This window comes from Nicotiana tomentosiformis, chromosome 2 (assembly GCF_000390325.3).
Source record: "Nicotiana tomentosiformis chromosome 2, ASM39032v3, whole genome shotgun sequence".
In the NCBI taxonomy this organism is placed as follows: Eukaryota; Viridiplantae; Streptophyta; class Magnoliopsida; order Solanales; family Solanaceae; genus Nicotiana; species Nicotiana tomentosiformis.
Genome location: NC_090813.1, coordinates 114630934 through 114703022, shown reverse-complemented (window position 1 = coordinate 114703022; position 72089 = coordinate 114630934). Strand labels below are relative to the sequence as shown.

The window sequence follows — 72089 nt, the reverse complement described above, 5'->3', positions numbered from 1 at the left end:
AAAATTATTTAAGCATTGAGTTTGACAACGGATATTCTTTTGGCAATGACTAAGTTTTTAAAGTTTGCAACATCTAATTTTTTGACTTATTCAATAAATTTAAAAATTAAACGAAAATTAGGAAACTAAGTAAAGAATTATAAAATATTAAAACAAAAGACTTGTAATAAAATATTCTAGCAATTATAAATATATAATAGAGTTATAATTTATTTAATATAATTTCGAGTGTAAGAGAATTCATAAAACAAATTCAACGCTTAGAGCCTTTTATTTTATTAATAGAACTTTCAAATCTCACATACAAATATAATTCTTTTGAATAGCACCTAATCTATGCAGCCACCTTCTAGGAAAGGTTCTGTTTGAACTTTGAACTAGGCCTCTTAATAGCCAATAAAAAATTATCATACTAATATTTGTAAGCTCCTATATAATTTCGTTGTAACTTATCTATAATTTCTCTCGGATATTATTCTGGAATTGGCAATGTTGATTGATGTTCCATGCCGTCATCGCTCCCAGTGCTAAGTATATCATTGTATTCTTCTTCTTCCCTAGTGGTTAATTTTTCAAAACCAAGATTTCTTCTTTCTAAATTAATCCAATCTCTAAATAATACGGAAATCTCTAGGTTGTCCTCCGCTAATGAATGTCTATGATCTCCGATTTGAAATCTTGTCGCGCTAAAAGCACTCTCCGATGCTACTGATGATGCTTGAATAGCAAGGATATCTCGGGTCATTATGGAAAGTATTGGGTCATTATGGAAAGTATTGGAAAAGCCTTGCCACGCTCCCTCCACCATGCCAAAAGTTGTTCGTTGCCTTCTTCGTCTTTAATACTTTCCAATCCTTGATTAAGATAAGAATCAAGTTCATCATCAATAGAGGAATCAAAACCTGTTATATCATCCATATCTTCCCATAGAACTTCTACTCTAGACTTAGAAGTAGAAGGAGCAGTTTCACCACCTGTTGTTTCTATAAATTTATATTTATCAAACATTGATCTAACATAATAATATATGTTTGCTTAGCATTCTTCGAGAGATGGTTGTTCATTTTCTTGAATTGCTAAATTCTCATAAATTTTACGAATAAATCCTTTTGCACCTCTTAATTTTAAAGATGGGTTAAGTATAGTAGAAATAAAATAAACTTGGGGAATAGGAAAAAAATACTTTTTAAATTTTGTAATCATTTCATTAATGGCAGGTGCATAAGTTGGATTAGTTTTATACTTACCAAATACAACAGAAATTCCACAAATATACCATAATATTTGTGTAATAGTAGGATAATATATACCAGAAAATTGTTTTGTAGTATAATAAAAATTTTCTAAAAATTTAGTAAGCTCTTTGATCTGATCCCAATCAGAATCAACAATTTGATCAGCGGGAATACCATTATGCATATTAAATACCTTTTGTATAGGCACCCGATAATCATAAGCAACTTTCAGCATTTCATAAGTAGAATTCCACCTGGTACAAACATCTTTTGGAACTTTTCTATATGGAAGGTTAGCACTAGCACATTATTGAGCAAATTCATGAATTCTACTCGCTTTATTAGCCCGAAAAATATAGCCGCAAACATGTTGTACTTTACTACAAGTATCAGAAAATAAATTAATACCATCTTTTACAACCAAGTTAAAAATATGACATACACATCTAACATGAAAAATTGCCGGATTAATTGGACAAAATCTAGTTCTTAAACTAGTTGCTGCAATTGTGTTAGCAGAAGCATTATCTAAGGTGATAGTTAAAACTTTATCAATGAGTCTATAAAAATCAAGTATTTATAGAACAATAGTTGCAATATATGCTCCAGTGTGTTTTGAATCAACAAATTTATAACCAATAATACGTTTTTGCATGTTCAAGTGATGATCAACCCAATGACATGTAACAGTTAAATAATCACAACCATTAGGACTACGACCTATATCAGATGTGATGGACACTTTACAATCTAAGTGAAAAAATACACAACGAATATACTGAAGATATTCGGTTTGAAATTTAAAAATATCATTTCTAACTGTAGTCTTAGGAAAACCTTGAAAAGAAGGATTATAAGTTTCTTGTATATAATGAACAAAAGCAAGGTGAGAAGTAAAGGTAAAAGGTAAGCCACATATAGCTACCATTTTTGCTAAGTTCTCACGATCTCTATCTTTGTTATATGGGCGTAAAATCATACCAGAAGCAGGGTCAAGCTGTTGTTGTAAAAAATTAGAACCCCCGCCAGATATACTAGGAGTGCTAGTACCAGTGCTAGGATCCGATATTTGTCCGGCTTCTATTTTAGCTTGTATCCATAAAGCTTTGTGGTCCCTACCTAAGTGCCTAGATAAGCCCCCCGTCCCACCACTTTTGGTGTGCATAAATCGTTGCTTACATATTTCACATGTAGCACGTTGATTGACTTTATCATGTTTAAAAAATTTCCATACAAGTGATGTTTTGGGACGTTCACCCTTAGGCTTACCCCTTACAGGAGGTACAGGGGGTAAAGCTCCAGATCGAGATTGACTCTGAGTTGGAGCTTGTGTTACGGGACTAGTGGGTGTTTCATCTAATTCTTCTTCCTCATTTTTTTTATCCTCATTTTCTTCGTCCTCAATAAAAATATCCTTGACAAATTGTCTTTGTAAAGTTTCATGATCTAGTTGTTCTCCGAAATTAATATTATAACATGCGGGGGGGTGGGAAAATGAAGTTTCATCAACATGAGTCATTTCATCTATATGTTTTCTAATTATAGGAGAAGGGCTAGGATTAGGACTAGGATTAGGATTACTACTACTTTCACATTTACTACTTTTTTTACTAGTTTTTTTAAATACGCCAAATACATTTTTAGGTGCCATAATTTAAATACGAAATTAAATTTAAAAAGTTAACACAAAAATTAAAAACACAAATGAAATACGAAAATAGAACACGTAAAGTAAACACAAAAATTAAGCACTAAAATAATGCGCAAAAAATATATATTAAAATTAGGAGATGGAACGAGTGCACCGTGATTAAATATTGAAACTTGAAGAAATTGCCCAAACTATTGCTCCAAATACTTGATAAATTAATTTGAATCTTGAAAGTTGCTTCAAATATTTGTCCAAGTATTTGAAACTTATCACTTGATTGCGAGAAAATTGAGAGAATGATATAGATAGAATGAAAGGGATTTGAGAGAGAATAATTTATTTTTATGGGAAGAAATGAAGAAGGATTGGGGTATTCATAGTAGAAAATAGGGCCAAAGTGTAATTTAATAAATTTAGGGATTATATTAAAAGTTTGGGGGTAGGGGGGTGTTTTGGTGGGAGTTGGGGCCAAATATGACCGTTTTGGCCGTTGGGAACGACTATTTTTGCAATTATAGCCGTTGCCCAACGGCTATAATTTAAAAAAAAGGGACGCGGTACGGGACGGGACAGGCGGGACGGGACGGGACAGACGGGACAGGCGGGACGGGACAAACGGGACGGGACGAAACGGGACGGGATAAACGGGACGAAATGGTCATCCCGTCCCATCCCGTGTCCCGTTTAATATGGGGTCATCCCGTTAAAAATTAAGTGGGACGGGACGGGACGGGACGCGGGACGGGACCGAGACGGGACGGGACGCGGGACGGGACCGAGACGGGACGGGACGCCCGTCCCGTTGGACAGCCATAATATTTACCAATAATTCTGTTAGTTCCTATTCTATTGCTTTTAGTTTGTTGCATTCCTCAAGTTACATAAATGTAGATAATTATATACTTCTTATAAATTGGGTAATATATTTTTATTATACCTGGATCATTTCAGAAAAATAAAGAGACAAAGCAACTAAAGTTCATCATTTTAATAAATATATTAATTCCTTCTACGCTTTTTTCTTATCTAATGAATTCTCATTTTTTAATTTATTTTTCACATCTTATAAGTGTTTTGTTGAATTTATGCTTATATTATCTAAGTCCAATGTAGTTAATTGGGGGAGACGAAGGAGAGTTCCTTGTCATGATAAACTTTATGTGAAGAAAGTATTATCGCCATTTGAGGAAGACATCAAGCTCTAAGAATTTACTAAAATATAAAATGTAAATAATTTTGAATAGTACATGGGATATATGGATTTTTTCCCCTTAACTCTATCTTATGATTACCTAATTTTCATAACTAGACAAAAAATACTCACAATGCAATTCAATCTTTCATATTCACTTATGAGATTTGGACTCTAACACTTAGATGTATAATTAAATATTGCTTATAGGAGTGTATGATGAAGTTAAAAATTTTGTGCATGACATGTACATTAAAATAGAAAAGGCAAGACTCGATTATTCCAGGAAAGAACAGTCAATCTTGAAAAGGTAATTATGCCAAAGCGTAATTGATAATTCAATGTGGTTGAAGAATATAGAGAAGATAAAGTTGAACAAAGAATGCTACTTCCGATATTGTCTATTCGAGCAATCAAATTTTAAAAGGGAGATATATGAAAATTTAATTAATAGCGTGATGGCTAGAAAATGGAGTGAGTTTGTCGGAGAGTATGCCTTTTGACTTGTTCATAAAAGATCTAAAGATTAAGCGATAATGCTAGCTGGTCTATTTAAATTTAAAACATATAACTAAATAAATATTTTTCGAACATGCACTTATAATTTTTAGTAAGAAATAATTGTGAAATATAGGTGCGTTGCACGTGCAAAGAGACTTAATTAAAATATATAAAACAATTTACTTTCTATATGATTATCGGATAAGAGTAAGAACAAAAAACATAGGAGTACAATAGTACAAGTGGTACAGTATAGTTATTTAACATTCATCAACATCATATCGCATGGCTATTACAGACAAACTAATCGCAATTCTTATCCTTGATACATCTACATCCGAGACTTTTTGCTGGCTAAGACGGAAAATACTCACTCAAAACTATTGTGGCCACAAATATATTGGACATTTTCGTTGCTGTTGATGGTTTTGTTCAGACTTGTTGCTACTTTTGCTATGACACAATTGTTTTCACTAAGAACGTTTTTATAAAATTTTTATTTTTATTTTCTTGAAGCGGGAGAGACCCGTGATAGGAGAATGGTCCAGTTGTGTTAGTTGCATTAGTTGAATTGGAAATTAAGAGCATGTTTGAGATGATTGGATAACATGAAAGTCATTTTTTAAATAAATGTGATAATCCAAAATGTTATCTTTAAATTTAATAAGTAATTATGTGTTCTAAGACCTCGAAAAGCATCATTTATCAATCCTCGACTTACGTGCGCAGTCAGTAAAATATTTCGAAAAGTTTTCATGTGAAAAATAGATTAAAATATGAAATAGGGCCTTAAAACTCAACTGAGTTGACTTTGGTCAACCTTTTGAGGAAACGGACCCGGATCAGTATTTTGATAGTTTCGGTAGCTCCGTATCGTGATTTGGGACTTGGGCGTATGCCCGAAATTTAATTTGGAGGTCCCTAACTCAAGTTATGACCATAAAAGTGAGCCTTCGATTCTAGATGCGCCCGGGCGTGGCTGGGCAAAAGTACGCAGATGCGGCAACTTGCACGCGCCCGCGCGTCCGCAGAAGCGGACTAAAGAATCGCAGAAGCAAAGGCAACGCATGTGCGCATTTTTCCTCCGCAGGTGTGAGGACTCACCTAGCAGCCCCATTTCACAGGTGCGAGATTTTTCTCGCAGATGGGAGCTCGCATGTGCGAGCCCAGACATCGCAGATGCGAAAATGACTGGGCAGTGTATATATCGAAGAGTCCGATATTATTTTTATATTTTGGTCATTTTGAGCTCGGTTAAGGCGAAATTTGGGGCGATTTTCACAGGAAACACTGGGGTAAGTGTTCCTTATCCTAAATTGATTATATTTCATAATTCCATACTCGTTTATATCATGAATCCGTGAATTTATGGAAGAAAAATTAGATTTTTCTAAAATCTTTCAAAAGCAAGAAATTTAGATTTGAAGGTCCATTTGATATTGGAATTGGATAATTTTTGTATGGTTGAACTCGTAGCGGAACGGGTGTTCGGATTTTATGAATTTTTTCCGTGATTTGAGACGTGGGTTCCACTTTCGAATATTTTAATAAATTTTAGATTTTTATCCGAAAAATTTGTAAATTCATATGTAATTAATTCTTATGATTAGTATTGAATATATCGAATTATTTGTGAATAGATTTGAACCTTTCGGAGTCAAATTTAAAAGGAAAAGTTGTGGTTAAATAATTGATTGGAATTTGCAAAGCGAGGTAAGTGTCATGGTTAACCTTGACTTGAGGGAATAGAACCCTTAAGTTAATTGTTATATGAATTACATGTGACCGACGTATAGGCGAGGTGACGAGTGTCTATACGTCGTCAAATTAATTGTTTGTCTGTTTACTTGAAAAATTATAAATTATTTTAAATCATGAATTAATTATTATAATAACTATTTCTCTCCTATTCTTTGTCAAATATTAATTCTTGATTTTCTGCATTAATTGTGACATGCTATTTGAATTATGTGCCTTAATTGTTATTTGACATTTAGCATATTAAATATTAAACTGCATATTTTCTCTCTAATTTCCATAATAATTTGCTATTTTCCCTTGTTTGCTTCATAATTAAATCATAATTATTGTATTCTTGTTATCTTATAATTTTATATTAATTGTTGCATTTATTGGGAAAATTTCTTCTAACAGAATTGATTATAATGAATATATTGGAGGATCGGGTTACACGCCGCAACAGACTTATTAAAAAGTCCATATTGGAGGATCGGGTTGCACTCCGTAACAAACTTATTAAAAAGTCCATACTGGAGTATCGAGTTGCACGCCCCAACAGACTTATTAAAAATCCATTTTATAAGATCGGGTTGCATGCCGCAACAGACTTGTTTAAAGGTCTATATATATATATATATATATATATATATATATATATATATATATATATATTTGGGGGATCGGGTTGCACGCCGCAATAGACTGGATTAAAATGAATATATTGTGAGAGCGGGTTGCACGCTGCAACAGAACCGAATGTGAATATATTGTGAGAGCGGGTCGCACACTACAACAAAACTGAATGTGAATATATTGTGAGAGCGGGTTGCACGCTGCAACATAATTGATGGAAATGATAATTGGTTATGACTGTTGAGTTGGCTTCAATTATTATGAACGAGTTACCTGGTTTATTTCTATTATTGTTGTTGTTACTAATATTGCATACAGGTAATGTAAGTGACCCGTCTTAGCCTCGTCACTACTTAATTGAGGTTAGGATCAACACTTACCAATACATGGGGTCGGTTGTACTGATACTATACTCTGCACTTCTTGTGCAGATTTTGGAGTTGGTCCCAGTGGCTTACCATGAACTTGCTCGGATTTTAGCTACTCAGAGTAAACTTGAGGTATAACTGCACGGCGTTCGCAGTTCTGAAGTCCCCATCTACTTTACTTTAGCAGTATGTTTGTTTCGAGACAACTTTATTTTATTCAGACCTTTATTTGTATTTATTCTAGAAGCTCGTGCACTTGTAACACAAATTCTGGGATGGTATTTAGACACTGTTATTTTTATGGATTAATCACTATATTTTAGACCTTACTTCCGCGTTTATTTCTTTGTTATTAATAAATCTAAAGATTGTTTAATATCATTTTAACGTTGGCTTACGTGGCAAGTAAAATATTAGGCGTCATCACGGTCCGAAGGTGGAAATTTCGGGTCGTGAAAGTAAAACTTTTAATAGAGCGCAAAATAATTAATTCCGCAAAATTTATGGGTCTATGTGAACCTTTTCCCTTGTTTTTCCTTGTTGAAATATTTGGTTTGCTCTACCCGCCTACTACCAACGATAAGGAAATTATTTCCCAAAAGCCAGATGGAAAATCAATTCTTAAAAAATTAAAAAAAATCTGCCACAACCCAAACTGCTATTTCTCCTCGTTCCCACAACATTAGCTAGCTAGGCTCTTTTCGCTCGTCCTCCTACAGTACTTTACTTGCTTTCCTGTATGTAATTTAATTGAAAATCACAATAATATATTAGCAGAATACATAAACCACATGAACTTGTACCCCAAATTCACACACCTTTTCATCACGGGAATATTTTTATATACTCAAACCTTTCAGATGTGTCCACTTTTATGACGTGGCATGCACGTGCCTTTCACACAACATAGGCGAGTGAATTTTGAATTCTGATTCTCTTTTCTATTCTTTAATATTTTATTTTCTTTGTCAAGCACAAGCAAAAGACTCTCCACCAACAATAGAGAAACGAAAATCCGTTTTTTTTAATCCAAAATCCCACAAGAAAAAATTGCATCCTCTCCCTTTTCTTCTATATTTTCTCCTATATTTCCTTCCATTCTTTCTTCTCAAAAACCTCTCTAAACAAATCTGAAAAAAATTAGAGATCTTGGTCCCAAAATGTATCAGACCTTCACCATCTTTTTGTTGTTTATTCTGACTACTTGAGGCAGTTCCTTTAACTTTGTTCTAGCATTAATGTGATGATGGTGAAGTAGGGACTGCGAACGAAAATACAAATTTAAATGGAGGAAGTGGAAGGATAAGTAATGAAGAATGGTTGTCGGTGGGGGAATTGTGTGCTTAGTAGTATAGTTGACGGCGAAATGTGCCAATTTGGGAATATGTTCTTCAGAGGAGTATATATGGTGGTGCCGAGCGACGACTATGGAAGAAGGATGGCAGATCATTGGTTGAGTCATGGTTTGATGGTGGTGGAGAGTTCATTGGGTGGTGAGAGGAATTTTCTTCCTGTTTTGATGCAGATGGAGAATGAAGTATGTTCTTGGGAAGAAGAAGAACATGAGTATTTTTAACTATTTTCTTTATTTTTAAATATTTTTGTATACGATCAAAATCGAGCTCACCTACGACATGATAGGTAAGGCCCGAAATGTGGCGATAAAGGGCTAAAGATCGATCCCAAGTCATATCGGGCTAGAGCCCAGGGGCAGGACGTCTGCCTTCGAGAATATCGAGATCGTGATCCCGGAATCGGTCCTAGCCTCGAAAGAGCTCGAAGAAACATTGTTAGCGTAGCCAACAGAAGACAAAATATTTGTGGCCAGTCGGATATTACGGCGGGAATCTCGACACGTATCAATAAGGAACCAGTAATCAGCAAATCAAGAGATTTATTTACCTTTTATAGAATTGTACCTAAAGTTGGACTCCTCTACTATATAAAGGGGGTCTAATAATTCATTTAGCACATTGTAACACGCATTCTAAAGCAAAACATTACCATTTTTCTCTTTAAGCTCTTATTCCTATATATCTTAACACCGATCGAAGTACATAAGGTTCGAGGGTAATTAACCTTCCAAGACTAAAATGGTTCAATTTGTGTGGTTTGAATTTACTTTATCATTGTTTATTTCAATTGCAACTTAATTTATCACTTTGTGTCAAGTTTATCCTCATATCCTTAAAATCACTTATAAATTCAATTGTTATCCGATTTTGAGGGTAAATAGTTTGGCTTCTACCGTGGGGCTAAGGATAATAGTGGTTATTTATTATAAATTTTTCATAACACACACTACTTTACACTTGTTCTTTAAAGTGTCTCTAATTTCAGGTTAGAGCTCAAAATGTCAAACTCTCAATCAACACCCCTACATGTTGACAATGAGTCTGTCCATCACTATGTAAATAACAACACAGTGCCCAATGATGAGGTACCGCCCATTGATCCCATCGAAATTCTCATCGCGGACCCAATTGACTCCAACTCGCATGTGACTATCAACACAAATCTGCCTACTGACCGTGAGAATAGCATCCGGGGTGGAGCCCGATAGGCAACCCAAAATATATAAAACATTGGAGGAGACGGGATCAATTTACGGATGATCTTCGAAATATTGCAGGCTCAACAGGAAGCCATAACTCAGTTAGAGAACCAAACCCGCGTATCAAGCAGAATTAAACCCGATCCGTCCCACGATGTCACTCGCAGGGTTGAACCGGTCGCAGAAAGATCGAATGAAAATGAATCGGGGACTAATCCCGAGATCATAAAAATGCTCGTGGAACTGACAAAATGGGTAGAATCAGGGGAGAAGAAAATCGAAGTTAATGACAAAAAGGTGGAAACCTACAATTCCATGATCGACCAAATCCCAGGAACACCGCCGATATTGAAAGGCCAAGATTCCAAGAAGTTCGTTCAAAAGCCTTTTCTTCCGAGAGCGGATCCGAAGTTGATCCCTAAGAAGTTCCGCATGCCTGAGATTCCTAAGTACAATGGAACGGCCGACCCAAATGAGCATGTGACCTCCTACACATGTGCCATCAAAGGAACGACTTAGAGGATGATGAGATTGAATATGTCTTGTTGAAAATGTTCGGGGAGACCCTTTCAGAGGGAGCTATGATATAGTATCACAACTTACCTCCTAATTCTACTAACTCATTTTCTATGCTTGCGAATTCATTCATGAAAGTACACACCGAGGCTATCAAGGTCGAGACCAGGAAGTCAGACCTTTTCAAAGTAAAACAGAAAGATAATGAGATGTTGAGAGAGTTCATGTCCTGGTTTCAAATGGAACGAATGGACTTGCCACTGGTCGTTGATGATTGGGCCGTTCGGGCTTTCACCCAAGGACTCAACATTCGGAGCACGTTGGCTTCACATAAGTCAAAACAAAACTTGGTAGAATATCCGGCTGTCACATGGGCCGATGTCCATAATCGGTATCAATAGAAAATCAAGGTCTAAAATGATCGGCTTAGGGGCACTTTTCGGGTCCGTGTATCCCGTCAGAACCATCGATAGAGTCAAGAGAGACATCAAACGTAAATGGAGATCGAACAGGGATTAGTATCAGCTGTACAATGGGGACTGAAGAAGCAGTGGGTCCGGACAGAACCCTATAAGAAATGAAAGGAGAAACGACCGGCTAGAGAAACCGGGGACTCATGGGCAAAATTAGTTTTGACAGGCCCGTCGGGCCTAAAGAAGCACCGAGATTATCGGAGTGCAACTTCAACATCGATGTCGCTGCTATTGTATCCGCCATACGACGCATCCAAGATACCAAATGGCCTAGCCCTTTACAGTCCGATCCATCCCAAAGGGATCCCAACCTAATGTGCAAATACCACGGCACTCATGGCCACAAAACAGAATACTGCCGATAATTAAGAGAAGAATTGGCCCGGCTGTTCAACAATGGGCATCTCCGAGAGTTCCTGAGTGATCGGGCCAAGAACTATTTCAGGAATCGGGATTTGAATAAGCAGATCGAAAATGAGGAACCTCAGCACGTCATTAACATGATCATCAGTGGGATCGACATTCCCTAGGGGTCGATGCTGAAGCGCACAAAATTATCCATCACAAAGGAAAAACGGACTCGGGATTACGTACCGGAAAGAACTTTGTCTTTTAACGACAAAGATGTCAAGCGGATCGTGCAACCCCACAACGACGGACTAGTAATATCGGTACACGTAAATACATATCGGATTAAGCGTGTATTAATTGATCCAGGTAGCTCAACCAACATCATCATATCAAGGGGCGTGGAACAACTCAGCCTAAAATACCAGATCGTACCTGCGGTCCGAGTCGTGAACGGGTTCAACATGGCATGCGATACCACTAAAAGGTTAATAAAATTACCGGTGAACGTCACCAGAACCGTGCAGGAAGCCAAGTTATATGTAATTGAAGGGGATATGAGATACAACATTTTATTCGGGAGGCCATGGATTTACAACATAAGAGCAGTACCCTCGACACTACATTAGGTGCTGAGATTACGACCACCCGCCGGAGTCAAAACATTTTAGGGGGAACAACCGGCCGCCAAGGAGATGTTCGCAGTCGATGAGGTGATCCCGACATCCACACTCTCGACATTGGAGGATCCGAATCAAATGGTCAGATACAAGGCTAAATAGCAATTACCGATACCAGCCTCGACAAGATCGGAGGAACGAAGGGTAGACGATGACGACTACGGAGTTCCCAGATCTTTCATAGCCCCGGATGATTCTGACGCTACCAAATTAACGATCGAGGAACTGGAGAAAGTCACGATAACCAAACACTCGCCCGATCAAAAGGTATACCTAGGCACGAGGTTAAACCTCGAGCTCATGAAAAACTCATTCAATTTCTTATAGCTAACAAAGATTGTTTCGCTTGGTCCTACCTTGATATGACAGGGTTCCCGCCAGAAATAACCACTCACAAGCAAAGTCTGAACCCAAAGTTTCACCCGGTCAAGAAGAAAATGAGACCCAGTTCGAGGTCAAACATGTTTTCATCAAGTACGAAGTATCTAAACTCTTTAAAATATGGTCCATTTGGAAGGCTAAATACCCGTATTGGTTAGCAAACATGGTGGTAGTCCCTAAAGGGGGAATAAATTAAGAATGTGTGTAGACTATAAGGATCTGAATAGGGCATTTCCCAAGGACTCCTTCCATTTGCCCAACATCGATCGCATGATCGATGCCATGGCCGGCAATGAGATCGTCAGTTTTCTCGACGCCTACTCCGGGTACAACCAAATACGGATGAACCCGGTCGATCAGGAAAAAATCTCCTTCATCACTAAGTACGGCACGCACGACTATAACGTGATGTCATTCAGATTTTAAAATGTTGGTGCCACTTACCAATGCCTAGTAAACCGGATGTTCGAGGAACAAAGAGGAAAATCAATTAAGGTTTACATTGACGATATGTTGGTCAAGTCCCTACGAGCAGAGGACCATTTGAAACATTTGCAGGAAACTTTCAGCATATTGAAGAAATACAATATGAAGTTGAAATCGGAGAAATGTGCATTTGGAGTTGGATCAGGTAAATTCCTCGGGTTCATGGTATCCAACGGGGGAATCGAGATCAACCCCGAGAAGATCAAAGCCATCGAAGATATCATAGTTGTGGACAACGTGAAGGTCATGCGAAAATTAACCGGACGCATAGCCGCCCTGGGCGATTCCTCTCGAGGTCCTTCTACAAGAGCCATGGATTCTTCTCACTATTGAAGAAGAAGAATATTTCTCATGGACCACGAAGTGCCAACATACCTTGGAGGAACTCAAGCAATATCTATCGAGCACACCGCTACTTCACACGCCGATGACAGACGAAAAATTGTACCTGTACTTGGTAGTATCGGAGATAGCAGTAAGCGGAGTCCTGGTCCAAGAAGAGAAAGGTACGCAATTTCCAATCTACTATTATAGTAAGACCATTGGCGAGGCAAAAACTAGGTACCCTCACCTAGAAAGGTTGGCACTCTCTTTGCTAAGCGCCTCTACAAAACTAAAACCATACTTCCAATGTCACCCCATATGTGTTGTGACTACTTACCCATTGAGGAATGTAATGCATAAGCCCGAGATCTCGGGATGGTTGGCCAAATGGGTCGTGGAAATCAGTGGGTACGATATTGAATATCGGCCTTGAACCACCATTAAATCTCAAATTTTGGCAGACTTTGTGGCCGACTTTACACTGCCCTAATATCCAAGGTCGAAAGAGAGTTGTTGTTGAACTAGGGGACTTCTTCAGGGATCTGGACCCTCTTTATGGATGGCGTCTCGAATGCAAAAGGGTCCGGACCTTGCATCATATATTGAAGCCACCAACATGCAATGTAGTTAGACAATCTATTAGGACTGTAAAATTGACTAACAACGAGGCCAAATATGAGGCCATGATTGCAGGTCTCAAACTAGCCAAATGCTTGGGGGTGAAGGTAATCGAAGCTAAGTATGACTCCCTCCTTGTGGTGAACCAAGTTAAAGGGACGTTCGAGGTCAGAGAGGAACGAATGAAAAGGTACCTGGATAAGTTGCATGTAACATTACATCGATTCAAGGAGTGGATTCTACAACACGTACCTCGGGATCAAAACAATGAGGCTGATGCCCTTGCTAACCTGGGGTTGGCAGCCGAGGACGATGAGTTCAACTCGGGGGCGGTCGTACAACTCATGAGATCGGTAATGGAAGAAGGTCACGCCGAGATAAACTCAATGAGTCTGAATTGGGATTAGAGAGATAAATATATAGAATATCTGAAGATCGAAAAATTGCCCTCAGATCCAAAAGAATCGAGGGCCCTACGTACGAAGGTAGACCGGTTTAGCTTGTCCGAAGATGGAACCCTGTTTAGAAGAACATTCGATGGCCCACTCGCAATATGTCTGGGACCAGGAGATACCGAGTATGTTTTGAGGGAAATTCACGAAGGCACCTGCGGAAATCATTCAGGCGCCGAATCATTGGTTCGGAAGGTAATCAGAGTTGGCTACTACTGGATCGACATGGAAAAGGACGCGAATGAGTTAGTACAAAAATGCGATGAATGTCAAAGACATGCTCTGATGATTCATCAACCCGTGGAGCTGCTGCATTCAGTTTTGTCACCATGTATGTTCATGAACTGGGGAATGGACATCGGTGGCCCCCTTCCATAGGCACCCGTTAAGGCTTAATTTATATTGTTTATGACTGGCTATTTTTCTAAGTGGGTAGAAACCCAGGTATACGAGAAGATCAGGGAGAAGAAAGTCATTGATTTCATTTGGGACCACATCATATACTGGTACAGAATGCCCGCCTAGATCGTATGGGACAATGGGAAATAGTTCACCAGCAGCAAAGTAAGCAAGTTTCTCGAATACCATAAGATAAAAAGTATCCTATCAACACCCTACCACCCTAGTGGGAACGGACAAGCAGAATTGACCAACAAAACCGTGCTCCAAAACGTCAAAGAGAGTTTAACCGATGCCAAAGGAAAATGGAAGGAAATCCTGCCCGAAGTCCTATAGGCATACCGTACGACCTCGAAGTCCAGTACTGGGGCCACCCCGTTCTTGTTAGTTTACGGCACTGATGCTCTAATACCGGTAGAAGTCATAGAACAAAGTCTCAGGTTCCGATATGCAACCAAGGAATCAAACGATGAGGCCATGAACACGAACCTGGAGCTATTAGATGAAAGGTTTAAAGCCGCTCTTATACGATTATCCGCCCAAAAATAGTGGATCGAGAGGTATTATAATCAAAGGGCCAACCTTCAAAATTCAATGTCGGGGACTTAGTGTTAAGGAAGGTCACACTAAGCACCCGTAACTAGAACAAAGGGAAGCTGGGGCCGAACTGGGAAGGGCCATATCAAATTATCGATAACACCAAAAAATGATCATACAAGCTCAAAGAAATGAACGGTGAACGACTACCGAACAACTGGAACATAACTCGCTTGAAGTGATACTACTGCTAAGGTATGGCCCCATTCATTCCTTTTACTTATTTTCATTTCGAACTAACACTTGCAGGCAACCATCAAAGAACAATACAATTTTTAGGCCTGAAAGTATGCGTTGCACTCTTATTCCCTTGAACCGGTTTTGTCCCAAATGGGTTTTCCGATAAGGATTTTAACGAGGCAACAGTAAATCGTGCTAACTTAGAATTGAAGGCCAGTTACGAACCGTTATCGAAGATCACAATAATATCATTCGAGGCCTCTCTACGATCATCCTCGAACAATGGGGGCATCACCCTCAGACAATGACTTTAGCAAGGAAAGAAACTTTGTGACCGAATAGTCTTGGCTCGATCGATAGGATTTACTGACATAAAACTTGTATGCATGTGTAATCATATATATTACGCACAAAAATAAAAGGAAGTCTCTACCTTGCAGATAAATATCTTCTCCCTTAAAAAACATTTTCTTAAGGAATTTCCTATATTCGATCCCCCTAAAGATATCGATCCCAAGGGACGTCTTTATCTAGGTTCAAAGGACCGATCTCACTCGGGAACTGTCATCCAAAGACAAACTCGGACTACTCAAGCCATTGAAGCCCGGGGGCGTAAGACCTATTAGGTAGCGCCCGAACCTGAAAAGGGTACGACCATCCCCACTCGGGGACTGTTATCTTAGGCAAGCCGGGATAACTCGGGGTAACAAGCCCACCGATAAACACCTGAACTAAAAAGGCTATGGCCATATTAAAACGGCTCGGAGACATCCGTGACCCGTAACAATAAAGGAGCCTTCAAAATTTCTTAACCGGTTCTAAAGGCTATCATCCACAAACTATAATCTAAAATACGACAAGTACTTTGGGGAAAGGTTTCCGGTCATACTGAACCCCCACGATACCTTAAACAAAATAATATCGAAGGCAAGGCATGTTCGAACCTCCGAACATGACCTAACTATTTCATGCTAATTAAGACTGCCAAACGACCTTGACAAAAGTACAAAAGTACAAAAAGCAAAAAAGAAAAGAAAATGTACAAGGCACTTAAACAACCTGATCTTTACCAGAGCCCGCCTCGTCGCCAGGGTCTTTGGAGTCTCCTCCACCCTCGGATCCGTTCGAACCCTCTGAGTCTTATTCATCATCGTAATAAGCCAACTTCTTATCCTCGGCTTCGAGCCCCTTAGCACTCTTAATTTTGGACGACAAGTCGAAACCCTAGGCATGAATATCTTTAAGGGCCTCCTTTTGGGATTGCCACTTCTTGTGCTTGACGATATCCTTCGTTAGATCATGGGCCGCCTCGGCATCGGCCTTATATTTGGCCACCATCTCGTCGGCATCAACTTTAACCACCAGAACCACCGACTTGACTGTTTCAAGCTCCTTGGCAATAGTTTCTCGGTTAGAGACGGTCGAACTCAGCTGAGACTGGAGCACCTCAACCTTTTTGGCCTACACCTCGGCCTTTTCCTTTGCCGCTCTAAGCTGGACCTCAGCCAAAGTTAGTTGCGCCCGCGCCATCTCCTTTTCTGAGGCCAAGCAATCCATTATGCCTCTTCATTCTTCGTTCTCAGCCTTAATTGTATTCATTTCAGCTCGGAACTGGTCGATCCGATCGATCTTCTGTTGGACATGCGGATTCCGACCATTAGTCACCGATTCTATCTCATCGTCCAGGTCGGCATGTCCTTTCCAAGACACCTCCAGCTCAGCTCGGAGGCTCTTAGCCTCCTCTTCACGCTGCTGATTGAGAAGTTTGTATAAATGAGCCCTGGGACCTCAACCTCAAGATGGATCAGCTTGACCCGATATCAGAGAAAAGTCTCGTGATGAAGCACCGAGGCCTATAGACACAAAGAAAAATGTTAGGATTATCTATAAAGTAGTTTAAGTACAAATCAAAAGTCATCAAGAGGTATCTGAAGTTACCCGGTTTAGCGCCTGTTGTGCTTCGTTGAACAGACAAGGAGTGTCCAGATCGTTCATCTTGGCTTGGTCTTCCTCGGTCACCAGACACCGATGGTAACTGGCCACCCCTACGGGGTATAGAGGACCCGGGCATACTCCGGAATGGAGATGACGATCGATCGCTTCTGGTGAGGATCCACACTCGGATCTGGGAACCGGTTGATTAGTTTTAGGCTTGAGGAAGGCCCGCTTGTTCCTGAAGATGGACTCTTCTTTGGCAAATCTAAGTCACCCAATCCGGTGACGCCCTCCGTGGCGGTTCAATCCACACCATCAAAAACGTCCCGTAAGGGGTTTCCCTCTCCGTGGGCCCCCTCGTTGGGACGTTCTTTTATCGTATAAGCCTCATTATACATGGACTCAGTGAACGAAGGTAACTCGGTGATGTCTATCACACTGAGTACTTCCTTCGGGGTATTGCCTGTATCTCGGGAAGCCTCAGCCTCCTCGTCGGCCTCCTTAACTTGAGGCGGATCAGCCTCGTCTCTCTCCGGTTCGCAGGCCCTTTTCCCTTCGAGTTTCGACAACACGCAGACCATTAGATCGAAGGCTTCTTCTTCTTTTTTGGACTCGTCCCTTAGCCGATAGAGTGAGTCCGAGGATGTTGCTCGAATGTTGGTACTTTATTTAGACTTGCGCACCAGCCTTCTTCTTGTTTTTTTCTTCTCCGAGCTCGGAGAACCTGGAGCCCTTTTTCTTTTATTCTCTTCGGCCGGTTTCGGGACAGGGGATTCGGTAGGTAAGTCCTCCTTACCGGCTGGAGGCCTTCCTTGGATAAACCTGCGAAGAGAAGTAAAGGGAGTAAGGACTTGATGATAAAAGAGGCATCTAAACGTTACCTATTCAGGTAATGAGTCTCACCATGGGAATGGGTCTCCTAACGGCCCTTCGAGAGCTTGCACTATGAGCGCTCAGATTAGGACATTTGTGTTACGATGCCCGCGACCCACACCTTGAGTCGAGGGACAATATTCGGTACCCGGGCGACAACTGCACCATCACAGAGCACCAATAAGATAGACGGAAAAAAGTATAAAATTGACTTTTGAAAACGAAGTTATACTTACAAAATGTGTTCCACTTCTCGAGGAACGACATGCGCTCAGCTGGGATCATGTCCTAAGTCCTCACTCGGACAAAGCAACCTTGCTAGCCCCGATCCCGGTCTTCATCACTACTCAAGAACGGAGACTCGCTGGCCTGGCGCACGAGCTTTATCATCCCTCTAGAAGATTCGGGGACTGTATAAGCGTAGAAGATGGTCGACGGTGAACGAGCAGCCATCGGTTCTGCTCACGAAAAATTGGAGGAGGATCACGATTCTCCCAAGCGAAGGATGAATCTGAACGTGGCATACCTCGTACCTCTTGTAGAATCCGATGATGATCGAGTCCATCGGGCCCAATGTAAATGGATAAGTATAGAAACTTTGGTATCCCTCGACATGGGTGGTGATGGCTTCATCGGGGTCAGGAACCACCACGTGCTTGTCAACCCAATTGCAATCCTTTTTGACCGTAGAGAGGACTTTTTCAGTGATCGGGCATATGTATCTCGGGACCTCCTCACACCGGCCTTGTACGGAGAAAGGTTTTTTGACCTTAAAATCAGTAGTTACCAAGCATCCTCCAAGGATGAACATTTTCAAAGGGGGTTCCAGTACTGGTTCATCGACGACAGTACGCGAAACAGTTCCTTCGGCCTCAGTAACTGGCCGCGAAGTCGAATGGTTTTCTTTTTGGGGAACGGTTTTTGAAATCTTTGCCATTTTTTAAAAATAGAGGAAGATGAAGGAGTACACTTGTTGGCTTCATATGGAAACGAACTATGTTCTTGCAAATGATCTAAAAAAAAAACAAAGTATAATTGCTAGAGAGTATTGAAATTTCGAAGGTACAAGGGTAGAATGTTTGAATGTAAAGTCGGGATGAATAAGGGAAGAGGTATTTATAGTATTTCAATGGCGGATCACATCCAGTAATGGCAAACCGGTGGCTGTCATGCATTTAATGCCATTGAGACTTGAGTGACGAGACGTTTCGTTTGTTTTATCGTTTCTGTCACGAGGTATTGAAGTAAGAATCGGAAGCTCATGTCGTTTCTCTCTGTCTACTCTCTGAAAAACGAGGGGACTATCTGTACACGATCAAAATCGAGCTCACCTACGACATGACAGGTCTGGCCCGAAATGTGGCGATAAAGGGCTAAAGATCGATCCCAAGTCCTACCGGGCTAGAGCCTAGGGGAAGGGCATCTACCTTCGAGAATATCGAGACCGTGATCCCGGAATCGGTCCTAGCCTCGAAAGAGCTCAAAGAAACATTGTTAGTGAAGGCAATCGAAGAACGAAATATCCGTGACCGGTCGGATATTACGGCGGAAATCCTGGCACGTATCAATAAGGAACTGACAATCAGCAAATCAAGAGAGTTTTTTACCTTTTATAGAATTGTACCTCAAATAGGACCGCTCTACTAATATAAAAGGGGGTATGATAATTCATTTATCATATTGTAACACGCATTCTAAAATAATACATTATCATTTTTCTCTTTAAGGACTTATTCTTCTATATCTTGACACCGGTCGAAGTGCATCAGGTTCGAGGGTGATTAACCTTCCAAGACTGAAACTGTTCAATTCGTGTTATAGGTAGTTACTTATAATTTCCTTTTAAATAATTTAATTGTGCGAATATATTTTACGCCCTCGTATAGGAGCTAGATTTAAATGATATTTCGTATCGTTTGCTTTACCCCTTAAATTCCTTGCCTCAAACACGAATAACTAGTTGAAGACACAAAGGATAACAGACAAATCAAAATTAATGTTTGGAAGAAATATAATCTTAATATTCCTATTGGATATTGTGAGGACCATATATAATAAGAAATGACCAGTGCAAGTTGACTTTGCTGAAGTTAAAGTCTTGCAGTAGCATCCCTGGCTAGTTAAATTTTCCACAAGAAAAGCTCTCTAGTACATTATTTACACCAAGTTTGAGAAAATCTACATTGAGGTAAGCTATATTTTTGCATATGATATCAATCTTCCTTTACTACAGTAAATTAGCAGAATGTGTACTGACTAGCTAGCTTCCATTCTGATTTTGAGCAAATTAATTTCCCATATTTGAAATTTATAGAATTCTTGCTTTCTGCATAATAAGTTTGCATTCCTGAATTTAGTTAAAAGGGAAAAGAAAAAAGAACAATATTGCATCTTCATTTCTCCATCCAAGTGACACGATTAATCCACCAAAGTATTAGCTCTACACTTGGTTGATTTCACACGTACGTTGTGTGATATTCGTTATCCAGCCCTGCAAAAGAAGAACAACTAGAACTTGATCTCCAAATTTTTAGGAAGAAAAAGAAAGATTTTTTGTTTGAACTTGCTATAATATGATTAGGCAGCAACTGATTCTGTTAAAGCAATACTTGAAATCAATATTGGATATGCACTTTCTAGCTAGGTGAAGAACCCCCACAGTCACATTTATCTATCTTTATGTATTCTGATCCCCATTTTACTAACCAATCAAACAGCCATGTAACAGCTCCAATCAAAATGCATACAGCCCATTGCTCCCAATTCAGTCGTGCCGTATTGCTAAAGAGAGGCTCTACTTCAATGAATCCCACCTGTAGCACAAGAAAGAGCCCAGACACTGCCCAAAACCAGTAATTTTGGCCAAGTCCCTTGAAAAAGTTCTTCTGTTCCAGCTCCCTTGCACTGAACATGTTAAAAATCTGGCACAAAGCGAACCCGTTAAAGACTACAGTTTGGGTAACTTTTGGAGTGATGTACAGAATTGCACTTCCTCTGTGTTGCAGGTATACAAAAATGCCAGTCTGATAAGAAGCTTGAAATAGTATGTTTCTCCACATCACCTTGGTAACTAGGGGTTTTCTCGGTTTGATAGATAGTTCATCCCTTAGTTTTCTTGTGGTCTGTTGAGTAATTAGCAAAGCTGGCCCTCCAATAAACGTAACAAGAAGGTTAACCCAAACTAACTGAATTGTCGTTAATGGGGCATCTCCGTTGCATATAACCAGTATGAAGTTTATTGATGAGCTACTGATTGCCAAGATTAGCTCAAGTTGGATCCATTGCCTTAGATTCTCACAAACAATTCTTCCTCCCTTTATCCTGTTTATCACGAAAGTTATAATTTCGGGCCAGTTCATTACATTAGTCACCACAGGCAGGCCAAAATTAGCTGCTTCAAGTACCAGCTGATTACACTCACCTGCTACTTGTTCTCCTACCACAACCACCACTTCACCTTTTCTCTTCAAACACTCTATGAGAAGAAGCTTGTGTGCGGGAGAGGAATTTCCCATTATGAAAATTTTCTCAACTTTTTCCTTCCTATCATCTGCAGTGAAGTTGTAGAAATCTTCACCCTTAACCACTAGAGCATCGTGTGAATTGAGCAATCCTGTGTCATGACCAATACTATCAAGTACTTCAACATCTTCTTCTGAGGCAAATATGGTCTTCACTCCGCCTTCTTTCAGAGTCGCAATTGCTTGCCTCATGTTGTCCAGATTGATAGTACTATCTTCTAAGACAAGCATACCAATGAATGTTAGCCCATTTTCATCAAGTTCGGCAACCTGAGTACGTTTGCAGGCAAATGCAACTACGTTCACATTGTTGTTAACTCGAGCAAAGTCACTCTTTGTTTCATCATCCAAGGCCTGTACTTGACCTTCTAAGTCATAGTAACTGGAACACTTGGACAATATTGATTCAGCAGGGCCCTTGAAGTGTGAATAGTACTCTTTCCCATTGTCTCCATTTTTCTCTATGACAACTCCACAAGGCTCTTCTAAAGGCCGGTTCATCTCAATATCATTGTCATTCACTATGGTGCACTGCTGATCAAAAGTCTCTCTTTGCATACCCGTGTTCTTCTCGGCCCAACATAGTATTGGTTCTTCTATTCTGTGGTAGGCTCTTTGAGAAGTCAGAGTGGACACAACAATTCCATCAGAGAGAACACTGCAGACATGTGGCGGTATCTCGGTGACATCTTTTTTGCCAAGAAAAAACTGAGTAACTTCCAATTTTTGCTCTTTCAACCAGCTAGCCTTTTCCATACAGATAGTGGTGACTGGTTCCATCTTAACATCTAAATTCCAATATGCTATTGCAATTGAAACAAGAAATGGTATTCCTTCAGTTATCCCCAACATTGTAACACCGAGTAAAGCTATCCAAACTCTTGCTGTTCCCTTTGTTTCTGTTAAAACCTTCTTCATGGCATTCACTATTGATGCAAGTTCAGCTGGTTCTCCCTTGGTTTCTAACCTATATCCGTTCTCGTCATCTTTCTTGCCCAATTTAAAGCGCAAGAACACCACCAAAATGATCAAAATGCTAATCAACAGCCCACCAATATATATGCAATTGCTCAACTTGTCAAAGTAGGCACAAAAATTGGACTCCGTTTCAGAAATCTTGTTTTCTTGGCTTGGTTTGTCCACTTGAACACTTGTAACAATCATTCTAGCATGACCATTAATCACCTTAGAACCAGGAGACAAAAATGGACTTTTCTCATTGACGATGGACAATACTCCATCCAGCTGGAACAGCTCTAATGCTTCACCCGAAACAAACAAACCATGTGCAGGAACAGAATGTCCTTTCTTCACGAAGGCTATGTCGCCGTAAACAATATCTGAGGCCGAGATTGCCACTTCGTTGCCTCCTCTCATAACTTGTATCGCGTTTGCTTTGTGATCATTTTGCTTCTTCCAACAGCGCCTTTGGTACCAATTTCTTGCTATCTTAATCAGTACAGTCACAAATATGATCACAAGCAAAAGTGCTCCTTCAAACCAGCCATTCTGCATACCTTCTTCATTGATTCCAAAAGCAAATGACAATATTGCAGCCACTGCAAGGAGCAAAATTGTTGGTTCCTTGCGTGCTAATTGTAGGAAGAAGTGGCCATACTCAGTGAAGGTCATGTGATGAGACAAGTCTATCCCCTTGCGGCGAGAAATGTCTCCAACATGAATTCCTTTCTCGACATCACTACTCAATGCTTCTACAACCCCCTTTACTCCTCCAAAATTGTGAAGTGAATCCATGTTCTTCTCCTTCACAATCTCATTAATCTTGCTAATCTGTAAGCAATGCTGATGAGGCTGAAGCTCATTCTCAATATGATCATTGTCTGATGGTACAATATTAACATGCCAGGCACCATCAGGTGAAGCTGCCACAACTTCATCAAGCTGTGTTTGATCTCCACCAGCTTCCAAGTCCTAATCAGATAGCATGACGGCATCATAATTAAGGATGTGTTTGGTATAACAGAAGTTAATTTCCGAAGAATGTTTTCTGAAAAATACTTATTTTCTTGAAAAAATGTTTGGTTGGAGAGTGAAAAATATTTGTCAATAAAAAAATATTTATTAAAATATTGATAATATTAACGAATCGAATAGTGTTTTCATGAAAGTTGTTGAATTGCTTAAGTTATTGATGCATTTTTTAGCATAATAAGTTGTTTAGTTTTAGGATGAATTTACTTTTTTGAATTTAAATTTGTGTTAAGATATTTTTGGTTCGTTGAGATATTTTGGTTGTTTGAATTCATGTTACCCAGATTTTCTACAGATTATATTTTCAAGTTGGCTATTTGTAGCCCTCTATGTTTAATAAAAAGGTAGAGACAATTTCAATAATTCTTTAAATTTTTACTGCTCCATCTCTTTAAAAAACCCAACAAAAATTTTGAGTATTAAGATTGATAATAATGTCCATATATTGGCTAAACAGTGATATGAAGTTATGAGTTGATCGAGAAAATTTGTGAAGGAAAATAACTTTCGGAACAAAAGTGAGGGAAGTCAATTTCCCTCTTTTGGTGGAAAAGGTTTCCTTGGCAACCAAACACCAGGAAATAGAAAACAGTAACCGGAAAATATTCTTCTCACACCCTTAAGACTCCAAAATTTTCAGTAAAAAAATTAGCCTTTTGTATTAGAATGAAAATATCATATAGTTTTTGGAATTAACCAAGAAACCTAGGTGAAAGTAGTAGTTAGAAAGAGTATCATAGGGTCCTTAATTTAGTGAGTTTGAAGTGTTATGTTGCTCTAGATCTCCCAATTTCTAACAAAAGAACGAAAGATTGTGCATGCGTATATTACATGTTGAAGATCAAAGCTGCTAACAGGAGTGTAAAATATTGTGGTGGAGGCCGATGACAACGCTCGGGAAAGAGATGCTAGTCTTGGTCCAGCTTCATTAATGAGCATTTGAGTAGACGATCGAACTGACCTCCTCTCAATATGATCATCGTCTGATTGTTGAATATTAACATGCCAGCTGGCACTATCAGGTGAAGCTGCCACATCTTCATCAGGGACAATTTGATCTCCAGAAGCTTCCAATTCCTAGTTAGAAAGAGAATAATAGTAGTGTTATTAATGCATGCAGTATATATAACTTAAAATTAAGATGGTACTTTAGCTATAATGAAGAAGGAGAGGTATATATGTTTATATACGTACTCCATATTGTTGAAGATTAAAGCTGTTAAGAGGAGGATAAATATTGATGGTGGAGGATGACGTCACTCGAGAAATAGATGCTATTTTTGCTCCAGCTTCAATGAACATCTGAGCAGATCGGACAATGAGAGCTGACCTCCTCATCAGTAATTAGCAGCGGCGAATTCCCCTGAGCTTCAAGGTCAATTCCTCCACTGTATGTCTTGATCCTCCATCATCCTATACTAGTTAGCTGGATATATATATGGCCGTACGTGAAATTGTTTTTTTGGAGTTAGTATAAAACAGGAAAGAACTTTGTTATCAGTATCTCACTATACATTAAAAGAAAGGACAGCATCAGAGAAAGACATCAGAGAAGAGATCGATATGATGGGGAATGATTGGAAAATGATCAATGCATTAAATAGGGAAGAAAAGGATTCTAGCAGTGGTTTAAAGAAAGAAATGGGAAGCTTCCTTCACTCCTAGTCCATCAAACATGACGCCAAATAGTTAAGATTGTACAAGTCAATTTCAATTGACAGTCCAGTAGTTTGTCACGTCCAACAGCCTTAATAAGCATCAGCCACTTTAATTGAAATGAAATTTACTTGTTTCAAATGCTAATAGCTTGAATGAGAAACGAATCGGTATTGTCTTTATCAAATATATCTCAGAGTACTATCCGTAAAGGTTTAAATGTACCAATTGTTGTACTTTGAGCCCATATACATACTTGCCGTTATACTTAGGGTGTATATAGATCGGGTTGGTTCGGATTTTTTAATTATCAAACCAAACTAATTATATTGGGTTATTAAATCTAAAGATCAAACCAAACCAATCAAAGTTGGATTTTTTAATCTCGGTTTTTCTCGGATTTTTTTTCATAAAGTTTTCATAGCACAAAACATAGAATTTGTGCTCCAAATATTTTTTTAATCCTAGTAAGGTAGAACTATATAAGGTGTTTTTTAATAAAATAATATAAATATGAGATGATTCATGGCATTGTACTAAAATATTCAACAATAAAGATGAGAAAATCGCATAAAATAAATATTATTAATAAGCTATAATGAAAACAAATATAATTTAAAATTACGAATAAGTTGCTAAAATAAGTACAACTAATAAGTACTATTATTTACATGACTAAACACTAAAAGAAAAATAAGTTATGCATTTTATCTAAACCATGAAAAAACTAAAAAAAGAGATATCCAACACTATTTTCATTCATAGTACAATTGAATTGAATGTCTTTTATTATCATTAGTATTGATTTGATTTTAGTTTAGGATTTTTTTGAGTTACTAATATTTATGGACTATAAAACTTATTGGAGCATCCAAAAATTATAAGTCCAAGGTTAGAATAATACGTTAAAAGATAAAATTATGAAAAAGCTTAAGAAATATTTCTAAACTACACTACAATAAATATTTTCATGCATTAAATATATTTAAAACTTCTATACATATAATGTCGGGTTGGTTTGGTTTCGATTTGATATTTTTTAGTTAAAATCAAACCAAACCAAATATCGTCTGGTTTTATTTTCCAACACCAAACCAAACCATAGTCGGGTTTTTTTTCTCGGTTTGACTCGAATTATCGGGTTGGTGCGGTTTGTCGGTTTTATTTGTACACCCCTAGTTATACTATTGGTTCAAATATACCCATTTTCCATTAAATTTGTTCAAAGTGGACATCAAATCCTACGTGACACTGATATTTAATGATGTGGATGCCATAAAAGACTAAAATTGAAAATATAATATTTTTCATGGTATCGGTAATGATGAAAATAGTAGTGGAGGGGAATCAAGTTTTAGTGGTGAAAAAAAAAAGGTAGGGGTAAAAATGGGTTAGAGGCATTGAAATGGCATGTCATGTGATTTTCATCTCATCAAATATCAGTGCCACGTAGGATTGAATGTCCACCTTGGACAAACTTAACAAAAGAAGGATATATTTGAACCAATAGTTTACGACATGAGTATATTTGGACCCAAAGTATAACGAATAGTATATTTCTTGTACTTTAATCTTTCATGTATAATAATTACTCAAAAGTTTATTTTAATAATATTGCATTATTTTACAAAATTACGTATTACATGACTCGACATACACGATGAAATGCACGTGCCCAAAAACTAGTTATAAGATGATCTGTACGGTGATGTTACTTCATGATTAACGTAACATATGCTAAGATTTTCAATAATGAAATGCCTGTTCAATCCAATGGTCAAATAGACATGCATTCTCTTCTTTTCTCTACTTTTCAATCAAAGGATTAAAATGAAGCTTCCTAACAACTTCCAACTCCTATTTCAGGATTTCTACACGGTTTATAACACGCATTGACGACCCTTTCCATTGGTCTGATAAAGACGGGAAAAATGTTTAGGCTTTGTGGTGCTCTCTTTGTCACCTCTAAATCGAATGTGCACATGTATGTATATATTTTATGGAAAATAAGTTACTTTTCATCTATTTTTCTTGTATTTGGTTAGCGAAGAGGAAAGTAACATCCTAATAATCCAACAGAACATCAAGTCAAAGTTTGTCCAAATCCAAGCCAATTCCTCATCCCTTTTGGTTATTTTACATTTTGGATTAAACTATGGCCTCCATCAATCCCAATATATGATATTGACATGAATATGAAGGTGACAGTTAAAATACAAGTGTATTCGAGTAGTCTATGTTCAACAGAAGAGAATCATTAAACTATTTTTATATGAAAACAGTAGGCTTAAAAGCATGACTTTTCGTAGAGGATATTAAGGATTGTAAACACCTCTGTAACATAATTTTGTTGTAATACACTCATGCATTCGAAAACCAATTTTAGTTAGCTTAGACATCGAAGACGTCGTAAATGTTACTCGTAATAGAATAAGTACTGCGTCGTTTTTGTCAATTTCTTTCAGATTAGTAATGTAGATAAAGCTCTCGTTGATAATAATTTGTATCATAATATAATTTACCACACAGAAATTGGAACCAAGAATTTGATATCAACTGGCGATGCTTTATAGATTTTGCTAGCATTTCTAAGATAACATTTCTTTACACTTAAGAATACAGTTGTGTTATTCTATAACTGAAAATGTACTCTAGGATTCAATTTACAATAATTTCAATTATTTGTACGGTCAATCTTATTCCTATTTTCTGACGGACTTTTACTTAAATAGTTAAATTAAAGCTTTAATTTGTACTCTGACAATGGTGTCTGTATACGGTCGAAATAGATTTCGACCTTCCTACGTTCGATTGAGTTCGAATGGTAAGTAACCGGAGTGGGATTTTGGGATGAATTCTGAAGGCAGTACAAACGAGCCTCGAGTCCGAAGGCTGATCGAGGAGCCGACTAGATACTTTTATCGAGCCCATGACCAAATCGATCTGCAAGGCATTGCTTCGAGGTCAGAAATGCGCTACGCCCACCCCGGAGGTCGAACTCAAGCCAAAATTGAGGGCTCGACCCAATAAGTTCGAGCCAGTGTCGAGCTCACAGACAAGAGCCGTTACAACCGCACTAAGAGAGAGAATCTTAACGGGAATTAATCGAGGAAGAGACAATTCATCATGGGTCATCCACTATGTGCTTTATTTTATTATAAATAAAGTAGGATCCCTCTATTATAAAAGGAGGAATCCTTGTAAACATACGGACACGGAGAAAATACTGTAACAAAAAATCACTTCTCATATTGAAAGATATTTCCTCATGCTTGTTTTATTTTACCTTATTCATTCTTTTGCTCATTATTTCCATTCTCATAAACAAGAACACACATATTTCTATTTTTCTATATTTGTATCAAATTGTATCACATATCCTTAGAACCATAAATAAATTTAACGTTATCTGATTTTTCGGATGAACAGTGTCCAAACTAAATAAAACAACGTAATTCAGTTTGGTAACGGATCAAAAAGCCTGCGAAACCACATAATTTCAAAGCAGAGCATGGTCTAAACCAAAACAAGGCGGAACCTTTAATTTTTAACACTTCAGTTCAAAATCATCAGCAAACACTTGGGCAGAGATGGTTGGTTTTATGATTGATCAATTGCACCTCAAATTTGAACTAGGAGCTAGCTCTATGAAATTGTGAAAACTAACTCTTTAAAAAACATAAGGTAAAACCATATATAACAAACCTAATGTGATCAGTGGCGGACGCACGTGGTGCGTAAATAATACTGTGTATATGTATAAATTAGGATTAAAGCTGCATAAATTTTATATAAATATTTTATTTGAACCCACTTGACAACTACTATTTTACGACTAAAGTTATATACTTAGATTGAACCCGCTTGTACAAAATTCTGAGTCCGCCACTGAATGTGATCATGCTCTTTCTTTCTTTGTGTATTGTGGAAGTTTAATGCACTCTTTCACAAGTATAAGATTGAGTTTGGAGACTACTATTTTCCCAACCTATTCATAAATAGTAAATTCTTAGAAGAAAATTGTCAAATAAGGAAAAATATATGAAACGTGGGCACCTAAAATGTAAGATTCCGTAACATCTTTCACAAATGACTTACTATTTTTAGTATACGTTTATAACATAAGTCACATTGCGTAGTCATTTTAATTATTTTCCTAATATTTAGAAATAAATATTTAATTTCCTAATATTTAGGACTAAAGTTATATATTTATAAGGAAAGACTAATAGTTTAGGACTCAAGGAATTATGCCCTATATTTTAAGTGTATTCTCATTCCTATGAGAAACTTTCGGTCACTACTGTCCTAGAACGAGAAACTTTTCTCTCAAGAAAACTTTATTTCATAAACCCTACGAAGTATTCTAAAATCTCATGACTTCGGTCTAAACTAAATGGTGAGCAAATATATTCTCAAGATAGTTGTACAAATACATAGTTAATTTGTTTGTTTATTCCTTTGGTTAACTTTTTTTCCCCATAGACCTATGTTACGTTGGAGAGACAGCCCAATAAAAAGGCCCAACTAGCTGCTACATGAGAAAGTCCATTCTTTACTTTGTAATCACAATTCTACTTGCTTTGGGTTCATATTTGTAACACGCGCTAATTGTATATACATATTAGAAGGATCCAGATACATGGGCATTAGACATTTCGACGGAAATAAAAATATCCTCTTCCTCTCTATTGTACTCTCTTCATGTGTAGGGTTTATCATTCTAGTTTTGCTTCTGCAATTCGATTTTGCTGCTCGAACATGGTATCGGAGCAGGGATTCAAGCTCATCTCAACCTCCTCTTTCGATCGATTATACCTTTGAGGGTTTTCTCATTCGGGCTCATCCCTCCCTTCACGGTCGCAGTCCTCTTAGCCATAGGGTTTTCTTGCTCGCCCGTAACTTGTCCTTATCATCCCGATCGGGATAGACGGGCCTGCCTCGCTGCGGGTCAGCACCTCGGGCTCTCTTTCTGCTTTCTGTCTGTCTACAAGCGGAAGGCATGCCGCGGTGAATATGTACCCGGGCCTCAAGAAGACACATAAAATTACTAGCTTTTCGGGTTTTCGGGTTTAGATCGAAATTACATCCCCCAAAACATCCCCTCCTCCGATACCCTAGGGATTACATATTGTGCCAACTTCGTAGGGGTACCTTCCCTTTTAATTGAGAGAAGGACTCGGAATTGACTCCCACTCAAAACCAAAACAAAAGAGAAAAGATCAGCCAAAAGAACATCTAAGCGAGAAAGTAAGTAGATACGGAGTTTCCCGTTTACCCACAACGGAGGAGCCGCCCCCACCAGGCAGGCGGCCATGGGTCATAACGCACTCTTCGCACAACAAATAGGTTTCTGGATCTTGAGATTAGTTTAATTTCTCTGGCTAGGAATAAAAAAAATGATAAAGCACTAACACCTTCCTCGTTGGGGCTCCCTTCTTCACTCACGCGATATTGCTGGATCGGGCTTTCGCTGGCCAAGCCTGTGTCACTTTCTTACGTCTGTTTATAGTCTCGACTGTTGTCATAGTCGCTTCAGTCTGCGTTTTTCGGATAGCCGGGACCCGATGTTGATTTTCGATTTAAATGTCAGCGTAAGGTTTGGGGCGGCCCATCTGATTAGTTCAGCTATCACTGCTGGTATCCCGAGTCGCGAGGTAAAACTGAAAGTGGAAATAGAATTCCATATCCGCTGTGGGCCACACTTCAGAAAGGCCGATGTTTTTGCCCATTTCCGCCTGTTTTCTTCGTTTTCACTGCAAATTTCGTCAATTTTGCTACGTCTACGACTGGTTCTGAGTTTTTCCGGGATTTTTTGTGGTGGTATATTGTTCGTTCTCCGGTGGTGTGTGGTTGAATATTGTGGTTTTTTTCCAGTTCTGCTATCAAGGCATTACCTTCTTCAGGTTGTAGAGAAGTACGATAACTTTCTATTCAATTCTACTCAATTCTTCTGATTGTTTTGCTATTGCATGCACATTTTTGGTTCAATATGGGTAGCAATATAGAAATTGGAAATAATACTAGGTCTTCCACATCATCTGACGATGGGTTTGCCTCGTTCTCTATTGAACCGACCCATCTATTTTATATTCATCCCTCGGATAGTCCCGGAACTCGCCTAATTTCTGATATCTTTGATAGGAATGGTTTTTTCCTTTGACGAAAGAATATGTTAGTAGCTCTCTCTGCCAAAAATAAACTAGGACTTATTACTGGTAGAGTCCCTCAACCAACCTTGAATTCTCCCTACTATTCTTTATGGGAGCGCTGTAACGATATGGTTATAGCATGGATTACTAACTCCTGTCACGACCCAAAACTAACCCTTGTCGTGATGGCGCCTATCGTGGAACTAGGCAAGCCGACTCATTTTTAAAAAAATGATATTTTCATTTCAAAGATAATTTCAAGATTATTTAACATAAAACGTCCATTTAAAGAGTTCAAATCAAAGAAAAACATAAGTGCAGAAAAGAAAAGCCCGACATCGGGGTATCACTAGTCATGAGCATATACTACAATCTGTCTAACAATATCAAGGCTAACTCAACCCGGAAAATAGCTAAATACAACTAGAGGAAGATAAGAGGGAGAAGAGCAGGGGTTGCGATCGCCAAACAGCTACCTTGCTATCTCCAAGAAAATCTGCAACCAAAACACTCAATAACCGCTACCGTGTCCAACTACACCTGGATCTGCACACAAGGTGCAGGGAGTAACGTAAGTACGCCAACTCAGTAAGTAACAACAATAAATAAAGACTGAGCAGTAGTGACGAGCAATAAAGCATATAACGTTCATATCAGAAAATCTCAGTAAAATACCACATGCTCTTAAAAAAATCAGGATTTGAATCAAACATCTCGTTTAAACCCAGTTCCAGTAAAAATGATTTAAAGATATTTTTCCAACAGTTTTTCAAACAAAGGCTCAATGCAAAGGTGCGCAAAAATGATGAAATCATAAACAACCCCTAGGGCAAACATTACTCATATACAACCCCTCGAGCAAACTTCACAGTCACTCGTGCCACTCGAGCATACCTCACAATCACTCTTGCCACTCGGGCATACCTCACAATCACTCTTGCCACTCGGGCATACCTCACAATCACTCTTGCCTCCTAGTCACTCGGCACTCAGCACTCGCACTCATTAGGTACCTGCGCTCACTGGGGGGGTGTACAGACTCCGGAGGGCTGCTTCAGCCCAAGCGCTATAATCTGCACGGACAACTCACGTGCGATAATAATAAAGTATGCTGCAAGCGGGCAGCCCCGATCCACACTTATCCTCACAAATCAGGCCCTCGTCCTCACTCAGTCATAAAGTATGCTGCAGGCGGGCAGCCCCGATCCACACTCATCCTCACAAATCAGGCCACTCGGGCATTTTAGTAAAACAGGGCATTCGGCCCAAAAAATTTATATGCATCAAAATAGAGTCATACAACTGAGTTATGCGGTAAACAAGTATAAACATGATTGAGTATATATTTTCAATCGAAAACAGTGAGAGGATGGTAAGAAACAGCCCCTAAGGGTCCAATCAGCATTGGCGCAAGGCCTAAACATGGTATTCAGCCTAATTTACAGAAAATCTTTCTAAAACATATAAGTATCAATGGTTTCAACAAAGTATGAAACTTTACAGTAGCTACGGGGCGGACCAAGTCACAAATCCCCAACAGTGCACGCCCACACGCCTGTCACCTAGCATGTGCGTCACTAAAAATAGTAGAATGATACAAAATCCGAGGTTTCATACTCTCAGGACTTAGATTTACAATCGTTACTTACCTCAAAACGTGAAACTTTTTACTCTGCTATGTCTTTGCCTCGCAAATCGGCCTCTGAATGCCTCGAATCTAATCACAAATAATTCGTTTTAGTTAATAAAGTTCATTGAAATTAATTCCACAAGATAATAATGATTTTTCCATAAAAATCCGAAAATTAGCTCAAAATTTACCCGTGGGGCCCACGTCTCGGAACCCGACAAAAGTTACAAACTCCTAAAGCCCAGTCAACCACGAGTCTACCCATACCAATTTTACTAAAATCCAATCTTAACTCGACCCTCAAATCTACAAATCGTATTTCCAAAATTCTAAGTCACAATCTCCGATTTACACCTCAAAATCATGTAATCTAGTCGGATTATTAGATGATAATTCAATATTATGGAGTAGAAATTATCACAAGGGACTTACCTCAAATTTTCCTTAAAAATATATCAAAAATCGCCTCTCTTCAAGCTCCAATTTGTCAAAAATGGCAAATGGGACGAAGTCCCTGTTTTTATAATTCTGCCTAGACATCCTCGATTCTGCCTCGATCTTGGCCTTTGATCGAGGTCCTCGATCATGGTCCTCAGTCCTGCCCCTCGATCCTGGTTCTTGATCCTGGCCCTCGATTATGTCTTCAACCCGGCCTTCGACCGTGACCCTCGACCCTGGGCTCGATTACGCCTTCGACGGTGGCCCTCGACTCTGGGCTCGATCATGCTTCGATCGTGGCCCTCGTCCCTGAGCTCGATCTGGGCTTCGATCGTGGCCCTCAACCCTGATCTCGATCTGGGCTCACATCTGGGCTCGATTTCTAGGCAGAAGTAATTTCCAACAGAAGGAAATTGCAGCAGCTGTTCTAGTTCAATTTTTGATCCGTTAACCATCCGAAACTCACCCGAGGCCTTCGGGACCTCAACCAAATATACCAACAAGTCCTAAAACATCATATGAACTTAGTCAAATCCTCAAATCACCTCAAACAACGCTAAAACCATGAATTACATCCCAATTCAAGCCTAATGAACTTTGAAAATTCTAATTTCTACAAACAACTCCGGAACCTATCAAATCACATCCGATTGACCTTAAATTTTGCACACAAGTCCTAAATGATATAACCAAGGTATTCCAATTTTCAGAATCGGATTCCGACCCCGATATCAAAAAGTCAACCCCCCGGTCAAACTTCTCAAAAATAAAACTTTCGGCATTTCAAGCCTAATTCCTCTACGGACTTCCAAATAATATTCCGGACACGCGCCTAAGCCCAAAATCACCATACGGAGCTATTGGAATCATCAAAATTTAAATCCGAGGTCGTTTACACATAGGTCCATATCCGGTCCACTTTTCTAACTCAATTTGTTTTTTCAATTATGAGACTAAGTGTCTCATTTCACTCCGAGTTCCTTCCGGACTCGAACCCACTAAACCGATATAACATAATATAGCCAAATAACACCAAAAGGAAGTAGGAATGGGGGAAACTGGGTTATAACTCTCGAAACGACTGGCCAGGTCGTTACATCCTCCCCCTCTTAAACATCTGTTCGTCCTCGAACGGGTCTAGAAACAAAGCTGGAGTCTCGAATAGGCGTGGATATCTGCTCCAAATCTCCCGCTCGGTCTCCCAGGTAGCCTTCTCCATAGGCTGACCTCTCCATTGCACCTTCACTGAAGCTATATCCTTTGACCTCAACCTTCGAACCTGCCGATCCAAAATAGCCACCGGCTCCACATCATAAGTCATATCACCCTCCAACTGAACCGTGCTGAAATCCAAAACATGGGATGTTGGATGCACACTCGACAAGTTGGGTAGTAAGGCAAGCTTATAAGCCACCTCTCCTATCCTCTGAAGCAACTCAAAAGGCCCAATGAACCGGGGGGTCAACTTGCCCCTCTTCCCAAACCTCATAACACCTTTCATGGGTGATACCTTCAGCAAAACCTTCTCCCCAACCATAAAAGACACATCCCGGACCTTCCTATCCGCGTAGCTCTTCTGCCTAGTTTGCACCATGCGAAGCCGCTCCTGAATCAATTTCACCTTATCTAATGCATCTTGGACCAAGTCTGTACCTAAGAGCCTAGCCTCACCCGACTCAAACCATCCAACCGGAGATCTACACCTCCTCCCATAAAAAGCCTCATACGGAGCCATCTGAATACTCGACTGATAACTGTTGTTATATGCAAACTCCGCGAGTGGCAAAACTGGTCCCATGAACCCCCAAAGTCAATGACACAAGCACTCAACATGTCCTCTAATATCTGAATAGTGCTCTCGGACTGCCCGTCTGTTTGAGGGTGAAAAGTTGTGCTTAACTCAACCTGAGTACCCAACTCTCGCTGCACGGCCCTCCAAAACTGCGATGTGAACTGAGTACCCCTATCAGAAATGATGGAAACTGGGACACCATGCAGGTGAACGATCTCTCGGATATAAATTTTAGCCAACCGCTCTGAAGAGTAAGTAGTACCAAATGGAATAAAGTGCGCGGACTTGGTCAGCCTATCCACAATAACCCAAATAGCGTCGAACTTCCTCGAAGTCCGTGGGAGCCCAACTACAAAGTCCATAGTGATCCGCTCGCACTTCCACTTTGGGATCTCTAACCTCTAAAGCAAGCCACCCGGTCTCTGATGCTCATACTTAACTTGCTGACAGTTTAGACACCGAGCCACAAACCCAACTATATCCTTATTCATCCGCCTCCACTAATAGTGCTGCCTCAAATCCTGGTACATCTTCGCGGCACCTAGATGGATGGAATACTGCGAGCTGTGGGCCTCCTCAAGAATCAGCTCTTGAAGCCCATCTATATTAGGCACACATATCCGGCCTTGTATTCTCAGCACCCCGTTATCACCAATAGTCACATCCCTAGCATCACCTCTCTGAACCCTGTCCTGGAGAACGAGCAAGTGAGGGTCATCATACTGACGCTCCCTGATACGGTCATAAAGAGAAGACCTGGAGACCACACAAGCCAATACCCGACTAGGCTCCGAAATATCCAATATGACAAGCTGGCCTGCCAAGGTCTGAACATCTAATGCCAAAGGTCTCTCTGCTGCTGGAAGATATGCTAAACTCCCCAAACTCTCTGTCTGGCGACTCAAAGCATCGGCCACCACATTGGCCTTCCCGAATGGTACAAAATAGTGATATCATAGTCCTTAAGATGCTCCAACCATCTCCGCTGACGCAAATTAAGATCCTTCTGCTTTAACAGATACTGCAGACTCTAGTGATCAGTATAGATCTCACAATGAACCCCATACAAATAATGACGTCAAATCTTCAAGGCATGAACAATGGCTGCTAACTCAAGATCATGGATAGGATAGTTCTTCTCATGGGTCTTCAACCAGCGCGAGGCATAGGCAATCACCCTACCCCCCTGCATCAAAACACAACCAATGCCTATCCTCGAGGCATCACAATACACGGTGTAAGAACCTGAAGCTGATGGCAAAACTAACACTGGAGCTGTGGTCAAAGCAGTCTTGAGCTTCTGAAAGCTCTCCTCACATTCATCCGACCACCTTAATGGAGCACCTTTTTAGGTCAATTTGGTCAAGGGTGATGCAATAGATGAAAATCCCTCCACAAAGCGACGATAGTAACCCGCCAAACCAAGAAAGCTCCTAATCTCCGTGGCTGAGGATGGTCTGGGCCAACTCTACACCGCCTCTATCTTCTTTGGATCCACCTAAATACCCTCACTGGACACCACGTGCCCCAAGAATGCTACTGAACTAAGCCAAAACTCACATTTATAGAACTTTGCATAAAGCTTCTTATCCCTCAATCTCTGCAATATAACCCTCAAATGCTGAGCATACTCTTCTTGGCTATGAGAGTACTCCAGGATGTCGTCAATGAATACAATGACAAATGAGTCCAAATAGGGCTGGAATACACTGTTCATCAGATGCATGAACACTGCTGGGGCATTGGTCAGCCCAAAAGACATCACCAAGAACTCATAATGGCCATATCGGGTTCTGAAGGCTGTCTTGAGAATATCTGAATCTCGAATCTTCAGCTAGTGATAACCGGATCTCAAATCAATCTTGGAGAACACCCTCGCTCCCTGAAGCTGGTCGAATAAATCATCTACACGAGGCAAAGGATACTTGTTCTTGACTGTGACCTTGTTCAACTGCCTGTAATCAATACACATTCTCATGGAACCATCCTTCTTTTTCACAAATAGAATCGGTGCACCCCAAGGTGACACACTAGGCCGAATAAACCCCTTATCAAGGAGTTCCTGAAGCTATTCTTTCAATTCCTTCAACTCCACCGGTGTCATATGATACAGTGGAATAGAAATGGGTTGAGTGCCCGACACCAAATCAATACCAAAGTCAATATCCCTGTCAGGCGGCATGCCCGGTAGGTCTGCAGGAAACACATCCGAAAATTCACGTACCATCGGAACAGAATAAATGGCAGGAGTCTCTGCACTAACATCCCTCACAAAAGCCAAATAAGATAGGCCACCCTTCTCAACCATGCGCTGAACCTTCAAATATGAAATCACCATACTTGGTACATAATCTACAGAACCGCTCCACTCAACCCTCAGAATTCCCGGCATAGCCAACGTCACCATCTTAGTGTGACAATCTAGAACAACATGACATGGAGATAACCAATCCATACCCAATATCATATCAAAGTCAACCATACTGAGCAACAATATATCTACTCGGGTCTTCAGACCCCCAATAGTCACCACACATGACCGATATACGCGGTCCATAATAATAGTATCGCCCGCAGGAGTAGATACATGTACATATGAAACTAAGGACTCACGGGAAATATCCATAAAATGGGCGAAATACGAGGAAACATATGAATACGTGGAATCAGGGTCAAATAATACTGAGGCATCTTTGTGGCAAACTAAGACAATATCTGTAATCACAGCATCTGAAGCAATAGCATCTAATCTGGCAGGGAGAGCATAGAAACGGTCATGACCACCCCCTGATCTGCCTCCCCCTCTAGGGCGACCCCTAGCTGACTGACCTCTACCCCGAGCTGACTGGGCGGATGGTGAGGTAGCTCGTGCTATAGTCGGAGGCTGACTCCTCTGCTGAGATAGACCTCCATGACGACGAGGACACTGCCCCCACATATGACCAAGCTCCCCACACTCAAAATAACTCCCTGGTACTGGCGGCGAAAGCTGAAAGGAACCCCTAGCACCGGGATGACTGGTAGAAGAACCTGGCATGGAAGAGCCCTAAACAGGTGGAGCACGAGATGAACTCTGATATGGAAGGGAACTAAGTGATGAGTGGCCCTGATGAGAACTGTGAGAACCATGGCCAGATGATGCACCCCGATGAAATGGCCGAGCTGACTGAGCCTGTCTGAAATGACGACCTCTACCGTGCTGGAACTGACCACCAAAAGGAGCACTGCTGAATCCACCCTGACCACGAGGCCTCTTGGCCTCCCGCTCAACCCTCCCCTGATTGCGAACCATCTCAATCTGCCGAGCAATGTCGACAACCTCATCAAAGGTAGAACCCGAAACTCGCTCCCTGGTCATGAGCAAATATAGCTGATAAGTGAAGCCATCAATAAACCTCATGATCCTCTCTCTGTCTGTGGGAACCAACCAGATAGCATGTCGGGCCAACTTGGAGAACCGTATATCATACTGTGTCACAGACATATCACCCTGGAAGACCCGCTCAAACTATCTATGCAGCTTCTCTCTGCGAGATGGAGGCACAAACTTCTCCAAAATGACCACGGAGAACTGCTGCCAAGTAAGGGGTGCTGCGCCAACAGGCCTACGCCTCTCGCAAGTCTCCCACCATCTGATTGCAGCCCCAGAAAACTGAAAGGTAGTGAATGAGACCCCACAAGTCTCCAAAATACCAGTAGTATGGAGTATCCTCTGACACCTGTCCAAAAAGTCCTGAGCATCCTCTCTTTCTGTGCCACTAAAAGGTGGTGGCTGAAGTCTCCCAAACCTCTCAAACCTACGTTGATCATCCTCAGGCATAGAAGGAACCACATAATCCCGATCAACAGCAACCGGCTGGGCTGGTGGTGTCTCTGGTGTCTGAAGTCCCTGAATAACCTGCTCGGGTGTGCGAGCGACGGGAGTCTGAGTGCCTCCCCTGGCCTGAGAAGTGGTTGCGGCCGTCAAAATAGAGACCGACTGAGCAAGGCCAGTACATGCTGTCAGAATCTAAGCTAGGGCCTCCTGAAGGCTTGGAATCACAATAGGCACAGGTGGTGCCTGAGCTGGTGCATGAACAACTAGAACTTGGTCCTGATCTGGGACAACTGGTAGATCTGTAGGTACTGCCCCAACTACTGTACGGGCTGCACCTCTGCCCCTACCACGACCTCTACCACGGCCTCGGCCTCTCGTGCCTCTGGCTAGTGGTACTGGTAGCTGGCCCTCCTAACCGGTAACACGAGTCCTCACCATCTATGAGAGAATGAAACAACAAATATTTAGTTACTAGAATCAACAGATTCACACGACAAGAATTCAAGAATGTGGAGTTTCCTAAAGGTTCTGCAGCCTCCTAAAGATAAGTACAAATGTCTCTGTACCGATCCGCAAGACTCTACTAAACCCGCTCATGACTCGTGAGACCTATGTAACCTAGGCTCTGATACCAATCTGTCACGACCCAAAACTAACCCCTGTCGTGATGGCGCCTATCGTAGAACTAGGCAAGCTGACTCATTTCCAAAATAAAATGATATTTTCATTTCAAAGATAATTTCAAGGTTATTTAACATAAAGCCTCCATTTAAAGAGTTCTAATCAAAGAAAAACAAGAAGTGCGGAAAAGAAAAGCCTGACATCAGGGTGTCACTAGTCATGAGCATATACTACAATATGTCTAACAATATCAAGGCTAACTCAGCCCAAAAAATAGCTAAATACAACTAGAGGAAGATAAGAGGGAGAAGTGCAGGGCCTGCGATTGCCAAACAACTACCTTGCTATCTCCAAGAAAATCTGCAACCAGAATACTCAATAACTGCTACCGTGTCCAGCTACACCTGGATCTGCACACAAGGTGCAGGGAGTAATGTGAGTACGCCAACTCAGTAAGTAACAACAATAAATAAAGACTAAGTGGTAGAGACGAGCAATAAAGCATATAACGTTCATATAAGAAAATCTCAGTAAAATACCACATGCTCTTAAAAAAATCAGGATTTGAATCAAACATCTCGTTTAAACCCAGTTCCAGTAAAAATCATTTAAAGACATTTTTCCAATAGTTTTTCAAACAAAGGCTCAATGAAAAGGTGAGAAAAAATGATGAAATCATAAACAACCCCTCGGGAAAAACATCACTCATATACAGCCCCTCGGGCAAACCTCACAATCACTCGTGGCACTCGGGCATACCTCACAATCACTCTTGCCACTTGGGCATACCTCACAATAACTCTTGCCACTCGGGCATACCTCACAATTACTCTTGCCTCCCAGTCACTCAGCACTCGGCACTCGCACTTAGTAGGTACCTGCGCTCATTGGGGGTGTGTACAGACTCCGGAGGGGCTCATTCATCCCAAGCGCTATAATCTGCACGGACAACTCACTTGCGGTAATAATAATGTATGCTGCAGGCGGACAACCCCGATCCACACTCATCCTCACAAATCAGGCCCTCGGCCTCACTCAGTCATAAAGTATGCTGCAGGCGGGCAGCCCCGATCATCACTCATCCTCACAAATCAGGCCACTCAGGAATTTCAGTAAAACAGGGCATTCGGCCCTAAACATTTATATGCATCAAAATAGAGTCATAAAACTGAGTAATGAGGTAAACAAGTATAAACATGACTGAGTATAGATTTTCAATCAAAAACAGTGAGAGGATGGTAAGAAACAGCCCCTAAGGGTCCAAACAGCATTGGCACAAGGCCCAAACATGGCATTCAGCCCAATCTTGAGGATTCATGGTTTTATGGCCCAAACACCCAAATTCTCAAGATTAGGCTGATTGCCCAAATATAGGTCCATATCCGGTCCACTTTTCTAACTCAATTTTTTTTAATTATGAGACTAAGTGTCTAATTTCACTTCGAGTTCCTTCCGGACTCGAACCCACTAACCCGATATAACATAATATAGCTAAATAACACAAAAAAGAAGTAGGAATGGGGGAAATAGAGTTATAGCTCTCGAAACGACCGGTCGGGTCGTTACAACTCCCTTTCTAAGGACATAACTACAAGTGTCATGGGTTTTACCACTGTAAAGGACATTTGGCTTGATATAAATGAGAGATTCGGACAGTCAAATAGGTCCAAACATATTCAACTACAAAAAGAATTAGCTGCCACATCCCAGGGGTCCTCAGACATTGGAGCCTATTTCACTAAACTAAGGTGTTTATGGGATGAATTGAGTACTGCATATGTAGGACTTGTGTGTACCTGTGGTGCTCTTCCCAAACACATTGAGGAACATAAGATCTTTCAGTTCCTTGGTGGTTTGAATGAGTCTTATTCCACCTGCAAAAGTAATATCTTGATGAAGTCTTCTCTTCCATCTGTAAGTAAAGCTTACTCTATGCTTCAGCATGATGAGAAACAGAAAGAAACCCCTAGTCCTTTTCCTAGTTTTTCTAATGAGGTTGCATCTTTTTCTGTATCCTCTAGTCCCTCGAACTCCAACAGCAATAGAAGTGTTAATCATAGGATACAATTTGACTCCAGGAGGGTTCCTACATCCAGTCTCTCTTGCAAATACTGTAAGAAGCCTGGGTATAGTATTGAGAAGTGCTACATGCTTCATGGTTTTCCTCCAGAGTTCAAATTCATTAAGAACAATAGGTTTGTATCTTGTGTTCAATCTGAAGGGTACAATGTAGATTCTCTTAGGTTTGGTGGTTCTGTTAGGTCTGTTTCCAAATCATCTGATGTTCCTGTTCATGGCTTCAGTAAGGAACAATACCAGCATCTTATTAACCTCTTCCAACAATCACACATATCCCTTCCTTTCCAATCTGAGGGATCCAGTGGTGAAAATGCTGCATTTGCAAATTTTGCAGGTGCGTTTAGCTGTTCTGTATTTTCTGTTGATGCGTATAGTGTGTGTGCACATTCACAATCAGATAAAAGTCCTTGGATTCTAGACTCAGGTGCTACAAGCCATATGACTCCACATAAACACCTCCTTCACAATCTTCAACCTCTAACTAGACCTTACTTGATTACTCTCCCTAATAGATATAAGGTTAAAGTTGTATCTTGTGATGACCCGATATGTTATTTTTAATTTTAACCTTCATTTATATATTCTGAGACCTCGAATAGATCCATTCAGCCTTCCTCTATTTGCATACGCAATCCGTATCTTTTTCCGGAAATTTTTTATGTGAAAAGACAAAGAAAATGTGAAATTTTGCCTTTAAAACTCATTTAAGTTGACTTCGATCAATGTTTTGAGTATATGGATACGGATCAGTATTTTGACTATTCTGGTGGGTCCGTATCGTGATTTGGTACTTGGGCGTATGCCCGGAATCAAAATTGGAAGTCCCTAACTTGAATTATCGCCATTTGACGGAAACTAGAAATTTAAAGGTTTAAAGAATTCTTAAATTTGGCCATAATTGGATTTTTGTTGATATAGTATCCTGATTTGGATTTCGAGAATTCAATCAACTTCGTACCAATATTTATGACTTATGTACAAAATTTGATGTTATTCCGAGGTGCGTAAGCACGTTTTTCTGTTAGTTTTTAAAAATAATAAATAAAATAAAAGGTTTGATTTTATAAAGCTTGAATTTCTAAAGTTCGATCGGAGTTTGTGTAACGACCCGATCGGTCATTTTGAGCATTGGCACTTCGCTCGGTAGTTTACGGGCGTGAGTAGCTCAATATGATATGTTTTGACTTGTGTGAATCGTCGGTTTTGGTTTTCAGGTATTTCAGAATCGAATTGGAAGAAAGACATTTATTGTTGAAGCTTTAAATTGGGAGAGTTGACCAAGTTTGACTTTTTATCATTTGACCTCGGATTGGAATTTTGATAGTTTCGTTAGCTCCGTTGGGAGATTTTGGACTTAGGAGCGCGTCCGAAACGTGATTTGGAGGTCCGTAGTGGAATTAGGCTTGAATTGACGAAAGTTGGAAATTTGGCGATTTTGGTCGGTAGTGAAAAATTTGATATCAGGGTCTGAATGAATTTCTGGAAGTTGGAGTAGGTTTGTGGTGTCATTTGTGACGTGTCTGCAAGATTTGTGGTCTTTCGGACGTGTTTTGGTAGGTTTCGACGTCGTTCGTAGAATTAAGAAGTTTAAAAGTTCTTAGGCTTGAATCTGAGGGTAATTTGATGTTGTTTTGAGTGATTCAAAGGCTCGACTAAGCTTTCATATTGATATATTACTTTTTGGTATGTTTGGTTGAGGTCCCGAGAGGCTTAGGGTGATTCCAGGTGGTTAACGGATTGTTTAAAGTTGGAAAAATGCAGTTGAAGCTGCTGCTACTGGTATTTCCGCACCTACGGAGTGGGAGCCACAGGTGCGATGGCGCAGAAGCGCTTGGAGAAGTCGCAGGTGCGGGCAAGGATAAGGTGGGCTGGAACCGCAGGTGCATGAAGTATGTTGCATCTGCGAGCCCGCAGGTGCGAGACCTGGGGCGCAGATGCGGAGAGGAGGATTTTGGCAGGCTTCGCAGAAGCGGATGGAGATGTGCAAGTCCGTTTCCGCAGGTGCGATATTGGTCAGCAGATGCGGAACCTAGGATCTTAAGTGAGTTCCACACTTGCGATGGAAAGTCCGCAGGTGCGGCGTCGCAGAAGCGGAAAAAGGGGCCGCAGGTGCGATAGTGCTGGGCAGAAAAGCTCTAGCTCGTGGTTGTCTTTCATTTTCAATTTTGGACCTGAGAAACTCGGGGAAGAGGCGATTTTTCGAAGGTTTTCAAGGAGAAATATTGGGGTAAGTGATTCTAACCCATAATGGTATAAATTGCGTGAATCTATGGCTTTGTTCATCATTAATTAGTAAGATTTTGCACTGAAAATAGGGAATTAGTGCTTGGGATTTTGTAGAGTTTAATTTAAGGATTTGAGGGACTAAATAATGTCGGATTTTGATGAATTTCATATGAATGGACTCGTGAGTGAATGTTCTTTCTAGTTTTGTGACTTTTGTTGGTTTTCGAGATGTGGGCCCGGGGGCCGGGTTTGAGTCGATTTCGGATTTTGGCTACAATTTGGTAATTTTCTTGTGGAATTGGTTCCTTTCGCCTATATTGATTGTATTGTATTGCTTGTGGCTAGATTCGGGACGTTTTGAGGCGAATTTGAGAGGCAAGGGCATCGCGGAGTAGGATTTTGCTTGGGGTGAAGTAAGTAACAGTTTTAAATTTGGTCTTAAGGGTACGAAAATCCGAGAAATTCATATGATGTTGATTTTTAGAGGTGACACACACGTTAGGTGATGGACGTGTGAGGGTGCACTGAGTGGGATTGAGACTTGGTCCGTCTTGTTATTACCTGTTTTCTCTTGTTTTCGAGTTGCTGACTGTCTTACATGTTAGAAACCATGCTTAGGTTATATGGAAACCCTATTGGGACCCGCAATGTTCGTGAACTTGTTGCATTGACTGTTAAATTGTTGTCTTGTACTCAGTCATTGTTTGCTTATGCATTTTGTCCCGGCTCTCTCCCATGATTTGATTTGTACTTGTTATAGTCTTTATTTGGGCTGTTATTGTGATAATTATGAGGTTGGAACGGCTATTGACTGATATAGGGCCTGAGTGCCGGGTTGAGAGCTGTGTGAGATATGTTAGATTGGGCTGCGCGCCGCAATAAATGTTAAATCAGGTTGCAGACCACAACAAGCCTTCGGGCCATGATATTGGATTGGGCTGCACGCCGCAGTAGTATCGGATCGGGCTGCATAGCGCAGCAGTATTTGGATCGGGCTGCACACCGCAACAATATAGCGCTTGGGCTGTAGGAGCCCCTCCGGGGTCTGTACACACTCCCAGTGAGCGCAGGTACCTTGAGTGTGAGTATTGAGGCTGAGAGCCAAGCGATTGAGCTGTCGAGATAGATGAGTGACAGTAGACCTTGTAAGGCTATGTATTGCTTTTATTTATTGATGCACATTGTTGTTCGTCATTGCTGTTGGGATGTTTTGAAGGACTTATACTGTTTAGCAGGAGCTTGAAATGTTTGATTTTAAAGCACCGGTTTGAAAGCATGCCTAAATTCCTTTACTGAAATTTCTGAAAAGAACTGTATTATGTGTAGCTCGGTTTTGTTTTCTCAATTCCTTATTTATTTTTGTTACTTGCTGAGATGGTTGTAATCATGCTACACCTTGCACTTCATGTGCAGATCTATGTGTGTTTGATCACGGAGGTCGCTGAGTTCGGGCGCGATCGAGTACCGGAGACTACGAGGTAGCTGCCGGCGTTTGCAGGACCTTGTCTCTCCTTCTATATTCCTTTCTGTCTTGTATTGATACTTAGACACCGGTTGTATTAGTTTGGTTATCTAGATGCTCATGACGTAGTGACACCCCAATGTTTGGGGCTAGTTTTCGCATTTTGATTCTATATTGAGTTCAACTTTGGTTTTTATGAAAATTTTTGATATGAAAAAGTTTTAAACTACCTTTTTATTGAATTACTAGAGTATTTTGGGAACGTCGGCTTGCCTAGTACCATCGATAGGCGCCATCACGACATGTTAGATTTTTGGGTCGTGATAGTTTGACTTTTGAGCAAACGACTCCAAAATGTAATTTTGATGATGTCAATAGCTTCGTATGGTGATTTTGGACTTAGGAGTGTGTCCGGATATTTATTTGGAAGTTCGTAATTGATTTTGGATTGAAATGGCGAAAGTTGAAAAATGGAAGATATTTAGAAAGTTTGACCGGGAGTTGACTTTATTGATATCAGGGTCGAAATTCGATTACGGAAATTGGAACAACTCCATTATGTCATTTTTGACTTGGGTACAAAATTTGAAGTCATTCCGGATTGACTTGATATGTTTCGGCAGAAGTTATAGAATTTGGAAATTTCATAAGCTCATAAGTTTGATTCGAGGTGAGATTCAATGTTTTAGTATTGTTTGATGTGATTTGAGGCCTCGATTAAGTTCGTATCGTATTTTAGGTCTTGTTAGTATATTTGGTTGGGGTCCCGATGGCCTCGAGTGTGTTTCGGGTGTTATTGGATCATTTTGGGCTACTTTGGATGATGGTTTTCTGATGTGTGGTGTTGTTCTTCGCGTTCGCGAGGTGCCTTTTGTATTCGCGAAGAGGGATTTGGCTTCTGGGATTTTGTTCTTCGCGTTCGCGAAGAAGGAATTCCTGCTATCTGTCACCCGACTTCGGAAGCTTATATCTTACAATCTATAAGGAATTTGGAGATGATCCAAAAATGTAAGTTGTAGCCCTTTATGTCAAGTTTTTAGAAATGTAAACCATTTATCATTTGTAGTTGTGTACAAAATGTTATGGTAGATACACTATAGGCTATCTGGGAAGAGTTTAGTAATCACGAAGAAGAAATTTCTGCTGCACAGGGCTGATTTTAGTAGCTTATATCTTGAAATCTATAAGGAATTAGGAGATGAGAAAAACATGAAAGTTGTATCCCTTACTGTCTAGTTTTCAAAACGTTAAACCATTTGTCATTTGGAGTTTTGTACGAAACTTTATGACCATTGTACTATAGGTTGTCTGAGAAGAGTTTAGAAATAGTTGTGGAAGGATTTGTACATCGCGAACATGAGAGGAGGGTCGTGAACGCGAAGAACAAACCCCTGGGCAGCAGAATAAAGTCCAAAAATGAGACTTCGTCTCGTCCTTCCATTTTTGGACGAAGAAAGCTCGGGTGAGGCGACTGTTCGAGGGGTTTTCAAGGAAAACATTAGGGGTAAGAATTCAAAACTTGATTTTGGTTAAAATACATGAATCTATTATTGTTTTTATCATGAAATTAGTGAATTGGGCTGAAAATGGTAGAAATTTTCTATACCTTAAATCAAGAATTTGGAGGTCGATTCGTTATTGAAATTTGATAAAATTGGTATGGTTGAACTCGTATCGGAATGGGTGTTCGGATTTCGTGAAAATTCCATCGAGTTCCGAGAGGCGGGCCCCACGTTGACTTTTTAGAATAAAATTTTAAGTTGACGTTTTATTATCCGAAATTATTTTCGATGAATTTTAATGAAGTTATACAATCAATTTGGATAGATTTGAGCTGTCCGGAGGTCAATTCAAGCAAGAAGGTTATTTTGGAATATCGGCTTAACTTCAAAAAGGTAAGTATCTTGCCTAACCTTGGGTGGGGGAAATTCCCCTTATGCATTAAGTCGTATGTGAAAATTTTGTGATTGAAAACCCTATACGCGAGGTGACGAGTACATACTTGGTTTATATGTGCAAATTATATCGGTTTAAATTCGTAGACAACCTAATGTATTAAATTGGAAAATTTTTAGAACACGATAAATCCTTTATTTGTCATGCCTCGTTCCTTGTCTGTCGAGTTTGTATTTTATATGATAATTTGGAGTTATTTCCACTTGAATTTTATGTGAATTTTGTGTGTTTGTTGATTTGATATTTCTTGGAATTAATTTTATTATGAATTTTCAATCTGCAAATAATTAATTAAATAAGCTTAAAAAAAGAGGCGTTAATATTTTTGTTAAAAATTTGGATTAAAGAAGATGTTGTCCTATGCTGAGTTACTTTTCCATTTCTGTTGTTTTTTTGAGATTTTATATACGTTGTGTGGAGCCTTGGGATATTTGCTTTGAAATTAATTGAGTTTTGTTGTATCTTTGAAGTTGGTTGTGGCATGTGAAAAAATTGTGATATGAATTATTGTATTGTGTTGTCGTTTAAACACTCTCCTTGATGTTATTTATGCTTTCTACCTTGCTTGTTAATAATATACATGTGCTTGGTGAGCAAAAGTATAAAGCACGAAGGGTGATGCCGTGCCATTCTTAATATGCATGAAGGATAATGCTGTGCCATTTCATTTATATTATCATGTGAGGATGAGAGTAAAAACACGAAGGGTGATGCCGTGCCATTATTTTTATATTATCATATGTTCATGGCACGAAGGGTGTTTCCGTGCAGGCGAGGACAAGAGACATATATTATATTATGATATCTTTTCGTTGTGTATACATTCATGCCTTTATCTTGAGCTGTATTGTGCACCTATGTTTTCTATGTGTCTTGTAGTCGTTGTTGCTTCATGTGTGCCTCCCACTTTATTTCCTTTATTGTTATTGGCATTTCTCCCACCTAGTTGGTACTGTTATATGTATGCACTGTGAGAAAGAGATAAATGCAGGAAATGTGTTGCAACATATATATATATATATATATATATATATATATATATATATATATATATATATACACACACATATATATATATATATACACACACACACACACACACACATACATACATATATATATATATATATATATATATATATATATATATATATATATATATATATATATATCGGGTGAGAATGAGATAAGTACACGAAGATATTACCGTGTCATTCCATATGATATGTTGAATTTATTTCTCACACCAGGAAAGTTAAATGAGGTGTCACATGGTGATTTTTACTTGAAATAATTATATTCGAAAGGTATTTACTTGAAAGAATTATTTTCGAAAGATATTTACTTGAAAGAATTATATTTGAAAGATATTTATTTGAAAGAATTATATTCGTAAGATATTTATTTGAGGGAAGTATATTCGGGATATATTTAATTGTACGGATTACATTCTAAAGATTTTTATTTGAAAAACTTATAAATAAAAAAATATATATATATTTTGAAGGACTTGATTAATTGGCTGTACTTGTGTTTATTATTCGTTTGAGCAATAATTATGATGTTCTTATTGCCTTGCTATTTATGCCATAAGTTGATTATTGTTTCCATCACTGATATTTAGTTTCTATTATTTTTGTATGATATATTGCATATGTTATTTGACTAGTGAGTGTCTTGATTGTACCTCGTCACTACTCCACCAAGGTTAGTCTTGATACTTATTGGGTATCGACTGTGATGTACTCATACTACACTTCTGCACATTTTTGTGCAGAGCCAGATATTAGAGATATCAGATTCGGGCAGAGATTAGAGTGTGGTCGTAAGGATTCAAGGTAGGGCTGATTGGTCGTCGCAGTCCATTGGAGTCTTTCCATTATATTGTACTATCAACTCTTATTCTAATAGTATTGTATATTCAATCCTTGAGATCATTGCATGTATTCAGTTAGAGTTCGTGACTTTGTATTACCAGTCTTGGGAGGTTGTTGTAATTATATGTTTTTAAAAAATGGCTCGAAATGAAATTATAATCGACTTACCTAGTCTTAGAGACTAAGTGTCATCACGATACCTGTGGTGGAATTTTGGGTCGTGACGTATCTACTGGTTCTTTAACTCTTAGATCAGATTTCACTTTACCTAATGTTCTATTGGTTCCTTCCTTTCACTTCAATTTGATTTCTATTCACAAACTAATTACTAAGTTACATTGCATTGCAATCCTTACCAGTTGTCATGGATATTTTAAAGGGCCCTTCTCTGAGGAGGCCACTGGAAATTGGTAAAGCTGCAAATGGATTGTACTATCTCAACCCTACCACAACCACCCCTTCTCTTTCTATTCCATTTACATTCTCTCATTGTAATGTTTCCAATTCAGTATCTAGTTGTACTGTTTCTAATCATGTAAATAGTTGCACTCTTCACTGTCTTACTTGTAATTCATCTACTGTTGCTAATAAAATTGATGTGTATTGACATCAAAGATTGGGTCATATGCTTTTTCATAGAATGGAGTCTATTCCTTTTTTGTATGATAAAATTTCTTCTAAGCAACATTTCTTATGTGACATTTGTCATATGGCTAGACAATAGAGGCTACCCTTCCCCGATAGTACAATTCACTCCACTCTTCCTTTTCAACTTGTTCATATTGATATTTGGGGGCCATATAATGTTAGAACCTACGATGGATTAAGATATTTTTTAACTTTGGTAGATAACTATACTAGGGTCACTTGGACTCATATCATTTCTTGTAAAAGCAATGCACTCTCTATTCTCAAAGCCTTTACTCTAATGGTTCAAGTGAATTTTAAATCCATTGTTCAATATTTCAGATCTGATAATACCTTTGAACTGGGTAGCAGTTCAGAAGCACAACATTTTTTTGCAACTCATGGCATCCTACATCAAACAACTATTTCACATTCTCCTCAACAAAATGGGGTGGTTAAAAGTAAACACAAATATCTTTTGGAAGTTTCCAAGGCTCTTTTATTTCAGTCCAGACTCCCCTTGAAATATTGGGGAGAATGTGTGTTGACATCCACATATCTCATCAATAGACTACCCTCCACTGTTTTAGACAATGTCACCCCTTTTGAAAAATTACATGGCCGTTCTCCTTCTTATGACCACCTTAAATCTTTTGGCTGCTTATGTTTTGCAGCAACTCCTAGACATGGCAGAGATAAATTTCATTCTAGAATTATTTCTAGTATTTGTTTTTGGGGTACCCTTTTGGCAAAAAGGTTACAAATTACTTAATGTTCACACTCATTCTATTATTTTCGCTAGAGATGTTGTCTTTCATGAGCATATCTTTCCTTATAATCGTTCTTTCTCTCCTACTTTTTCTCTTTCTTCTACCTATGTTGATTCTCCCTCTCCACCACCATCCACCTCTTCCATTCCTACTTCCTCCACTTCCCAACCTCTCTCAACTAGCAGTTTTCCTCCTGTTTCTCTAGCTCCTGCACATTCCTCTCCTGATCCAATCCTAAGAAGATCTTCCAGAACAGTCACTCAACCTGCTTACCTAGTAGATTACATATGCTCTTCTGTTCTCCCTCATTCTGCACCTGTCTCAATGAACTCTAAGATCTCTTCTGCTGAATTACATATGCATAAGCCTCAGTTCTACCAGCATGTAGCTTCTCATCTTGCATGGAAAGAGGCTATGCTAAAGGAATTTCAGGCTCTTGAAGCAAACCAAACTTGGGATATTGTTCTCCTTCCTCCTCACAAGAAGCCTATCCCTTATAAATGAGTCTACAAGATCAAACAAAAGTCTGATGGATCTATTGAAAAATACAAGGCTAGGTTTGTTATTAGAAGGGATACTCAAAAGGAAGGGATTGACTACACTGAAACCTTTTCTCCAGTTGTCAAGATCACTACCATCAAATATATTTTATCCTTAGCTGTTAAGAGGCATTTGACTGTGTTTCAACTGGATGTGAATAATATTTTTTTGTATGGAGATCTTCATAAGGAAGTCTATATGAAAATTTCTCCTGGTCTTCAGGTCTCTTCTTCTTCCTCTCCTTCATCTCAATTGGTTTGTAAACTCAAGAAGTCTTTATTTGTCCTCAAGCAAGCTTCTAGGCAGTGATTTTCTAAACTGTCTGAAGTATTGCACTCTAGAGGGTACATTTCTAGCAAAAATGATTACTCCTTGTTCACCAAATCTTCTGCTGGTTCCCTGGTTGTGCTAGCTGTTTATGTGGATGACATATTTCTAGCTGGGGATGAGTTATTTGAGATGCACTCCTTAAAAGGTTTTCTAGATGATCAATTCAAGATCAATGATGTTGGTACCATCCAATATTTTCTGGGATTGGAGGTTTTCAGTCATTCTTCTGGATATATTGTCAGTCAACACAAGTATGCTTCAGATTTGTTGGCTGAGTATCATTGTGACAACTTCACACCTGTTGTTACTCCCTTGGATCACTCTGTTAAACTTTCTTCTGATGTGGGTGATCTCTTACCATACCCTGGATCTTACAGGAAACTAATTGGGAAGTTAAACTTCCTTCAGCATACAAGACCATACATCTCTTATGTTGTTCAACACCTAAGCCAGTTCCTTCATTTTCCTAGAGTCCCTCATATGATGGCTAGTTTACATGTTTTAAGGTACATCTCCAATGATCTAACACAAGAAATTCTGTTCTCAAATTCAATTGACACCTCTCTTGTTACATACACAAACTCCGACTGGGTTGCTTGTGCTACTTCTAGGAAGTCTGTGTCTAGTTTTTATGTCTCTCTTGGTGGTTGCCCTATCTCTTGGAAGAGTAAAAAGCAGCCTACTATCTCTCTTTCTTCTGCTGAGGCAGAATACCGGGTACTAAGGATGGTTGTTGTAGAGGTGTCTTGGCTTATTCGTTTGCTTGGTGATATGGGTTTATCCTTTTTCAGTCCAGTTCCTATCTTCTATGATAGTCAGGTTAGCCAAGAATCCCGTTTTTCATGAACGCATTAAGCATATTGAAATAGATTGTCACTTTGTTAGGGACTGTGTTGTCTTCTGGGATGATTTCTCTCTATTTTGTCAGAAGTTCAGACCAGCTGGCTGATATCTTCACAAAGGCTTTGCATGGTGCTTCACATCATTCTCTTTTGGACAAGCTTGGAGTGTTATCACCCCCAAACTTAAGGGGGCTGTTAAAGGTGGCCCTTTTCACAGCGACCAACCCAATAAAAAGGCCCAACTAGCTGCTACATGAGAAAGTCCATTCTTTACTTTGTAATCACAATTCTACTTGCTTTAGGTCCATATTTGTAACATGTGCTAGTTGTATATACAGATTAGAAGGATTCAGATACAGGGGGATTAGACATTTTGACATTTTGACGGAAATAAAAATATCCTTTTTCTCTCTATTGTTCTCTCTTCATGTCTAGGGTGTATCATTCAAGTTTTGCTTCCGCAATTCGATTTTGCTGTTCAAACAAGAAGTCTCTATCTATTTTTATATAAGTTGGTTCAATGTATAAGTTTATATTGAAAACATCATCACGAATCACAAAGGAAGAAATTATGTTGAATTTTGTGATTAAATTTGTGCCATATTGCAGATAAAATAAGACGGCCACATTTTGGAGAAGTCAAAAGTGAGTATAATACTAACCTACTATTTTAATGTAGTGGATTAGCAAGGCTCACTACCTTTTATGTTTATGCAGCAGACAGTGATGCTAGCCTACTTTGGCTAATGGTGTTTAACAAATTAGGTTCTAAGATACTTATATATGCTAAAGCAAAAAAGCCCTTCAATTCGCAAAAAGAACCTAAAAGAGAAAAAGGATTATTTGTGCAAATATTTCTTCAGCTGGTCATCAATTTAATGTTGACCAGGTGCTGGTGTACTTTCTGTATTTAGAAGGCCACAATGTAATATCTTTCATCAAAATTACATACAAGATCAACAATAAGAATATCAATAAGTGGCAGGAGTTAATAATTCTAAGTTGATGTTTCCTATTTTGTATACTTTTTGAGCTGGCAGTAATATTTATATTTTTTCAGGATGGCTTAGATTTGGAACTGCAAGGAAAGGAGAAGATGCCAGATAAAATGACGGACGGGGAGTTTGCCGTCATAGACAAAAAAGCAAAAGCATGTATTATTTTATATCTTTCAAATGAGGTTTTGCGTGAAATTGCAGCAGAAAGCTCAGCCAAAGGCATATGGGAAAAGCTTAAAACCCTATATATGAAAAGAACAGTAGAAAATAGACTTTACCTAAAGTAAAAAACTCTACACTTTTTGTATGGCTGAAGGTACCTCTATACTTACTCATCTTGATACGTTTGATTCGCTTCTTATGGATTTAAGTAACATAGATGCTGAAATCAAAGATGAGGATCAAGCTGTGTTATTGCTTGTTTCCTTACCCCAGTCGTTTAAACATATAAGAGATACTATGCTTTATGGAAAGGATAATATCTCTTATAAAGATATCAAATCTATTTTGAAATCAAAAGAACAAATAGATAGAGATATTACCGGAGAAACTAGTGGGAACCAAGGGGAAGACTTATTCATAAGAGATCCAATAAGAAAGATTCAAGTAGTGAGAAACCTAAATCAAGGTCAAAATTCAGATACAGAAATGTCATGTGCAAATATTGTCATAAGAAATGTCACATTATTTCTGAATGCTTTAAATTGAAAAACAAAGAAAAGCATACAGAAAAGAAAAATGAGCACAAAAATACTGACACTGCCGAAGCAAGTGTAGCTGCTGATGAGATTGAGGGAACTATTTTTTTAGCAACTAATAATAGTTTGAAATCTAACAATGAGTGAATTTTAGATTCGGGTTGTTCTTATCATATGTGTCCCAGTCGGGATTTATTTACCACATATGAATCTATTGGAGGTGGAGTTGTCTTGATGGGAAACAATGCTACCTGCAAAGTTACTGAAAAAGGTACAGTCCGAATCAAAATGCACGATGGTGTGGTGAGAAATCTCACCGATGTTAGACATGTTCCTGACTTGAAGAAAAATCTCATCTCTTTGGGCACTCTAGAATCTCTTGGGTGCAAGTACACAGGTGAAGGTCGAGTTCTGAAAATTTCTCATGGTGCTCTTGTGATCATTAAAGCACGCAAATCTGGTACGTTGTATACTCTTTTGGGATCTACTGTTACAGGTGCTGCTACAGTTTCAATATTAGATAAATAAGATTCTGACATCACCAAATTGTGGCATATGCGATTGGGGTATATGAGTGAAAAAGGTCTTTCCATCCTCAGTAAAAGAGGTCTCTTGTGTGGCCAAAGTACCGAAACTATGGAGTTCTGTGAACATTGTGTGTTCGGGAAGCAGAAATGAGTCAGCTTCAAATATCCAGCGATTTATAGAACAAAAGGTACTTTGGATTACATTCATTCAGATCTTTGGGGTCCTTCACGTACCCCATCAAAAGGTGGTGCCAGGTATATGTTAACTTTCATTGATGATTATTCAAGGAAAGTTTGGGTTTATTTCCTGAAAAATAAAAGTGTTGTTTTCTTAAATTTCAAACAATGAAAAGTTTTGATTGAGAAGTAAACAGGAAAACAAGTTAAGCGGCTTAGAACAGATAATGGCTTGGAATGTTGTAATGATGAATTCAACGAATTTTACAAGAATGAAGGAATTTCTCGACATCGTACTGTAAGAATAACACCTCAGCAAAATGGTGTGGCAGAAAGAATGAATAGAACTCTTTTGGAAAGGGCTCATTGCATGATTTCAAATGCTGGGTTGATAAACGCCTTTTGGGAAGAAGCTATCTCTACAGCTTGTTATATTGTTAACCGAGCTCCTTCTGTACCTTTGAACTTTAAGACTCCAGAGGAAATGTGGTCAGATACTCCTGCTAATTATTCTGATTTAAAGATATTTGGTTGCCCTCCATACATGCATGTAAATGATGGAAAATTAGAGCCAAGGGCTAAAAAGTACATTTTCCTTGGGTATGCATCTGGGGTGAAAGGATACCGACTTTGGTATCCTGATCCCACGGCATCAAAATTTATAATTAGCAGAGATGTAACCTTTGATGAATCCTCTATGTTACATTCTAGAAAAGAGTCTTCTAGTTCTTGTAATACAGATAAAGGAAAGAGTACACAGAACCAGGTGGAGATTGAGATTGACATTCCTTCTGAGCCAAGCTCATCAACTTTGGAGCAAAATACAGTTGAAACCCCTGAAGTTGAGACAGAAGCTGAAATTCCTAAAGTTGAGACTCCTGAAGTTGAACCAGAAGAAGAGGAGTATTCTATAGCCAAACATAGACCAAGAAGAGAAGGTAAACAACCATAAAGGTTTGGAGATTATGTTGTATTTTCTTTTTCAGTTGCACAGGAAACTGAAGAAATTGGATAACCATCAAAATATTCAGAAGCAGTTTCTAGTGCAGGCTCAGCCAAGTGGCTGATTGCAATGAATGAAGAAATAGAGTCTCTCAACAAGAATGGTACTTGGTCTCTTGTGAAGCCGCCATCAGGAAAAAGAATTATTGGTTGCAAGTGGGTCTTCAAGAAAAATGATGGCATTCCAGGGGTTGAAGATGCGAGGTATAAGGCACGATTAGTTGCAAAGGGCTATAGTCAGGTACAAGGAGTTGATTTTAATGATATTTTCTCACATGTTGTTAAACATAGCTCTATTCATGTCTTTCTTGCCTTCGTTGCCATGTATGATTTGGAATTAGAACAACTTGATGTTAAGACAACTTTCTTACATGGCAAACTTGAGGAACAAATATACATGCATCAACCCGAAGGATTTGAAATTGAAGGAAAAGAAGATCATGTTTTCTTGTTGAAGAAATCCTTATACGGATTAAAGCAGTCTCCAAGACAATGGTATAAAAGGTTTGATTCCTTTATGTTGGGTCATGGTTATTCGAGGAGCATGTATGATAGTTGTGTTTACTTCCGGAAGTTAAATGACGGTTCATTTGTGTACCTATTATTATATGTTGATGACATGCTCATTGCTGCTAAGGATTTAACAGAAATTCACAATTTGAAAAGTCAGCTGAAAAGTAAATTTGAGATGAAAGATTTGGGAGCAGCTAAGAAAATCCTTGGCATGGAGATCAAAAGAGATCGAAAAGCCAACAGGCTATTTCTGACCCAGAAGAAGTACTTGGAGAAAGTCTTGGAGAGGTTTGTCATGAAAGATGCTAAACCAGTTAGTACCCCTATTGCTGCTCATTTTAAGTTATCAGCTGCTCAGTTCCCGCAGTTAGAGGAAGAAGAGAGGTACATGGCACATGTTCCTTATTCCAGTGCAGTCAGCAGTATTATGTATGCAATGGTTTGTACACGTCCAGACATTTCACAAGCAGTGAGCGTGGTAAGTCAGTATATGGCTTGCCCTGGTAAAGCACATTGGCATGCTGTGAAATGGATTCTCAGATACTTGCGAGGTACTTCAAAACATGTTTGGAGTTTGGGAGAAATACTAACACTTTGGTTGGTTTTGTAGACTTAGATTATGCAGGTGATCTTGACAAAAGAAGATCACTGATAGGCTATGTATTTTGCATCGGTGGTTGCGCTATTAGTTGGAAAGCTACATTACAATATGTAGTAGCTTTATCTACTACCAAAGCAGAATATATGACAGTGACCGAGGCGATCAAAGAAGCTTTATGGTTGAAGGGTCTATTTGCGGAACTCAGTTTACACCAAGGTGGTATTACCATTTTCTGTGATAATCAAAGTGCCATTCACTTGACTAAAGATCAAATCTATCATGAGAGGACGAAGCACATTGATATAAAGTATCATTTCATCCGATAAACCATTGCTGAAAGAAAAGTCTCTGTTCAGAAGATCAACACTAGAGACAATCCTGCTGACATGTTCAAAAAACCTCTTCCAGTGTCCAAGTTCAAGCTTTGCCTCAACTTGATTGGCATTTATGAAAAATGATTTTTACCATTGGGGTTTTTGCGGAGAAGGTGGAGAAAATTTACTAAATATAAGCCAAAATTAGGCCAAGGTGGAGATTTGTAATATGGCCAAATTTTCATGACATTTGCCATGACATAATATCCATTATAATAAATTTGTGGATCATGACATTTGCCATGACATAATATCCATTATTAGGCCAAGGATTTTTTGTTATATATAGAGGAGTTTCTCCTCATTTGAAAACACACAAATTCAAGAGCTTTTCACTCTTGTCTTTCTTTCTCCTCCTTTATTTCATTATAGAGTATTTTGTAAGAGAGTGAGTGTTGGGAAATACTTGTGTGAACCCTTTATTTGGAGTGATCTTGTGAGGTTATTTTCTTGGGATATTTGGGATTAATTAGAGTATTTACTCTAATTTTGTACTCTTGTTGGTATAGTAATATTGCTCCTCTCCGCTTGTGGACGTAGGTCACCTTGACCAAATCACGTTAAATTTGTGTCTTCTTTATATTCTTTAATTGCCGTTATTATCAACTTCCATTATTTTTGTCATTGTCATTATACCGTTGTTTGGCTAAATTACGCACTACCCGGGTTCCCGATCCTAACATAACCCATAACTACTCCCAAAATCCGGTGTCACAAGTGTATGAGTATTTACTAGGGAGTTAAAATAAAATACAGCATCTGTTCGGAATACAAATTAGACAGAAAAAATATAAATAACTCCGAAGCAGACTCTGTTGGTTGCGGATCGTAAAATTTAGAATGTAGCTCACCTAAATCCGCGCATTTTTAACCACACCTCCGCGCCCACATGGCCACTAGCCATATCTGTACCTGCATAATAAAAATGTGCAGCAAGTGTAGCATGAATACGAAAACAACGTGTACCCAGTAAGTATTAAGCCTAATCTCGAAGAAGTAGTAACGAGAGGTCGACTCTGGCATTCACTAAGGGTCAATAGTATTATAATAGAATATTTTTAATCAACATGATTTATAGGAATACCCATAATGTCCTTAACAACAGAGATAATTAATTCTTTCAATTAGCTTCACAAGCTGCAATAAAATATCAAAGTATCATGTAATTATTATTAATAGGCACGATTTTTGCCGAGGTCGTACGACCCAATCCAGAGTGTCATGTACACTGTCGAGGGACGTGCAGCGCAATCCATAGATGCATCTATACTGCCGAGGCATTCGGCCCGCTCCACAAGAAAGGAGGACATTTATATAAATCTAGATTTTTCCTCTAACCCTTGATTTCCATGATTTATAGGTTATAATCTACCTATAATCTATGTATTTAACTCAAGGTGTGTAGAATTAACTTACCTTCAAGTTGCTAGTTGAAATACCCTCTCAAAAAGCTCTAAAATCGCCCAAAAATGGAAGAAACAAGAACTAAAATGACTGAGCCTCGCCCCTTTTTAACATTATGTCCAACAAACTTTTTCACTTCTGCGGCTCTCAAGCCGCTTCTGCGACTCCGCATCTGCGGAAAAGGCATCACAGATGCGGCTTTCCCACTAAGCCGGCCCTTTGCTTCTGCAGTCAGCAGCTCGCACCTTCGAGTCCGCTTCTGCGACTTTTAACCCGCACCTGCGCCATTCCACGCACCTGCGTTTCAGTCCTTCGCAAGTGCGGTTCATTTCTCGCATCTGCAGTGCCCAGCGACCCCTCCTCTTCTTCACACTTGCGGCTCGTGGCTCGTACATGCGGGCTCGCACCTGCGGCTAGCCAAATGCAGGTGCGATTATGACAGATCTGGGGAGCTTCAGCTTTGGCTCTCAATTTCCAACTTAGTCCGAGCCTCGTCCGATTGACACTCGGGGCCCCCGGAACCCCAACCAAACATACCAACAAGTCCTAAAACACATTACGAGCATAGTCGAGCCTTTAAATCATATCGAACAACGCTAAAAATACGAATCACCCTCCCATTCAAACTTAATGAAACTTAAAATTTCCAACTTCTACATTTGATGCCGAAACTTTATCAAATCAAGTCCGATTGACCTCAAATTTTTGCACACAAGTCATAAATGACATAACGGAGCTATGAAAATTTTCAGAACTATGTTCCGACTCCGATATCAAAAAGCCAACTCCTCGGTCAAACTTTCAAAACATAAATTCCTATTTTAGCCATTTCAAGTCTAATTTAACTACGAACTCCCAAATAAATTCCAAACACGATCCTTAGTCCAAAATCACCATACGGAGCTATTCCCAGACTCGGAATCCCAAACGGACATCGATATCATTAAAATACACCTCAACCCAAATTTATGAAATTCTTCCAAAATACCAACTTTCACAATAGGAACAGAAACTCTCCCGGGTCATCCAAAACTCGATTCGGACATACGTCCAAGTCTGAAATCATCATACGAACTTGTTGGAACTTTGAAATCCCGATTCCGAGGTCGTTTACTCAAAAGTCAAAGTTTGGTCAACTCTTCCAACTTAAAGCTTCCAAATTTAAAATTTTCTTTCCAAATCAACTCCGAACTTCCCGAAATTTAATTCCGACTACACGTACAAGTCATAACACCTGAAGTGAATCTTTGAGGCCTTGAACCGCCAAATGACGTGCTAGAGCTCAAAACGACCGGTCGGGTCGTTGCACATTTGAGATGAAATTGTGTAAATTATCCTTATAATATGAAAGACTTCTTTTCCAAAATAAAAAGGTATATTATTTCTTAACCATTAATGTGTCATTTAGAATTAAAGTTGGTTTTAAAGTTTTCAAAGAACTTACTATAGTGAATGTATCTGAAGTCTTTACATTTTTAAATTAACTTAATAAAGTTCACAAACAATACGCATCACATATTTCAAATTCAATTTTTACAACTCCTTTAGTTAGTTTATCTATTTATTTATGTTTTACCAAGAGCGCTATTAACATTATATCAAGAACATTTGTCGTTATAATGTTTAAAGTTCAAACGGAAATGCCAAAAAACATTAACTTTTGACAAATCAAAATTCACATAGAGTTAGTCAACAATTTTGCCGTATAGTTTGATAATATTCCTTTAACATTGGAGTAAATTTCATAGTTAGTCATTTAACTTTGTGTTCATTACGCAAAAGTCATTTTTCTTCTTTTTGTTACGTAAAAATTATTCAACTTTGTGTTCATTACCCAAAAATCACTTTTTTTTTTGTTACACAAAAATTATTTTACTTTGCTCTATTTATCATAAAAGTCACCATGGCCAGATTTTATAATACTTTTACTTGAAAAGTCTATTATGTCATTGACATTATAAATCCTCTATGATAACCCAAAATGTCATATTTAAATTTAATAATTAATTCTGTGTTCTAAGACCTAGAAAAGTACTATTCATCATTCCTCGACTTGCATGCGCAATCTGTAAATTTTTTCGGAAAATATTTATGTGAAAAATGGATTAAAATGTGAAATAGAACTTTAAAACTCAATTAAGTTGACTTTGGTTAACATTTTTAGCAAACAGACTCGGATCAGTATTTTTACAGTTCCGATAGGTCCGTATCGTGATCTGGGATTTGGACGTATGCCCGAAATTTAATTTGGAAGTCACTAGCTCAAGTTATGGCTATTTGACGGAAACTAGAAATTTAAAGACTAAAGATTTTCAAAATTTGACCACGGATGTGACTTTTTGATACCGGGGTCGGAATTCAATTCTTAAAATTTGAATAGGTCTGTTATGTCATTTATGACTAGTGTGCAAAATTTGAGGTCAATCGGACGTGATTTGATAGGTTCCGGCGTCGTTTGTAGAAATTGGAAGTTTCAAAGTTAATTAGGCTTGAATCTATGTGTGATTCGTGTTTTTAGTGCTGTTGGATGTGATTTGAAGATACGACTAAGTTCGTATGATATTTTATGACTGGGGCTGGCCTGGGGTCCTCGCAGGTGCGACGATTTTTGCGCAAAAGCACGACCACATACTATTTATTTGAAAGTATTAATCTGATGTGTCATTTTGCTACATCTGGGTCTTTTATTTATTAAATTAATGGGTATGGCTTGGCTGATAAATCAATGAGTTTTGATTTTTTAATTTTTATTAAACATATTTCATTAAGCATGATTAAGAACGTGGACTTGAGATTTGTTCACGGTAATATTACTGACAAATTTAATAATGTTACTTATATGTCTTGAAATTTAATGTTAAGAAAACATTAAATGTACGAATATATTATAAAAATAATAAATAAAATAATATTAAGTTATTTTAATTATAAGTAAAATACTTGGAAAGTATATTATATAGCATATAATATAGAATGTATTACATAAATGGGAGGATTTATAATATCAAGGGCATACTAGACTTTTCAGGTGAATGGTTTGTAAAATCTGGTCAAAGTGATTATTGTAAGAATTAGTACATTGTAAAGTGATTTTTGTATAACAAAAGAAAGAAAAATGAATTTTGGGTAATGAGTACAAAGTTGAATGACTTTTACGTAACAAAAAAAAAAAACTTTTGGGTAATGAACACAAAGTTTAATGACCACCCATGAAATTTACTCTTAACATTGTTGTAGAAGAATGTAAATAATTACATTGCAATAAGTAATAATAGATAAAACTACTCACACATTCATAATGTATTACTCCGCATGAGTTTTAGAGTTAACTTTCAGTGATTTTATTTCCTAGATTATATCTCATTCTAATTTCCAATTTCTCAGGATGTGTCGTTATTATCAGTTGTGTGCCCTAATTAGCAGCTTTCTTACTAAAATATAAATATACCAACAGAATGCATAGATGTTTACCTTTATATATTGACTTTCTTTTTGTATTTTCTACCAAATTGATAGATTAAAATTACGTTTAATGCATACAAGTAATTGCTGGATACCAACTTCTAAATAGATTGACTAAAACCTATAGATAGTTTATGATTCATACCTGATCCAAAGACTACGATTGATTGCCTTTAAAAGCCAAAGTGACTCTTATTTTCATTAGTTGCTTAGAGTTAACACTTTTGTCAATGCTCTACGATCGACAATTGTACCTTAGCAAAGTCCTAACGCAAAGCAAGAAAGCCATTCTGGAAGCTTGCTTCTCCATAGGGGCCGGGTATAAGTCATTCTTTCTTTTCTTTTTTATTTAGAGAAAGGTAAAACTGAGTAGCAGTAGAACTGCCCTTCCTTTAATTTTCTCCCAAACGTCACAAGCTCAACACTGACTCTGTTCATTTTCTTTACTGTTTCATTTCCCTTTGAGATAACTACGGATTTCGAAATAGGCAAAACTTTGTTTAAAAGAATAATAGTTAAAATATTTAATCGACTTTTCTTTCTTTCTTTTTCTAAATTTGTTGTTTCAGTCTAAAGCCGAGGTTCGTAATTAATCCATAGCCCTAAACATGACCAACATTGTAGAAAACGAGCTTGCTCATGAGAAAACTTTTTAAAAACTAACTTTAGCATAAGAAAGCTAAGCATGCATTGACAAAATATTCGAAATGCGACGGAATTCTAGTAACTTCCTTTTTTGTTAATTTTTATTTACAATTCAAAAACAACTTTTGAATATAATTTATACTATTTTTAAAAAGTTTGTTATTATTGATATAGGAACACTCGCAACGCGCGTACCCTAAGACTAGTAATTTTAAAATTTTCTGCTTTATACATTCAATCTACTAATTTGCTGTAACGACCCGGCTGGTTGTTTTGAGTGTATTAGCCCCGATCCGCTATTTACTCTTTCCCCCGTATCTTTTTTTACTTATGTGATTTACCCGGAGGTTGTTGTTATGGTTTCAGAGTGATTTTGGGACACTTAGTCCCTAAACGAAAGCTTAAGTCTTAGGATTTTGACTATAGTTCGAACTGTGTGAAGACGACTTTGGATTGGAGTTTGGTCGGTTCTATTAGTTCCGTTTGGTAATTTTGGACTTAGGAGCGTGTTCGGACTGTGAATTTGAGGTCTGTAGCTGATTAAGACTTATGCAAATTGCTGAAGTTTTCTGGTTTATGGTGTTTTCGCACCTGCGGTGGGGAGACCGCAGGTGCGGACTTGCACGTGCAGAAGGAGGGGCGTAGCAGCGGAGTGGGGAGGTTTTGTTAGGGGTCGCAGGTGCGAGGAAAATGCCGCATCTGCGATGCCCGCAGATGCACTAGAGGAACCGCAGACGCGAAGGAGGACCGCAGAAGCGGGCCATTTGTCCGCAGGTGCGCACACACAGGTGCGACCACCTGATCGCAGAAGCGGTCCCATTCACCTTAAGCCATTTCCGCACATGCGATGGATTTTCCGCAGGTGCGGCGTTACAGGTGCGACTAGAGGCCTGCAGGTGCGCAATTTCTGGACAGAACACTTAAATGCAAGGGTTCTTGATTTTTACTCATTTTAGACATTTTGAGCTCGGGTTTGGCGATTTCTTGAGAGCATTTTCGAGGGATTTCTTGAGGTAAGTCCCTTGTGATTATTTTTGATCAATAATCTTGCTTCCCCATTTATTTTTCCACCTAGTTAGTGTGTATGTAAGGTGGAAATTGGGTGTTGGAGGTTAGGGATTTGGTTAGTTGATTTGAGGAATTGAGTGGCGATTTGGTGTCGAATTTTGGTAATTTTGATATGGGTAAGCTCGTGAGTGAATGGGTGTTCATATATCGTGACTTTTATCCGATTCCGAGATGTGGGCCCGTGTCGACTTTTAGGACGATTTTCGAAAATTTTGTTAAAGTCTTGATTCCATTAATTAGATTAGTCTATTATAGTTGTATTGATGATATATAATTATTTTTGGCTAGATTTGGGCCATTCGAAGTCGGATATTCGTGGAAAAGGCATTGTTACCGATTGATTGAGCTTGGTTCGAGGTAAGTGGCTTGCCTAACCTTATGTGGGAGAAATCCCCTTAGGATTTGGTAATGTTGTGATATGTGAGCACCGTGTACGTGAGGTGATGAGTACGTACACGAGCTATTTGTTGTAAAACCTGATTTATTTTACTGAGTAGTAATCTGTTATTCCTTTAAATTGAGTTATACCGTTTAAATGAGTATTAGCCTGCTTTCATTCTTAATTGAGCTATTCCAATATGTGTAGCTATCCTGTTTAGTCTAATATCGCATGCCTACGTGCTTTAACTGCTTATTTGAATTCTGTGAAGCATGCCTAGTTGATTTCCTGCTTTTCCTTATTCTTTATGAGTATAACTATAGAAACTTACTGTTAACTATTGTATTTATCAGTTTGAGCTATGTATTTACTTTTGAGACTACGAGGAAGTTTCTCGGGAGTTCTCCCTACATATTTACTTTTGAGACTACGAGGCGGTTCCTCGGGAGTTCTCCTTGCACATTTACTTTTGAGACTACAAGGCGGTTTCTCGGGAGTTCTCCCTGCATATTTACTTTTGAGACTACGAGGTGGTTCCTTGGGAGATCTCCCTGCACATTTACTTTTGGGATTACGAGACGGTATCTCGAGAGTGCCCCTGTTGTTATCACATTGTTCTTGTGTTGTTGTTTCTCTGTGAATTCTTGTTGTTAAATTCTCCATCTTTACTTCATTTTTCGTATATCGTCTGTCTTATTATTATATCGTAGTAGGGCCCGGACCTGACCTCGTCACTACTCTACCGAGGTTAGGCTTGGAACGTACTGGGTACCGTTGTGGTGTACTCATGCTACTCTTCTGCACATGTTTTGTGTGCAGATCCAGGTACTTCTTATCAGCCCCCGCTATTAGCTGAGAGTGTTTGCTGCTGTACAGAGACTTCAAGGTATATCTGCCGCGTCCGCAGACCTCAGAGTCCCCCTCTATTCTCTCCTATGTCATTTACCTTCCGTACTTCTTTTCGTTAGACTCTGGGGTATAGAGATACTAGTTTCCTTCTGTAGCTTTGTGACTTACGATGTTCCGGGTTTTGGGAAGATTGTGTATTATAGAGTATTGATTATTATACCTGTCGAGCGGCATTGTTACTAGTTATTTAGTTATCCACTGATGTTAGTTGCCTAGTTTTTCTTTCGTATTGTCATTTCCGCAATTTGTTAGGCTTTTTTTTTCCGTCACGACGTATTTCGGAGGGGTGTTTGGGTCGTGACAAGTTGGTGTCATAGCTCTAGGATCATAGGTGTCGTGAGTCACAAGACGGTTTATTAGAGTCTCGTGGATCGGTACGGAGACGTCTATAATTATTTTCGGGAGGTTATGGAACTGTTAGGAAACAAATTATACTTCTTTTATTCCTTGTGATACGAAATTTGTTGACATAAAAAAAATTCTAAACTTTTGTATTCTATTCTTTCTCACAGATGGTGAGGACCCGTACCAGAGGATCGGATGACCAGGCACCCGCGCCCCCTACTAGATCCGCGAGAGGCCGGGGCTGGGGTAGAGGCCGAGGATGACCACACAGTGTAGCCAGAGAACCCGCGCGCACTGCGTCAGAGGAGCCCCCAGTAGCTCCAGCTGGTGGGCAGGCACCTGAGGTGCTTATTGCTGCACTAGCTCTCCAAGAGATTCTAGTCCAGTTTCTGAGCATGTTCAGCACCTTAGCTCAGGCTGGATTGATTCCACTTGCTCCTGCCACATCTCAGGCTGGGGGAGGGGCACAAACTCCCGTAACCCGTACTCCTGAGTAGGGGATCCAGGTTGACCATGACCTAGAGTTCATCCCTATGTAGCCGGTAGCTCTTGTTCAGCACGAGACTAGGACAACCGCTTTTGAGGCTGTGCAGCTCAAACTTGAAAGGTACAAGAAGTACCACCCACCTACCTTCGACGGATTGGCTACGGATAATGCTCAGGTTTTTCTGGAGGAGTGGGGTTTCTTTTACCACCTTCTAGCTTAGAGGAACAACCTATCAGTGGTGGCGTGCTTATGAGTTGAGTAGTCTGGATGAGGCAGTTTCACTTACATGGACTCAGTTCTCGGACATGTTTTTGAGAGAGTATGTCCCTCAGAGCCTCATGGACTCATGGCGAGCGGAGTTTGAGCAGCTGCACTAGGGTGCTATGACTGTGTCAGAGTATGCAGTCCGCTTCAATGATTTGGCCCGACATGCACCAGCCTTGGTTGCCACAGTTCGAGAGAAGGTTCGACGGTTTATTGAGGGACTCCACCCTAGTATTCGAATTAGTATGGCCAGGGAGTTGGAGATGGATATTTCTTAACGAGATTGGAGGACATGCTTGCTCGGGATAGAAAGGAGAGGGAGGCCAAGAGGTCTCGAGCGTCTGGCACTTACAGTGGTACTCATGCCCCAGCTGCAGTTCGCCATGGTAGGGGTTATGTGAGTCGCCCCGTTCATTCAGCTCTTCCAGCCGCCAGTGGTGTTCCAGCCTCTGCTAGGCCCTAGGAGCCTTATTATGCACTGCTAGTATCTAGTGTGCCTCCTGCTCGGGGTGCTTTTAGCGGTCAGTCCAACAGATCTGGCCTGAGTCAGTCATATCATCCACGCCCTCCGAGGGGTTGTTTTGAGTGTGGCGACACTCGCCATATGGTAAGGGATTGCCCCAGACTTATGAGGGGTGCACCTCCGCAGACTTCTCAGCCACCACATTCCCCACTGGGTCCTCAGGTTATGATTCCAGCACCAACTACTCAGCTAGCTCAAGGTGGAGGTTGGGGAGGTCGAGGTCGCCCTAGAGGGGGAGGTCAGGCCAGATATTATGCTCTTCAGGCTCGTATAGAGGCAGTTTCTTCCAACTTTGTCATTACTGGTATTGTTCCGGTCTGTCATAGAGATGCGTCGGTATTATTTGACCCAGGCTCTACATATTCCTATGTGTCCTCTTATTTTGCCCCGTATTTGGACGTATCTCATGATTCTTTGAGTTCCCCTGTTTATGTGTCTACTCCTGTGGGAGATTCTCTTGTTGTAGACCGCGTGTATCGGCCGTGTTTGATTGCTCTTAGTGGTTTTGAGACCAGAGCCGATTTATTATTACTCAGCATGGTAGATTTTGATGTTATCTTGGGCATGGACTGCTTGTCGCCTCTTTATGCTATTCTTGATTGTCACGCTAAGACCATGACGTTGTCTATGCCAGATTTACCGCGATTAGAGTGGAGATGTATCTTAGAGTATACTCCCAGCAGAGTTATTTCATTTCTTAAAGCTCAACGAATGGTTGAGAAGGGGTGTGACGCGTATCTAGCTTACGTGAGAGATATCAGTATTAATACCTCTACAATTGAGTCAGTTCTAGTAGTGAGAGACTTATTTTTGATCAATAATATTGATTCCCCATTTATTTTTCCACCTAGTTATGTGTATTTAAGGTGAAAATTGGGAGTTGGAGGTTAGGGATTTGGTGAGTTGATTTGAGGAATTGAGTGGCGATTTGGTGTCGGATTTTGGTAATTCTGGTATGGGTAAGCTCGTGAGTGAATGGGTATTCATATTTCGTGACATTTACCCGATTCCGAGACGTGGACCCGGGTAGACTTTTAGGACGATTTTTGAAATATTTATTAAAGTCTTGATTTCATTAATTAGATTAGTCTATTAGAGTTGTATTGATGATATGTAATTATTTTTGGCTAGATTTAGGCCATTTAGAGTTGGATATTCATGGAAAAGGCATTGTTACCGATTGATTGAGCTTGGTTCGAGGTAACTGTCTTGCCTAACCTTGTGTGGGTGAAATACCCTTAGTATTTGCTACTGTTATGATATGTGAGCGCCGTATACGTGAGGTGACGAGTACGTACACGACCTATTTGCTGTAAAACCCATTTTATTTTACTGAGTAGTAATCTGTTCTTAGTTTAAATTGAGTTATACCATTTAAATGAGTATTAGCTCGCTTTCATTTTTAATTGAGCTATTCCAATATGTGTAGCTATCCTGTTTAGTCTAATATCGCATGTCTACGTGCTTTAACTACTTATTTGAATTCTCTGAAACATGCCCAGTTGATTTCCTGCTTTTTCTTGTTCTTTATCAATATAACTATAGAAATCTTGCTGTTAACTGTTGTATTTATTGGTTTGAGCTGTGTATTTACTTTTGAGACTACGAGGCAATTCTTCAGGAGTTCTCCCTGCATATTTACTTTTGAGATTACGAGGCGGTTCCTCGGGAGTTCTCTCTGTATATTTACTTTTGAGACTACGAGGCGGTTCCTCGGGAGTTCTCCCTGCACATTTACTTTTGAGACTACGAGGCGGTTCCTCGGGAGTTCTCCCTACATATTTACTTTTGAGACTACGAGGCGATTTCTCGGGAGATCTCCCTGCACATTTACTTTTGGGACTATGAGACGGTATCTCGGGAGCGCCCCTATTGTTATCACATTGTTCTTGTGTTGTTGTTTCTCTGTGAATTCTTGCTGTTAAATTCTCCGTTTTTACTTCATTTTTAGTATATCATCTGTCTTATTATTATATCCCAGTACGGCCCGGACCTGACCTCGTCACTACTCTGCCGAGGTTAGACTTGGCACTTACTGGGTACCATTATGGTTTACTCATGCTACTCTTCTGCACAAGTTTTGTGTGCAGATCCAGGTACTTCTTATCAGCTCCGCTATTAGTTGAGAGTGCTTGCTACTGTACAGAGACTTCAAGGTATATCTTCTGCATTCGCAGACCTCGGAGTCCCCCTCTATTCTCTCCTATGTCATTTACCTTCCGTACTTCTTTTTATTAGACTCTGGAGTATAAAGTTACTAGTTTCCTTCTGTAGCTTATGACTTACGATGTTCCGGGTTTTGAAAAGACTGTGTATTATAGAATATTGGTTATTGTACCTGTCGAGCGGCATTGTTACTAGTTATTCAGTTATCCACTGATGTTAGTTGCCAAGTTTTACTTTCGTATTGTTATTTCCGTAATTTATTAGGCTTACCTAGTCGTAGAGACTAGGTGCCGACACAACATGTTTCAGAGGGGTGTTTGGGTCGTGACAATTGCGGCTCTAAATTCAACAAATTTGCACTCTTTAATGCAACAATTTTACACATAAATTAGAGGAATATTCTTTGGCAGTATCTCGACGAGAGTGGAGAAATTTTAATTTGTGGCCTTAAACAATATAAATTATGTGAGGGTTGACTATGTTTAGCAAGTGGAGTATGCGAGATCCATTATATTATATCATCCTATGTCCTTTCTTTCCACACATCTATTACCATTCACCCTCAAATGCTCCCTCTTTTTAATACTTCAAATAAGTTGAATAACTTTTTCCTTTGTATTTTCCCCCAAATTGTTTTGTATATTAATTTACTTAACAAAATAAATTTGGTCAAACAAAAATGAGAGTTCGTCAGTGGTGTTTATAAATTTTCATCTAATTCAGACCAACATTGTGTACAATAGAAGTCAAAAGTAAATTATCTAGCCATTTTTATTATGCCATTGTAGTAGGTAAGTATTAAATCAGTAAATTATTATAGATAAAAAAATTTAAAAAGATTATATGAACAATAAATAACAAGAGTTATGTTAGTTTGAGTGCCATTGTGGATTACTAAAGAACTTGGTTCTTTACCTTAATTACTCCTTAAACGTAATATTAAAATAAGCAGTAAAGTAAACACAATAATTTTTATGTGAAGAATTATCATGCTCAAAAGGTGCAAAAATCAAGACCTACTACGTAGGATTTTTAACTTCAACTTCACTACAACAATGCGTAAATGTATCGATTACTAAACTGTAACTCAATACTCTTCAGTACTTCTACTACAACTATTTGATTTACAAGTTACTCTACCTTGTAAAACAAACATTCACTCTAACTCACTAATTGTTTGTGACACTTTGATTACAACTCGATTTCCTAAAACACATTCACTAAAGTGACTCAAGAAGAAGACAACATTGGTACTCGACTAGAGTGTGTAAAATGTAGTTCTTCAATTGATGTACAAAAGGATAATTCCAGAAGTCTAGAAGGATAGTATTAAAATTCCCTAGACTCCGAGATCTTCTAGGAGTCCTATGCATAGTCAGCTTCTTGTTTGATAAGACTCCTACTGTTCCAAGGACTCCACAAGTCTTGGGACTCTTGTCTCTCACTTATGCATGCGTATCTTCTTGGGTAATAACCCTTATCATGTTTAGCAGTCTTCTTCCACCAAACTCGGACCTGGGTAACTTTGAGATAAAGTTACTGTCTTGTAATGATGCACAATCATCACCCTTGAGGAGCCTGTCCTTAACCCTGATGAGCTAGTTCTTAGAGCGGTTAAGCAGATACGTTGAGGACCTAGTTCTTAGAACATTTCATCTGAATAAACTTTGTTAATCATCAAAATCTCAATACTCAACATATTCTCCCTTTTTGATGATGACAATCTTTGTGCATACTAGAACTAGGTAATCACACTATATCATGATCAACAAGAACATCACATCACACAGATAGACATAGCCATACCAACATATCCACATCAACACAACACCCTAACTCTATATTCCCTCTTTTGGCATCATCGAAAAATAATAAAAAGATGTCACGACCCAAAATCCTAACATGTTGTGATGGTGCCTATCATGGTACTAGGCAAGCTGACATTAAGGAATAATCCCAACTCTTTTAACAAAAAATAAATTACAGCATTCTAAATAACAAAGATTCTCAAAAACAGGAATAGAAACCCAAAATTCAACGTGGAATTCCCAACTATCGGGGTATCACAGAGTGCATGAACATCTATACATCACAAGTCTGGAAAAAAAAATACGGTCTATAGTAGTCTGAGACGAAATACAATAAACAAGAAGATAGAGAAGGAGAGACAAGGTCTGCGAAACACCGACAACTACCTCGGAATCTATGGAAAATCAACTGAGCAAAGAAAATCAATACACAATTTGTCCGGGAACACCTAGATCTGCACACGAAGTGCAGGGTGTAGTATGAGTACAACCAACTCAGTAAGTAACAATACTAAATAAAGAACTGAAAGTAGTGACGAGCTTCACAGCTAAGTCCAATTACAGTAATTTATAACATAAGAAGGTAGGCATGCTTTCAAGTTCAACAATTAAGGCCCAAACAGTAATTTCATATCAAGTTCAACTGAAACAAAAGATAATATCTTTCAGAATATTCCAAAACAGTGATGTAAGACAACTGAAGTGCAACAACAATGAAATAAATGCATCCTCTCAGAGCAACAATCACTCAGTCCTCCCATTCACTCAGCACTCGGCACTCGCACTTAGTAGGTACCTGCGCTTACTGGGGTGCGTGTATAGACTCTGGAGGGGCTCCTTCAACCCAAGCTCTATAATCCACACGGACAACTCACGTGCTAGTATAATATCTGGATCCATATGGATAACTCACGTGCTAGTATAATATCTGGATCCATATGGATAACTCACATGCTATAGTATCAATCTCTCACAATCATGCCCTCAGTCTCACTCAGTCATAAATCTCTCCAGTCTCTCGGGCTCTCAGAAATCATGAAAATCAGCCCCAATAGAAATGATATAATGCATAAATAATGAACAATAGATACTGAGATGTAATATGCAAGTAGAACTGTGACTGAGTACAAAATAACAATTTAGTAGATAATTCAACATGTATACGACCTTTGTGGGTCCCTACAGTGTCAACACATGGTGTAACCATGATTTGTAATTCGATTTCTCTAATACGTGGAAAATGTACAGATAACAACAGATTATTCAACTACACAG

General features: G+C 39.2%; 3 protein-coding genes across 3 annotated transcripts; 2 read left to right on the top strand and 1 right to left on the bottom strand.

Annotated features, from left to right (window-relative positions):
• Positions 1-38363: 38363 nt before the first annotated feature.
• LOC138905441 (uncharacterized) lies at positions 38364-38801 on the bottom strand. The gene has a single exon (XM_070193965.1). It carries the CDS (start codon positions 38799-38801, stop codon positions 38364-38366), a length of 438 nt encoding a protein of 145 aa, XP_070050066.1.
• A 2553-nt stretch (positions 38802-41354) lies between these two features.
• Positions 41355-51256, top strand: LOC138905440 (uncharacterized). Its single transcript, XM_070193964.1, has 3 exons — positions 41355-42168; positions 49715-49890; positions 50657-51256. The coding sequence occupies exons 1-3, from the start codon at positions 41355-41357 to the stop codon at positions 51254-51256; spliced, it is 1590 nt and encodes a 529-aa protein (XP_070050065.1).
• A 234-nt stretch (positions 51257-51490) lies between these two features.
• LOC138905439 (uncharacterized mitochondrial protein AtMg00810-like) lies at positions 51491-52710 on the top strand. Its single transcript, XM_070193963.1, has 3 exons — positions 51491-51564; positions 51634-52441; positions 52492-52710. The coding sequence occupies exons 1-3, from the start codon at positions 51491-51493 to the stop codon at positions 52708-52710; spliced, it is 1101 nt and encodes a 366-aa protein (XP_070050064.1).
• Positions 52711-72089: the final 19379 nt, after the last annotated feature.

Coding starts and splice junctions, on each gene's coding strand:
- LOC138905439 (XM_070193963.1), top strand. CDS start 51,491: ATGAAAATTTCTCCTGGTCTTCAGGTCTCTTCTTCTTCCTCTCCTTCA. Junction 51,565..51,633: donor TTGGTTTGTAAACTCAAGAA/GTCTTTATTTGT, acceptor ATTGCACTCTAG/AGGGTACATTTCTAGCAAAA. Junction 52,442..52,491: donor CTATCTTCTATGATAGTCAG/GTTAGCCAAGAA, acceptor ATATTGAAATAG/ATTGTCACTTTGTTAGGGAC.
- LOC138905440 (XM_070193964.1), top strand. CDS start 41,355: ATGGGTTTTACCACTGTAAAGGACATTTGGCTTGATATAAATGAGAGA. Junction 42,169..49,714: donor TGCATTTGCAAATTTTGCAG/GTGCGTTTAGCT, acceptor AATCCTTACCAG/TTGTCATGGATATTTTAAAG. Junction 49,891..50,656: donor GTTGTACTGTTTCTAATCAT/GTAAATAGTTGC, acceptor TATGTTTTGCAG/CAACTCCTAGACATGGCAGA.
- LOC138905441 (XM_070193965.1), bottom strand. CDS start 38,801: ATGTCTGTGACACAGTATGATATACGGTTCTCCAAGTTGGCCCGACAT.